Here is a 72089-nt window from a genome sequence, read left to right as displayed (position 1 = left end):
GGGTCCAGCTTCCAATGTTGTCCCTTTCTATTATATGCTCAAAATGTAAATTGCATCAACATAGCATTCTCAAATCACAGAAATAATGGTGTCATTGTGTCCAGAACACCCAAACACCTTTGTTTAGGCTCTTCTTGGGCTTAAAAAGACCAAACCCTCTCCATTTCTTTGTTATCTGTCCTGCAAAATGACAAAAATGCTGACCAAGCAATGAATCCATTCTTTTGATAGACCGTTGAGTGACAAATTAGCGCAGGAACAATAGATATCTTGTTGAAAAGGGTGCATTTTGTTTCCTCTTTAAACACTCCAATAAGGCTTTAGCGCTTATCTTCCAGCTTCGCTCTCAGTCGCGTGGCGCCATATGGTGAGGGGTTGGGCCATGTTCCCACCACTTTGGCTTTGCACCCTCTTCTTTGGTTTTGTTCATATGGTAATCAATGAGACCGGGCACGCACAGAGTCATGTGGACTCCATGGAACCTAGGGTTGTGGCCACGTGTCCCACGCCTCCCCCCATACCATCGATTAGTTAATGTTAAATGAATTGGTCGGCCCATACAATTAAACGCCAATGAAATGGCGTAACAGTAAGGAATGTGGTTTATGGAAGTGAGGTTGTGAGGTCCAATCTGGATGGGTTGATCGACAGACAAAATAATCTTTTGCACAGAAACTAAGGGCCATGTGGCACCTTGTAATTGGTCCACACCAAAAATCATCAACCAATCAAAATCTAACACATGGACCTGTATGAGCCTGCCACATGTCATCATGGGATTGGCCCGTACTGCACACCATACCTGCACAACCATTTTTTGACATCATCATATGGCCTAAATAGTCAACAGCCCAATCAGCCTTACAAGTTGACTTTTTAGTTATTTGCCAAAAACTTCATAACGTGAAAACGTTCACATTCGGTGTTAGATTGAGGCGATTCAAGCGTCGTTGGAATAAGAACAACAAGCTCTACCATTTGGAACTAGTTTCGAGTTATTTTGAGCATACTTTTTTATCCCCTAGATCACCTGGTGGAAGAGTTTTATTTTTGGTGTTTGTCAGTCCTCACAATTCATTTAAAAAAAAACTAATTTTTTGAGTGGCTATTTCATTAGTGAGTGCTTGAGACTGACATTGTTATTCCTGATCCTGCTATGCCTGACATTGTTGCTGCTTTGCCCAATGTTGCAGGTCCCTTACATAGGTGAGGGTTCATGGGCTACAAAATTGTGCGGAGGAAGCTTAATATTCATCACCACTATTCCACAAAAAAAAAAAAAAAATCTTACCGTTAACATAATTGTTTAAAAGCATGGTTGTGCGGAGGTTTGCTAATAAGTTTAAGTGTACATAACTAGCCAAACCAACCTTATGGATCCAACAAAGAGTGATTTACAATACTGTATATATATACTCTCACAATAGTTAGTATGGTACACTAGTGCATCACTATATATGTATATATATATATATATATCTATATATATATATATATATATATTTATATTTATATTTCACGTGTGGTTCATGGACACCCGCAGTCACTGGGTGGCACTACGTCCACTAAAATATCTGAGCTTGATCAAGGGTATCAAGCCCCACGACCAATAGCTAGGCCTAACCCCAAGGGCTTCAGGGAGAATTGACCATGTGACCTCCTGAACGGTGAGGCACTTATTTGACCAGTTGCGCTAACCATTGGGGCTCGTGCATCACTATATTGTATACATATGATTGTATATACAAAAAAATACATTAGATACTTGTTGTTATATCTAACAATATATATACTATATTGTATATTCCAGTGTATCAATCACTTATGGGTGCTTATTGCTTTTTGTTGGCCATTTGTTGGCCATCCACATGGCTGTTGATCTCACCAGTACCAAAATAATAATGGGTAGTTTTAACCAAAACAATGAAATTTCCATAAGTTAAGCGAAGGAAAGTTTAGGACTGAGAAACCTGAAAACTTCCCGAGCTTAGGCTTCGAATGCACTCTTGCAAATACATTGGTAGGAGTAGGAGTCTGATCTAGTAGTCGCTCTCACAGCTATGATATGCACTCTCATCTATGTCCTTGGCCTCAATTTGGCACTTGGTTGTGCCATTCCTCCTATAATAGAACTATTTGGCTTGCTAACATTGGAGTGAAGGAAGCAACCATGAAAGTAATGCCCATTGTTTTTTACACATCTACCTTTGTGCTGCCATCGGGCTTGGGCACTAATTTCTCCATCTGCTAGGCTGAAATTGGGGAAGAAGAAAAGGTCTAAGTGTTGCCCCAATGCAATTTTGGCATCCACATGGAGTGCATGGATGAATGCATCAAACCTTAGCAAAGCTCGACAATCTGGGAAATACAAAAGGGTAAAAAGCTAAATCAGATGCCTAAAAATTGCAGAAAAATCATTTGGACTGATGAAGAAACTAAATACCTTTCAGTACATAGAACACCTAATCAGTATCAAGATATTGTCACACAAAGAATGATTTGGGTTCCATGCTAATGAAGACTATGTGAAGAACATGAGGCAATTTCATGGAACATATTTTCCTACTTTGCAGGATAACTTCCCCTGTTAGTATCTTCTTGGATTTCCCCAACAAAAATATGCCTTCCTACTCTTCCTCTTATTCTTGGATTTCTCCAATAAAAACATGACTTCCTACTCTTCCTCTTATTCTGCAGAGCTCCATGCAATGTTGTTGTGCAGAGCTAAGATTATTGTGTGTTTCTTTTTATTCTATGGAACTAAGTTCATTTTATTGTGTGTTTATTTTTTATTCTGGGGAACTAAGTTCATTGTGTGGAAGCTCTGCACAATGAACTTAGCTCCACACAATGAAAAAAAACGCATTTCTAAGCTATCTCATATTTATTTTTATAAATATAATGTTTACCTTGACATTAATATTTTATAAACGTTTTATTTTTTTTAGTAATGAGGAAACTCATTTATGAAAGCGATACATAGTACCTTTTTTCAAGATATACAACATAGTCATGTCATGCCACTGAAACCCGGGTGGGGAGGTTATCATTAAACCCTCCCAACCACCTGGACTATAACAGAAAAAGGTCAACTTACATGTTAAATTAGTAATCTATATTTAGATTATCAATAATAATTAAAACTTTAAAACATTGGCATATTATATACTAACTCAATGTTTAAATTATTAATTAAGTTAATACAAATTGTAATCGGAAAATTGATTTTGCTTTCTTTTATTGGTTAAATTTGTTCATGTTGCAATCCTTATAGCCACACAGCGGAAAATATATAAAATACTAGTAAGAAAAACAATGGCAAAATAGACAAAATTATATACACACAGATTTACGTGGTAAAACCCTCCTTCACCTCATGAGGGAAACATCCACGGAGCAATGGTATCGGTTCTCTTATTATTCAAAATATGGAGATTACAATCAGCAAAATATGGAGATTAAAATCAACACAATCATTCCTCTGAACTCTCTCAAGTCATCAGCCTCTATGGGCACACATGGATTTATAGCATTTAAACAAACAAAACTGAATTCATTAAATGCATTCCTATCCATATTCTAACTAAGGTTGTCTTGTTACGACCGCAAGCTGAATAATAGGATCTCAATCCAACTGAAGAGGAATTCATTGTCATCTAATTTCAACAATCTCCACCTTGACAACAATTAACCTGATACCTTGCTCATTGCTTATCACCTTTTCTGCAAGCCAAGAGAAGCCAAGCACCACCGCAAATTCTATAATATAACCGGTTTCGTGAGCATGTCTGCACATTTTTTTTGAGTGTGGACCTTATCAAGAATCATCTATCCTTCATCAATAACATGTCTTACATAATGGTATTTAACTAGAATATGTTTCGAATTACTGTGGTAAGTTGGATTCTTAGCCAAATAAATTGCACTTTGACTATCACAGAATTTTTTTACGCTTTTCTAAAACTGTCCCAACTCACCCAATAAACCTTTTAACCATACTGCCTCTTTGCAAGCATGTGAAGCAGATACATACTCTCCCTCAGTAGTGGATAAAGCAACAACGATTTGAAGCTTTGATATCCAACTAATAGGACCACCAACAAGAGTAAAGACATAACGTGAAGTAGATCTCCTTTTTGTCCAAATCACCTGCCAAATCTGAATCAACATAACTGCAAACCTTATCACTGCAACCATCAAAAGTGATACAATAACTGGTTGTTCCTCTAAGTGTAGAAATTCTCACTGTAGATTAAATTGATTATGCAATGTACTAAAGCAAAGTACTTAATCTACTTCTACAATCAAACTTGTAGAAGCTTAATCAATTTTGAGCAAGATCAAACAAAACACATATAACAAAGAGGAAGATTCAATCGCACATGAAACAAAAAAGAATACTCTGGGGAAAGCCTCAGCTAAAAACCCCGCTATCTGTATTATCATACAAGTGGAAATATCTCAGGATTACACAAAGCTTTAGCTCTCAAGCTATCCAGCTCTCAGTACAATCCCTCACTGCTACTCATAGACAAAATAGATAACACATATGCCTTCTCCTCTGTCCTCCAAGCCTCCTATTTCCTTGCATCATTTCTCCTGGGTGATCCAGCTGTAACCTGTGTGATTCTCACCTCACACACTACTCTGGCCTTTGTAGAAACTGCGCAATCCTCAAGGAATGAATTCCTTCTACATGCAAGAGATTTCCTCATGGGAATATTCTTGCAACTGATAGTACACTATCCCTGCCTTTAATCTCAACTGGGTCTTTTTCTGAACTGACATGCATGAGTTATTTATGAGAGAATATTTAGTTATTTGGAGAAGACTAGTTGCATGCATGCATGCATTAACTTACTGAACTCACAATTAGTTCCACAAACTGTTTGGAACTAATTTAACTGAACTTAACTCGGTTAACTGAGCTAACTAATTACAGCTCAAGTAAAACTCATCCTTATCTCCTTAATTAAGGGATAACTTCCTCAATCAAAGGGATAACTGTTGCATGTCTTCACAAAGACTTCATGTTTGAATTTATCTAACTAATTAACTCAATATGAATTAATTAATTATTTTTCAAACAGGTGGTGAGACTAAATTCGAATTTTAATTCTCAATTATAATTCAAGGACAATTTAAAATTGGAATATATACTGAAATGCTATCTATAGCAATGCTATTTATAGAATTTCTATTTTTTGTATTTCTTGTTGTTATTTTCAACACTCCCTCTCAACAAGAAAGGAATTATCTGCCACCCCAATCCTGTCTCTATGGAACTCGAATTTACACTTTGACAATGCCTTAGTCAAAATGTTAGCATCTTTCTCCTCGGTCAAAATATACTACAACAACATGATCCTCCTCGCCACACAGTCTCTGAGATGATGATACCGAATGTCGATATGCTTGGACCTGTCATGAAATACTAGATTCTCAAAGAGTTTGATACAACTCTGATTATCACAATAGATCACAGTTGGATCCATCATCTGATCAAACAAACCAACTAGAATTTTCCACATCCAAATGGCCTCACATGATGCCTGACTTGCAGCGATGTATTTAGCCTCTATTGAGTTGAGTGCAACTGACCTCTGTTTCCTGTTGTACCAAGAAACTGCAACTGAACCAAGGTTGAAAATTTCTCCTGATGTGCTCTTTCAATCTGAAGGACTCCCTACCTAATCTGCATCTGTGAAACCCTGTAGCTTCACTCCCTCTGACTGTCTATACCATAATCCATACTGAGATGTGCCTATGAGGTATCTCAAAACATGCTTAGCTGCCTTCCAAAATATCTTGGTAGGATGAACCATAGCTTAACTCAGATGGTTCACCGCATAGCACAAATCTGGTCATGTGTTCACTAAGTACATCAGTGAACCCACAAGCTACCTATACACAGTAGCTTCTACTACTTCTCCTAAAGTAGCATCCTCCTTCCTCCAATTACCTGCTAGAGGAGTCTGTGTGGGCTTGCACTTCTCCATGTGGAATCTCCTGAGTATCTTATTGGTATATTTGCCTTGAGACACAAACACTTCCCCATCCTTCTGCCACACTTCCATGCCTAGAAAGTAGTGCATGAGACCCATGTCTTTCATCTCAAACTCTCTTGCAAGGTGCTCCTTGCAAGACATGATCAACTGATCATCACCTGTCAATATCATATCATCAACATAAAGAAAAATGATCAACTTCTTACCTTCCACCATGATGTGGTACAAGTTCGCATCCGCTTCACTCTTTGTGAAGCCCAACCTAGTGAAGTAGTTGTCGAACCTGGTGTACCAAGCACAAGGTGCTTGCTTCAGCCCGTACAAAGCTCTCTTGAGTCAGCACACATGCGACTCACAATCAAAGGTCTCAAATCCTTCTGGCTTCTCTATGTACACCTCTTCCTCAATCTTGCCATTGAGGAATGTAGTCTTCACATCCATATGATGGATCTTCCAACCCATCTGTGCTGATAGTGCCAACATCGATCTGATAGATGAGTACCTTGCTACAGGAGAAAAAGTCTCATCATAGTCGATCCCCTTGACCTGTGAGAAACCACGGGCAACAAACCTTGCCTTATGTTTCTCCACACTACCATCAGTAGCTTGCTTTACCTTGTAAAGCCAATGGGAACTCACAACTGACTTGTTCTCCAGTCTTGGAACCACATCCCAAACACTGTTCCGAACTATGGAGTCATACTCCTCCACCATAGCATCAACCCAAATTGGCTACTACACTGCTTCCTCAAAGGAAGATGGCTCAGTCTCAACACATTCCCCAACAAGGGCCATGTATCCAGTGTACCTATCAGGTGACCTCCTCTGTCTGCGCTAAGAATATGGTTCTCCCACATTCTCTCTCGCATCCGACAACAATCTGTCAGCTTCTCTCGTGTGCTTCTGCCCATATCTGGAAGACTCTGCTTGAATGGATGTCTCCACTCTTGGAACCTCTGTATGCATCTGCTCTGCATCAGTCTGAGGCTCCTCCTCCTTAGGAACCAAAAGTTCCTCCACAAGCTGTAGTTGGAGCTCCCTCTCAAGGGAAACTCGCATGGCCTTCTACTCATCAAACTTAAGATCTCTGCGAACCACTATCCTTCGATTGGTAGGAAAATACACCCAATAGTTGTGGGGTGTATGAGTGTACCCCACAAGTATCCCCAACTCAGCTGTCGGCTCAAGTTTCTTCCGAGCATCATTGGTCACATGGCAATAAATTGATGAGCCAAAGATCCTGAAGTGACCCACATCTGGTCTCTTCCTGGAGAAATCTTCCTTTGGTGTCTTCATCCCAAGAATATGATGCGAGCTTCTATTCTAAAAATAGATTGTTGTGTTGCATGCCTCAGCCCACAAATGAAGTGGTAAGCCTTGGTCATGCAGCATCGCCCGAGTTGCCCCCACAATCATTTTGTTCTTCCTCTCAGCCACCCCATTCTGCTGTGGATTATGAGGTGTTGTCAAATCCCATTTAATCCCTTTTGCTTCACAGAAGTCCTTAAACTCTTGAGAAACGTACTCTCCACCATTGTCGCTTCTCAAGGCCGTGGTCTTCTTCCCTGATTCTTTCTCAACCAAAGGTTTTAACTCACAAAACTTTGAGAAGGTTTAATCCTTCTTCTACATGAAATAGATCCAGCATTTACGAGAAAAATCATCAATGAAAATCACATAATACCTTTTTTTAGCAGTGGAGGCTGTCGATAATGGTCCAAACACATCTGTATGAACTCACTCCAATATTGCTTCAGCTCCATTGTCTCGATCATGAAAGGAAGATCCTGCATCCTTACCCAAGGTACAACCTTTGCATGTGTCCACTTGCTCAAGTTTACCTTTGGGAAGTCTGGTAGAAATCTGCTACATCATCTTCAAGGCCCCATGATGCAAGTGGCCCAACTGTCTATGCCATAACTCACCAATATCTTGGCTTTGCACCAATTCTGATTTGGAACTCAATTCAACATAGTCATCTACCTCCAGCTTGTAGAGATTCTTCACTCGAATCCCAATCCTCTTGGTCTGACCCGTGGCTGTGTCTCAGGAACGCTTTTCCTTTACTGAAGACTACATCATGGCCTTTGTCTTCCAACATCGCGCTCGATAACAAGTTTTTCTTTAGTCCAGGCACATACTTTACATCAGTTAGGGTGAGAGTAGCTCCATGCTCCCTATGAAACACAACCGTACCTTCACCTAAAACATGGTACTTTCCATCATCACCCATCTCTATGCGCATCTTGAGGTCTTTAACCTCCAAGGTATTGAATAAACTCTTATCGTCAGTCATGTGGCATGAGGCTCCACTGTCCAAGTACCAAACACAACCCACCATTGATGAAACCATGCATGTGATGAGGGTAAAATCCAATTCGAACTGAGAGGCCAGTGCCTCACCTTCTGATCCTTTCGAGGATCCCTTCTTGGATTTATTCAATGGAAAATTAGTTGCATAATGGCCCACCTCATGAAAATTAAAGCATCTCACTTTAGATTTGTCAATATTCTTCCCTCTATGAGAAGAACTCGATTTGGAATGGGAAGCCTTCCCGTTCCCTTTCCTCACCTTACTTACTAAGACTAGATTTTCTTCATCATCATGCTTAGATGAAGAACCATCTCTGGTGCTCCTCCTGATCTCCTCTTGCATCAGATCCGACCACAGTCGTTCCCAATCCGGCAGTTTCTCTCTTCCATTCACTAAGTCCTGGTAGCTATGCCAGCTCTTAGGAAGACCGAGGAGAGAAAGACTCACCATATCATCATTGGTTTTCGTGATTCCTACACTTCCAATCTCATCTCTTCAGGTGGTGAGCTTGTTTAGATATGTAGAAATCGTGTCGCCCTTTTCACACTTGATTTTCCGAAGCTTGTCCTTGAGCACCAACTTCATTTGGTCGTTTTTGTTCTGATATAGGTCCTTCAATGTCTTTCACATTGAAAATAGAGTCTCCTTCCCATGGAGACTCGAGACAATATGGTCTCAAACTCCTTCCAGAAGAATCCTCCTCGCTCTCGCCACACACTTCTTCCATTCTACCAATTCTTGGGCATTAGCTGTTGTAGGCTTGGGGACTTCTTGATCAATGAAATCCTTCAAACCATTGTCTTCTAATACCGCTTCCATGCGATCCTTCCATGTTATGTAATTCGAGTTGCCATCCAGGGCATAATCGAGTCTCAAGCCATTGAACACCATTGCTGAACTTTGAGATGTGATAAGAAATTGATTTTGTACCTGCAATCAAGAACTTCAAGCTTTGAACTTTTCCCTTCTCAATATGTTGTTCATAACTCTGATCACCTTTGCTCTGATACCATGTAGAAATTCTCACTATAGATTAAACTGATTATGTAATGTACTAAATCATAATACTTAATCTACTTCTACAATCAAACTTGCGGAAGCTTAATCGATTTTTAGAAAGATCAAACATAACACATATAAGAGAGAAGAAGATTCAATCACACATGAAACATAGAAGAATACTTTGGGGAAAGCCTCAGCTAAAAATCCTGCTATTTGTATTACATACAAGTGGAAATATCTCAGGATTACTCAAAGCTTTAGCTCTCAAGCTATCCAGCTCTCAGTACAATCCCTCACTGTTGCTCATAGACAAAATAGATAACACATATGCCTTCTCCTCTGTCCTCCAAGCCTCCTATTTCCTTGCGCTATTTCTCCTGGGTGATCTAGCTGTAACCTGTGTGATTCTCACCTCACACACTGCTATGACCTCTGTAGAAACTACGCAATCCTCAAGGAATGAATTCCTTTTGCATGCAAGAGATTTCCTGATGGGAATATTCTTGCAACTGATAGTACATTGTCCCTACCTTTAATCTCAACTGGGTCTTTTTCTGAACTGGCATGTATGAGTTATTTATGAGATAATATTCAGTTATCTGGAGAACACTAGTTGCATGCATGCATGCATTAACTGGCGGAACTCACAATTAGTTCCACAAATTGTTTGGAACTAATTTAACTGGTCTTAACTCAGTCAACAGAGCTAATTAATTATAACTCAAATACAACTCATCCTTATCTCCTTAATTAAAGGATAACTTCCTCTATCAAAGGGATAATTGTTACATGTCTTCACAAAGACTTCATGTTTGAATTTCTCCAACTAATTAACTCAAGATAAATTAATTAATTATTTTTCAAACAACTGGTGAGACTAAATTCTAATTTTAATTCTCAATTATAATTCAAGGACAAATTACAATTGGAATATATCCTGAAATTCTATCTATAGCAATGTTATTTATAGCATTTCTATTTTTAGCATTTCTTGTTTCTATTTTCAACACTAAGATACCGAAGCACCCATTTCATTGTTGCCCAATGTTCTTTCCCTGGATTTGCCATGTAACTACTGACAACACCAATTGCACGTGAAATATCTGGTCTAGTACTAACCATCGCATACATCAAACTTCCTACTGCATTAGCATACGGTACACGAGACATATAGTCCCTTTCTTCATCATTACTAGGACATAAACCTAAAGAAAGTTTAAAATGTGAAGCTAAAGGGATATTAACTGGTTTCACCTTGTCCATACCGAATTTATGAAGTATTTTCTCCACATACTTCTCTTGTGATAACCATAGCTTGCCTTTTGTCCTGTCTCTGTGTATCTCCATGCCCAAGATCTGTCATGCTCCTCCTAGATCCTTCATATCAAATGCCCTAGCCAACTGAGCCTTTAACCTGCTGATTTCAAAAATGCTTTTGCTTGCTACAAGCATATCATCAACATATAACACCAATATAATGAACATGCAATTATCCAACTTTTTAAAGTAAACATAATGATCATATTCACTTCTGGAAAAATTTTGGCTCCCCATGAAGGAATCAAACTTCTTGTACTATTGCCTTGAAGACTGCTTCAAGCCATACACTGATTTCTTGAGTTTGCAAACAAACCTCTTGTTGCAATTTTGAACGAACCCCTCTGGTTGTTCCATGTAAATTTCCTCATCTAAATCTCCATGTAGAAATGCAGTTTTAACATCTAACTGCTCCAACTCTAAATCTAGCAATGCAACTAGTGCTAACACCATACGAATAGAAATCATTTTTACAATTGGTGAAAAAAACTCATGAAAGTCAATACCTGCTTTCTGAGAAAACCCTTTTTCAACCAGCCTTGCCTTGTATTTCGAAATAGTATCATCAGTTCCTTTCTTCAACTTGTACACCCACTTACAACCAACTACTCTCATGCTCTCTGGAAGTTCCACCAGATCCCATGTTTTGTTTTTAATCAAATCATCAATTTACTCTTTCATGGCATGTTTCCATTTGTCACTATCTAAAACCTCTATTGCTTCTTTATAACAACTTGGTTCGCCTTCGTTAGAAATTAGAGCAACAAAAGTGACAAAATAATCATACCTATGTGGAATCAATCTGACCCGTGTAGATCTTCTTAGAGCTTGTTGTGGTATTACCTCAATTTCATGAGGTGTTTCAGTCTACTCATCCTCCTGAATGATTTCCTCATGAATATCCTGCTCACATACATCTTGATGACTTTTACCCATGGATGAATGTATATCAAATTGAATTTGCTGTAACTATGCAACATTAACCTGTTTCATGGCATTCTTTTCATCTGATTTCATGAGTGAAATTTCATCAAATATTACATCTATGTTTATGATGATCTTATGGGCAGTAGGATTCCATAATCTATACCCCGTAATACCATCACCATATCCAACAAAAACCAATTTCTGTGATTTGGGATCTAACTTGGAACGTTGACTCTTCGGAATAAGTGCGTAGGCATCACAACCAAAAACTCTAAGATTAGAATAATTACATGGTTGTCTTGTCCATGCCTCTTTCGGAATTTTGCAGTCAATTGCTGTCGATGGTGATCAATTAACCAAGTAACAAGATGTAAGCAAAGCTTCTCCCCATAATTCATGCTGCAACTTTTCATTTCTGAGCATGCTTCTTCCTCTCTCGAGAAGAGTCTTGTTCATGCGTTCAGCAACACCATTATGTTGCGGAGTGTAAACAATAGTTCTATGCCTTTCGATCCCTTCATTCTTGCAGTAATTATCAAATTCCTTAGAGTTAAATTCTCCTCCATTATCTGTTCTAAGACATTTAATGGATTTGCCAGTGCTCTTTTCAACCAAAGCTCTAAACTGCTTAAAAGTGTTAAAAACATTAGCTTTTCTCTTTAGCAAATAGATCCAAACTTTTCTCAAGTAATCATCTATAAAACTTACAAAATATGATGATCCTCTGAATGAGAGTTTTGGAGATGGACCCCAAAGGTCAGAATGAATATAGTCAAGGATACCTTTACTTGTATGCTTTCCAGGTTTAAATTTCTGTCTAGCTTGTTTCCCATAAATACAATGCTCACAGAACTTCAAATCTACAGTTTTTAAACTAGGAAATAGTTTACGATCAGCAAGTACCTTCATTCCTTTCTCACTGATATGACCCAACCGTTGATGCCTTAAGCGAGTGAATTCTCCTGCATTCTCTAATGTGACTGTTGCATGATTGATTTATGTTCTCCCTTCAAGTTTATACAGGTTCCCGACTCTGTTAGCTTTCATGACAATCAAGATACCTCTTGATATCTTCAAAATTCCACCTTGAACTGAACCCTTATATCCATTAGAATCCAGAACTCCCAAAGATATCAAATTCTTTCTAAGGTCAGGCACATGTCTCACATCTGTCAGTGTTCTAACAATCCCATCATACATATTAATTCTGATACTCCCTATCCCAACAGTTTTACATGTAACATCGTTACCCATGTAAACTACCTCGTCATCAATAGATTGATACGTAGAATACCAATTCCTATGTAGACACATGTGATGGGATGTCCCAGAATCAATTAACTAGTCATAATGGTACTGTGAGACAATAGACGTAGATAATACCTCATCAACCATACCTGAATCCTTCTTGGCTATGTTAGCCTCCTCTGTAGAGTCGTCCTCCTTAGATGCTTCTTTACGTTTCCAACAATCTATCTTGAGGTGTCCTGATTTGTTGCAGAACCAACACTTCAATTTGTTCTTTTTGCCCTTCGACTTGGATCTAGCTGTGCCCTTCGAATGTTGTCCCCTTTCAGTAGTTCTACCTCTGGCCATCATAACTTCCGATGTTGAAGTTTCTAGAAAAGATCGCTTTCGAGTCTCCTCAGAAATCATAGCTCCAACAATATCATCAAAGCTAATAGCCTCGTTAGAACTAAAACTAATAGAGGTTACAAAATAATCCCAAGATTTAGAGAAAGAACTTAATAGTATAACCGTCTTATCTTCATTGGAAATTTTGTCACCCGTGCTTTCCAATTTACAAATAAGAGTATTAAAAGTATTTAAATGTTCTGATATTGTCATACCTTCCTTCATACACAAGGTAAACAGATGAAAATTCAGGAGGATTCTGTTCGTCAAGGATTTAGTCATGTACAGGCTCTCTAGTTTTGTCCAGAGCCCTGTCGCTGTTGTTTCAGACATGATGTTGAATAATACATCGTTAGCCAAGCACAGACGAATAGCACTGAGAGCTCGAATTTCCATTTCCTCCCAGTCATCATCATCCATACTTGTGGGTTTCTTTTCCTTTCTCGCGAGTTCCTTACAACACTCTGCACACACAATATATCCAGCATCTTGACCTTCCATAACGCGAAGTTATTGCTCCCATCAAATTTCTCGATCTCGAATTTCGAACACTGTGTCTTCGCCATCACTGCCAAAACTCTTTAGAACCTCTACCACACGTCCCGTAAACCCCTTAGGCGGCCTCCAACCACTCTGATACCACTTGTTGCAATCCTTACAACCACACAGTGGAAAATATATAAAATACCAGTGAGAAAAACAATGGCAAAATAAACAAAATTATATATACAAAGATTTACGTGGTAAAACCCTCATTCACCTCATGAGGGAAACATCCACGGAGCAATGGTTTCGGTTCTCTTATTATTCAAAATATGGAGATTACGATCAGCAAAATATGGAGATTACAATCAGCACACTGGTTCCACTGAACTCTCTCAAATCATTACCCTCTATGGGCACACATAGATTTATAGCATTTAAACAAACAAAACAAAACTGAATTCATTAAAAGCATTCCTATCCATATTCTAACTAAGGCTGTCTTGTTACCACGGCAAGCTGAATAATAAGATCTCAATCCAACTGAAGAGGAATTGTTGTCTTCTAATTTCAACCGGTCGAACTTGTACCGAGTTATGTGGACATGTGCAGCGAACTCTTGATTATTGATTAAATGTTGGATTGTGAGAAGCTAACTTCATTTTCTAATCAGCTATGTCAGTAGGAACTAAGAATTAATTAGTTAGGAGCTAATAATTAATTAGTTAGGGACTAATAATACAGACATTTCAAAATTTGTATAACTGCCAAATACATTTAAAAATAAAATAAAACATAGTGTGGAACATCGAATTCCAGACCTGGTAGTAAAGCATATATCGCAGTGCACCACGGTCGCTATCGCAAACTTGAGCATGAAGAGCTTTCCCTCTCGTTGTGTATTTCGTTGGGAACATAACTCAAAGCTAGTTTCCAGTGTTAGTAAGTCAATTTATATGTGTACATTGCTGAGGACTTTACTCATAGTCAGCTTCCAGTGGTAGTGAGCCAATTTCCATAAAAATATGGGAAAAAAGTCCCTTCTACTCAATATCGCCAATTTATCACTATATGTTTCATTATTTCCTACTTCTATGCTATTCGAACAATTAAATACATAGTGGGGGAAGTAAGGAGGTGTAAGACTATGTAACTACTAATATTTTTTGTTGGTCAAAATTAGCCAAACGAAAAATATTACAATCACATTAATCCATTATTACAAATGTAACTCTAGTAATTTAAATAGATACGGAAATGATGAATCATGTCTAATTTTCATTTTTGAAATTCTGAATTGCAAGTTGTAGTGATGAAACAGAAAATGTGGAGATATAGTCGGCAATTAGGTTACACTCAAGGTTAAGCGAAACAAATTATAGAAGTGTCTCTACCGTCACCGTCATGCTGCATGGGTCCAGCAATACATCCTAGCAAAGTTATTGTGCAGAGCTCTGCACAATTAACTTAGCTCATTGTGTGGAGCTCTGCACAATTAACTTAGCTCCACGTCAGTTATATGATGATATATTAACAAGGAAAATGCATTTCCGATGCGGTTAAATGTTCTGCAAAACCTTTCAATGCTAATTTTATATCATCCCAGCATTGAGTTTTATGGGAACTATGTCCATAGTGCAATTATTCCACATTGGAGAAAAATACTACATGAATCACACTTTGCTTTCACACTTTGCTTTCAAATTAAATTTCAGGTCATTAGTTACGGCCAAATGCATACTTCAATAGTTATGCTGAAAAACTGCAAAGAAAACAAAATCGCTCCAAAAGAAAAGCAAACTATATTTTGAACAAGAGGTTACCATGTTTTACTCTAGGATTATACTTTGTTATGGTAATAATATTTATGACTAATCAAAGCAACATTTTCAAGAAAAAATAAAACAAGGCAAAAGAAAACATGCTCTGCCATCACTAGAACAAAGCATGACTTTCAGGCAAGAAACCAACCTGATTAGCGATTTTATATGTTTCAAAGAAAGCAATGAATCCCAGTAGCCAAAAAATAAGAGAATTATTTTTTGAAGATAACTGAATGGTTTTCCTACAATAAAATAAAAATAGCAGGATAAAAATTATGAATAAACTATCATCATTGGGAAGAAAACTATCTAAAAAAAATTCAACGCGATTTTGCAGCAGGCAATGAATTCTAGTAGCAATAATAGGAAGAAATATGCAACCCTTGAAGACCAATTTGCAGGTGAAACATCTGCTCCAAAAGAGTTCAATGTGCTAACCGCAACAAAAGCGGTCGAGAAGGCTGCAAATATCAACAGCTTCCCTTCCAATTCAGGTTCATTCCTTGCTCTTTTTATCAGCAGCGAATTGCAATTTCCCATCGCCACCATCTACGCCCTAGAACACTCTAAAACGTTGATGATGATAATGTTGGTGCTTACCATTACACTTCACTCAGTTGTTTGGGCATATCATAGGCGTCCTACACATCAACATAGTACTTAGCCTCAATATCGTGAGTTTTGTAGCCCAGTGTTTCGGTATACAGGTAAAACGCAACTTGGTTGCTCTTGTACATATATTGTACATATGAAGAGAAACATACTTTACCCACAAAAACCTTTTGCATTTCCTTTTGAGTTGTGATTACCAGTGTTTCTTTGGTTTTTGATATTTTTTTGGCAAGGTTTCATGTTCACATTTTAGCACGACAAAAACATAAATATTATTAAACAAAAATATTCACATTTTGGCACAATAAAAACACACAAATATTATTATTAAACAAATTCAGCATTATTGTTAATAAAAAATTCCATAATTAAAATACAAATATTATTATTAAACAAAAAAGTTCAAGCTTCAGCACAAAGAAAACACAAATATTATTATTTAAAAAAATGTTCATACTTATCACGAAGACACAAATATTTAATTTAGATGGATTTGAGGGAAAAACAAAGAATGAAGCAAGCACAAACATAATGGAATGAGTTCTAGTGAAATGTGAGTTGCTAAACAAGGTGCGGCGGAGGAAGTTGTGAGGAGGCGGATGTGTGGAGGAAGTAGTGCGGAAATGACTATGCCAAGGAAGCATGTGGGGAGACGGAATTAATTAACTGAAGGCATTGGTATAGGTTGAGACTATGTTGCATTTCAGCTATTACTCTTATTTTAATTTAATTATCAATAACTAAAGTGGATGATAGGGATTTAATCTCCATGAAATATTCTAGAATATATTTAGTCCTATATAATATCATATTAACAAGTCTCATATGAAGCTAGTTATGGATTTTTTTTGATATGTGGTATTGATAAGTCATGATATTGTAAGACGAATCATTAACAAATTAAGAATCTTCATGGTTTCCATGATTAAGACTATATATTATTTTTTTTAATAAATGGTTTAACTTGTATATTTTTTTTTGCATTCTACAACCCAGTATGTAGGCCATGTGTAACTATGTTCAATAAATCCGCCCAGAGGTGCATTCTGCAACCTAGTATGTAGGCGATGTGTAAGTATGTCACCTTTCCAATAAAATAATTAAAATAAATAAATAAATAATGCCCACCCAAAACAAAAAAGAAAATAACCATATAGATAAAATAATGCAATACAATTCAACATAAAATATAGAATGTCATTCTCCAAAAAAAAATTAATATTTCTTTTAATTAAATCTTTGTAAAATGAATCTTTAAAAGAAAAACTATACAAACTCTTTAATGACATAAATATTTCCATGTCAACGCTGCAATATTTGAAAATATTTATTTTGATCTCATGCCATGTAAAAAAACCTTTAATATTTATATTAAAATATTAATATTAATACCTACCTAGATTCATCTTAACCCTGGATCTATCAAGCCCCAAAAGGGATTAAATCTCAAGATACAAACCTCTTTTACTATCAAAAGCCATCTAGGCTGGTAATAATAATAATTTGAAATAAAAAAGATAATTTAGTTAGTTTTTGTAATATTTTTAGTTTTGACAAAATAAGATGTATTAGAAATGTTTATGGATTGGTATATATGGATGTTTACCATCCATTTAATTAATATTGTCCCACTAGTTAATAATTAAATTAAAATTCAAATATACACACGACACAAACTCAACATCCCATTTTTAATCTACTAAATTAATTAAAAAAAACATAATATTTTTTAATATTGTTTAAATTTTAAAAATAAAAAATGAATGTATTTACATTGAGGAGTGTCTATTTTAGAATAGGGCTTCCAAAATTTTACCTTAATTATCAATACTTATTAGATGGATTATAGTGATTTATTTTCTATGGAATATTCTACTTATAGTATACACAAATCTAGAGTTGAAAGCTATCTCCAAAGTAGTTAGTCATTTTTGTCATTTTAATTAAATTGATTAATTAAGAAAATTCATATAAACCTTGTTCAAGTGTCATACAGAATGAGGTTTTTTTTTTAGTATGTAGTGTTGAGCCCTCTTCGTGCATTTCTTTCAATACATGGTCGACATCATCCTTCTCCAAACACCTCAGCCAGATTCCATCATGATTTTTTCTATATAAGACATATTTGGCAAATGATACTGATTGGATTTCAATCTGAGTGCTCTCCTCTGTGATGCATCCATGTGTTCAGGACACGATCCCCATACTAGATAGAAGCATATGTCGTAGTACCACGACTCAGGGTCCAAAAAGGCTTCTGACATTTCTCGCTCATACATCAGCGCTTCGTTAATCCATAAGGGCTCCTCCCTGAGTTCCATTTGTGCATATTGCATGCTCAACATTTATGGTTCTTCAGACGCCCCTTCTTTGTCCGCCAAGGCTTCTGTTGCTAGCCTACAAAGTCCTTGCCCTCGAACTATCTGTGCCGGCTTTATCTCAAGGTCAAACTCTTGAAGGGCGGTTATCCAATTCCCTCTTCGTTCACCCATTTCCTTCTGCACGAAGAGGGCTCTTACAGCAGGATGGGGGACGATTACTTTGGTCCTGGCCTTCAGTAAATAAGGGCGGAAATGTTTTACGGCCTTGAAAACTGCATAGCCTTGTTTCTCCACGTTTGGGTAGTTGAGTTCTGCCCCTTGGAGATTAGAGCTCATATAAGAAATAGGGACTTCGTTGCCTTTGTTATTTTTCTGAGTGAGTATTGCGGCATATGAAACATCAGAAGAAAAAGTGTACAAGAAGAATTCCTTGCCGAAATCGGGGTTGACCAATGCAGGAGCTTCAGCGATGGCTTCCTTGATTCGCCGAAATGCTTTCTTGGCTTCATCGCTCCATTTATACACAACGTCCTTCTTCATCATCAGCTGCATGGGGCACACTATTTCTGTGAAGCCTGAGACAAATTTTCTAATGAAATTAATCCTCCCAAAGAAAGATTGCATGGCTTTCTTATTGGCAGGGGGTTGTATTCTCATGATGGTCTCTATTCTTTCAGGATCAATAACAATCCCTTCTTTAGAGAGGATATGACCCAGTAGTTTCCCCTCTGTGACTACAAAGATGCTCTTCTTGGGATTCAATGAAATTCCATACCTTCGGCATCTTTCGAAAATTTGTCTCAGGTGATAAATATGATCCCTTCTGTGATATGAATACACAGTGATGTCATCCATGTAAACCACTACTGATCTGTTAATCAACCCTTGGAAAGCTATGTCCATAGCTCTCTGGAATGTGGCGCTCGCATTAATGAGTCCAAAAGGCATTTTACGATATGCGTAGGTGCCCCATTTAGTGTTGAAGGTTGTCTTAAGCTGATCCCCATGAGATACCAATACTTGATTATATCCTGAAAACCCATCTAATAGGGACAACATTTCAGACCTAGAAATGCACTGAAGGATGTGTTCCATAGAAGGGACAGGATACTTATCCTTTTGAGATTCTTTGTTCAAGTTTCTGAAATCAATACACAGCCTGATGTCTCCATTTTTCTTTCTTACTGGCACGAGATTAGCTACCCAGCGGGTGTGTCTGACTAGGAAGATGGTTTTAGCATCTAACATTTTGTTTAATTCTTTCTTCACCAATGGTTCTAAGGTTGGATGCATCTTACGCAACTTTTGCTGGTAGGGCCTAGCCTCCTTTTCCAAAGGGATTACATGCTGCATAACACTGGTATCAAAGTTCTTTAGGTCTTCATATGTCCACACAAAGACATCCTTGTAGTCTTTAAATAGCTTGACGAATGTAGCATTTCTTGTGGAGAGCACCCAAGGCCCAGATTGACATTTTTTGGGTCTTCTTTGGTCCCAAGGTTGACCGGTTCATACTTCATGGATGAGCTATGCATTTTTCAGTTAGTCGGCTTCTTGAATTTATCATGCAAGTCATACAAGTATTCCATCTTAACAACTGATTTGGGAATCACATTGGGCTGATCCTTTTCCTCATCTTCCCTCTCGTTCATAAGCATGTCGTGTTCTCTTTCGTCAATGACTACATTCTTGAATGTCTCCTCGCAATGCAAGAACTCAAGGATTTGTTCATCATCTTCGAACACCTACCAATTTGAGATGTTATTAGGCACAGATGGTCTAAAAATCAATTCAACATAACATTTTTTCTTCTTTAATCTGAAATTAGGAAAAATTTTAACAGCTATCTTAGCCATCAGATCAGCATCTTGGTTTTGCCTGAGGTATGTATGTGATATTAAAGGAATCAAAACTGTCAATCAAGCTCTGTACCTCATGCTGGTACCTTACTATATGTGGTGAATTGCAATGTATCCTTTTCCTTACTTTATCCACAATTACCTGTGAGTCACCAAAAACTTTAAGATTTTTCACCTCCATATCAATGGCTTTCTTCAAGCCCTGAAGCAAGCCTTCATATTCTGCTGTGTTGTTGGTGCATGCAAACTCCAACCAATTGGCCATCAAATGTTGGTTCCCTTGTGGGTCAATGAGAATATTCCCAACACCTGCACCTTCAAGGAAGATAGAGCCATCAAAATAGAGTGTCCAAAATATAAAATCTAATGTTACATCCATTGAACTACTATCTAAGAAATTAGTCCTATCATCTACTATAATACAGGATATTTCATCAGTTGGATTATGGGAGGGAATTTCCAACTGTGTGTATGTCAAAGTTTCTTCGACTATTTCTGCATGGAATTCTCCAAAATAGGTTTCTATGGCACAAACATTGAAACTATACTTCCCAAGGATGGAATTGGTAAACATTATAGGCTCATTGGGACCATTTAGTTCCGTTACCACATACTTCATGTATCTTTTTCGATCAACTCTCAGCATATCACCTTTTCCCTTCTGAGGTAGCAGGAGATGGGACCAATCAATTGAGAAATATCCATTGAGTTTTGCTGACCAATCCCTACTAAGCAGCATTCCATAGGCCTCGGGTATATCGACTACCACTATATCAATGACTTGTGTGTACTGTGGTTTAGCAGCCATCTGAATGAACACATCCTTCAATTCTCCAATTATTTTCACATTTGTCTTATCCAATTGCATAATTCGAGTCCCAGTTTTCTCAGGTATTGCATGTAGTCTTTTAGCAACAGCATAAGGCATCACAGTGGATGAGGCACCAGAATCTACCAAGCAATTGTGTACGTTCATGTTGAGGATTTCAAATGTGATAAGGAAAGGTGGGGTCATGGATTTTGATTTTCTCCCTATCATGGCTGCACTGACATCTTGGGGGTTTCGATTCATTTTTTATAGGGTGGCTTCCATGGATGCTGGCTTTTGGGTTGTGCTGGGAGTACTAACAGGTCTAGAGATTGACTTTTGGGTTTGGATGCTTGGCATGGTGGGAGTTTTGCAGTTCCGCTCATTCAAGGCTTTCAAGAGAAAATCTCTTTGCTGCATTAATTTTAACAAATCAAAGTATGTGATATTAGCCCTAGATTTCTTAAGATCATCCACAATATTGTAATCAATGTTATAAATAGGATAGGGCAGAGTGAACATACCGGTTTTTCCATTCTTAGGAGGGAGCTTACCATTTTGAGTCACCTTTATTGCAGTGGGAGATGCATTTTCTTTCTCTAGATGGTTTGCTACTGGGGTATTCTTGGACTGACCACTAGATCTACCCTTCTCAACAGGGACTTTGGGAGCGGGTGCCTTCACAGGGTGGACATCTTTCTTGGTCTGATCTACAGGCTTCATCACACCCATAAGTGGCCCCTTGCTTCGTGTGTGGATTTCATTAGTGTGGATCTCTGCCATACTGTCTCCTTGGTCATCATCGTTCTCGTTTGTATAGAAATCCCACAGTACATTGATTTGAGATTCTTCTTCCAAGGGCTCCTCTACTTGGTATTCTTCCTCATCTTCTTGTTCTGGCTCTAGCTCCACTATAGGTTCTTCCTGGTTAAGGAGCGATCTAATAAGAGCCAGCTCTTCTGTATTTAAATTCCCTTCATTGGGTGGAGCAGGCAGTGCAAGTGGACCATGACCACCTTCTGCCTTCTTACGATAGAAAGGTTTGAAAGGTTTTATGTTGTTATACTCTCCTCCACTCCCACTTGTACTCTCTCTAGAATTCCTTTTCATATCGATGACTGTATTTGTCAACTTCTTAATGATCCGATGTAGACCTTCTACATTTGTGGTATCATTTTATTTGGTTTCAGCCCCTTTGTTATCACTCACATTATTCTTCGTGGATGCTTGAGAGGCTTTCTTTTCTCTGGTTGTAGGGTGGCATGTTGTGAGACTGAGCATTTCATTCTCGACTTTTATTGCTTCATTGATAGCACCTTGTAAGGTTTGTGCGTTACTCCTCTTGACCCACATTGCAGTAGGGACAAGGAGAGCAGTGATGTAGAATTCCATGAGCACCTCCTCAGTAGGTCTAGCGGTGGCTAGGATTCTGTTGAACAAGGTGTTGAACCAGATGTTAAAATCCTTGACCTTTTCTTTGGTTTCCATTTTCAAACAGGATAGTTCTAGAACTAAGGCCGCAGGGGTTTTGTCATCGCCATATTTGTCTAAAAAGACCTGTTGGAAGGCAGCCCATGAAGTGATTGATCCTGTTCTCAAGCTAAAGTACCATGTGGAAGCTGCACCAATCAAGGTAAAAGGGAATAGGCAACAAACTATATCTTCATCAGCTACCCCCAGCATGCGCACAACTAGGAAGAACGAATTGATATGGTTTTCAGCGGTGTCTCCCCGCTCAGGGTCGAATTTAGGCAGTACTTTTTCTGCATTCTTGGGTAATGGATGCTGCTACCCAGGTATTGCCATGGCATCTTGAGTGAGCCAGGCAGGTAGTGCTCCCGGAGGAGGTGGGAGTTGGTTTCCACCCGGTTGAGTAATTTTAGCCATACTGAGGTTAGGGATGTTTTTGTTAAGTGTTTCTTCGTTGGGATTTACCAAATCAGGCCATGGATTGCCTTCAAAAGGGGAATCCTCAAGAATTTCTTCCCAAGGAGAGTCGATATTATGCAAAGAATCAAGCACAATATCTTCAAAAGAAGGGGCTGCAGATGTCTCTTCATTTATGTGGTAGACCCTTGGTTTTCTTTTTGTTGTCAGAGGTAAAGATTGAAAGATGGGGAGCTATGATAGGGAACGAGCGTAAACCCGAATAAGTCTTCTAACTGGTTGTTCTTGAGTAACAGGATACTCCCACAGTGTCTCTTCTTCGAAATGAGGGTTTTCTGAATGAGAGGAAGGGTCCTTTCAACCTTCACAATCCATGTATTAATCTTTTTGAATCCATGACTGGCACTTATAGATGAAATCTTGAAAAGTCATGGATGGTGGTTTGGGCCCTCCTTCTAGCACCAATTTGTTGACATGGTGAATTTTGGCTATACCAACAAAGGGGATCTAACCTGATCACAGACCCCAATTAGGCTTGTTTTCATTTGGCATGGCTAGTTCCAACGGGTTTTAAGGGACCCCATGAACTTTAATAGGTGTTGAAATATTGCTTCTGGGAAGAAGACTTCAATTAAATCAACAAAATAAAACAGTTAACCACTATGTATTAAATCCTATCTACACTACTTCTAACCACTCTAATATAGTCCTAATTATCCTAATCTATCCTGTAGGAGCATGACAAAGAGAGGTTAAACATCATATATGAATTCCAAGTCTAAATGAATCAATTACTGGTTCATATAAGAACAAGGTTGCATTAATACTTAATTACAATCCAATCATTCATACAGGAATACACATTCCATTTTATGGAAGAGAAGCTTGCAACTGATGTCCAACAGAGTTTTGAGTCAGCAACCTTTCATGATTTAACCATGATATTGAATCATATTCAAATAACCAGGCATAACCATGAACTGAAAGTCATCAATATGCACAAAACAAATATACATTTGCATTTATACCAGCGACAACATTCTGATCAAAACACATGATAAAAGAGGAAAATCAATCTAAAACATAGGCTCCTTATTGAGCTAAACAGTCTCTCTTTATTCACAATAATCAAAGTTGTCCTTCTCAAAACCAAAAAGCCCCACTCTCCTATCCAGAGGTACTACTTATGTAGTCCTGAATGACCCTACGTCTTTCCTGACCTTTCATTTCCTCTCTGTTCATTACACAGATCAGCATATATAGACGAGAATGGTTGATGAAACTGCTGACAAGCCGAGGTCACCTTTGGTGGAGCGTTCTACTTCATGGGGGAACGAATGGATGCCTTTGGGAACAGAGAAGGACTGCGTATCATTTCTTTGCACTTGTGTGGAATGGCTATCATTCTCTGTCATTTCCTGAAGGAAACCGAAGATGTTGCGCTCCTCATCCCACATCTGGCATGCTTTGTGATGTATTTGGCAGTGATGACATCTTGATGGATCGGTGCAGTCATGAATGCTTCCACTGAACTGAAGGAGTGCCTCCATCATGCACTAAGGCGGTCCATCTTCCCTTTCGCAGAGTGTGTTTTGCAATACTAACACTGGTGGAGCAGAGGTGTCATCTTAACATAACTCACATTTATCCATTACCAGGTGTGCTCGGATTTGCTTGCAAAAATAATTTATATCAACTATGACTGTGAGAAATATGGTAAACATGCTTGCAAAAATGAATCTTGCATTTATATCATTGAATGTGAAAGAATCCCCCCTTCTTTTTAATTTATGCACTGATTAAGTCCCATGAATGTAAATCCGATTTACATGGAAAATCCTCGCAAAACACATAGCGAAATGCAAAACCTGGACTTGAAATACTATAGGCGGGAACCTATACCCTATCGGGTCCACCGTATCGCATCGCATCACTTTAATGGGCTTTCCCTTTGAAAAATCGTGATTATGGAATTTTATCGAATACATAGGAAAATATGGGAAAAACCCGCGTTCGGCCGTACAATGGATTTCAAAAATTATATATCGGAGCCTATAATCATCGGTGGGTCCACCGTATGGTGTTGCCCCTTATGCATGAGCGCTAGACCCCACCGATAGCGATCTGTGATGGGGGAAGGGCGGACCCGATAGCATATATATTATGTTTAATTAGATTGGTGGGTCCGTCATATCCCATATCGCAATATGCACAGGTCTAGGGCTCTGTTGATTGCAATATGCGATTAGGCCGGACCCGATATACATATATGTTATATTTAATAACACAGCGGGTCCGCAATGTAAGGCTCCCTTTGAAAAACCCCGAGGGAACACATAAGGATATACGGGAAAACCAACGTCCGCCGTTAGGCTGGATTTGAAATGTTATATGTCGGGCTCTATAATCATCGGCGGGTCCGGGGTATAACGATGTGCCTTATATATAGGCCCCGGACCCCGCCGATTGTGACATGCGATATGGTTTAAGGACCCAAGATATATGTATTTGGTTTGATAATGTCGCCGGGCCCGGAATGGAGTAATAAGTAATGTTAATTACGATAGGCCAAAAAAGGGGTGATTTATGCATATTTTGGAGTATTTCCTTTGTAAAAGGGTTATAATGGGAAAATGATGCAATAGAAGGTTTTGAGGGCTTAAAAGGTTCCGATGGGGGAATGAATGGAGGCCTAGGGCGGGTGATGAATGGACCGTGCAGTAGCGAAAAAGGGGGGAGCTTGACCACTAAGAACAAAAAATTTGGCTCGACAACGAGTTAAAGTCTCTGGGACTAAATAGGTCATTCGGAGAGGTAGAAGGCCAAATTTTAGTGGACCCATTTAGAATTGCTACCAAGGCCAGTTTCAATAGGGTGGTAGTTGTGGCCACAACAGATTCAAGGAAATAGGCTGAGGTTTAAGATTTAATTGTAGATCTAATTGTATTTGACAAGAATGAAAGTTTACTCTAGATCATAGAAAAATAAAAGTGAAATGGTTTTTCTTAAAAATGAGTCTGGTTGAGTCTAGAGGCTCATTCTACAACCTAGTCTGATGTGTAACCTTGGAACGACATCAAAGTTGAAATTTTGCTCATGTCTATCCAAATAAAAATTTTAAAAAATCTAAAAATAAAAAAAATAAATAAATAATTATACCAAACATTCAAAATAATATAAGATCATAAAAAAATTTACACATGAAAAAATTAGATCCTGTCCACTCAAGTTAAATCAGTATTTAAAAAATAAATCTATACTAATAAATAACAACCACTAATAAGTACTCTCCACTATAAGTTTTACAATTAATAATAATAAATTTTTAAAAAATCAGACTTAAAAAGACATGACAAAGAATACTTTTTGGAACAGCCCAAAAAGTTTTCTTCACCATTATAAACTATTATTTTGCACAGGGTGCAGATCCTGTCCCCCTTAAGATAAGTGTTGGTGGGTTGTAAACCAGATATTTTTAATAATCTTAAAAAAAATAAATGAAAAAAAAATTTCCCGATCTTGAAATATTAAATCTATACCATATAAATGACCATTTGCATACAGCTAAACTAATTTCTATATTCAAAAATATGACAAAACATTACCATCAATTCTGAATCACCATATTACAGCCTTAAAAAACAAACAGTAACCCCATTAACCTACGCCCTTCCCTACCACGTACATGATTTCCCAACATTTAAGTCTTTTGGATCCCGTGGAGAAATCGCAATCAAGCAACTCTCAATCAAATTATTTTTTATTTCATTTTAATATAATTATAGTCTGGTTGAATTTCACCTCTTAAAATATTACTCAAAAAGTACTTTTTCACATATCACGCTACACGGATTTTTTCGAAAGGAATTCTAGAAGTTCGATGTGAACTAGATTCTCTGCCAAACTTGTCAAATTGTTTTTAAGTGGTTAATGGATTTGGTTGGATTTTCATATTCATTTTATTGGGAATTAATTATATAAATTAATTGTTATGTAATTTTTTATTTTCCCTAGGATCTATAGTTGGATTTTCACATTTACTTTTTTGAAAATCTATCATATGAACTAATGACCATTAACTACTTAAAAAAATAATAATAATAATTTAAAAATTTATTAATACATGTTATTTATTTTTGGCGTAATAAAACACTTCAAAAATTTTGACATTAACCATGGAACACATAGATCTGGGCGCTGCGAATTTCTGCAATCAGTCAGTGTTGAAATTTCTACAAAGAGATACTTTGAACCATGGAGGGGCCCGAGCTTGAAGTTCTAAGGGTGAGAAGACTATGGATATATGCTTCACTGTATTATTAGTAGATCAATCAATTCAACCCAATGTTGTGAAAATCGCGATCGGGATTAAATCGGCGCGGGACGAATCGGAAAAAATCGGGAAAAAATCGTTTGGTACAAAAATATTCATTTTTTTTCATTTTTTAATATATAAACCATCTACAACATAAAATAAACACATTGACACATAAATATGATAAAAAAACTAATATATAAGATGTTTAATATCATTTCTAGTGCTAAAATCACACATAACATTGAATCATGTCTTGAATAGTAAGTCCTGACTCCTGAGTCCCAACTCAGCCTCAAAATATTAACAAAAAATATGATAATGTATCTCATCATGTCATAATGTCATATACAATAAAATAAAAGTCTAATCCTATTGATTTTCTTTGCCCCTCTTGCGAGAAAATGCCACAGCTTTCCCTTTCTCTCTAGATGTAGATGCTGGTGCCCGTGCTGGTGGAAATGTGTTATAGACAATTTTGTGCCTTACAGTATCAGGCATGAATTGTCAATAATCCAAGGGATCCAAAGTCCCTAAACATGATGTTCCTACCCCTAGGGGAACAAGGTCAGCAAACCAACAGCTCTCAGATCAGTTCTCCACCTGAAAACACTCAAAAACAAGCAATCCTGAAATCAAAGCAGGTGCTCCACTAGGCTTCTGCGCTGAAACTCAACTCCTCCATGGTGTACCTGCGTTGCAAAGCAGGTAGAACAAAGGCCACCTGCGCTGAGCGAGATGGGACAAGTGGCACACTGAGTCATTGCTCTGGAATCTTCCAAAAATGACACTTGGATCAGGGATTTCGCCTTGTGATGAGTCAGAGGCTCTGTTTCTCCAAGTGGAAGCAAGGTTCTCCAAGTGGACTCAAGAACTGAAGATCAACTGAAGAGGGAGAGGACACAAAGCAGCTACACATCAGTTGCAAGCTGACTCATCCTTTCTCAATTCATCTATATATTGAGCTCTCTCCTATGAGCTCAAGAGGCTGGAATTTTGTGCAAAGTAATGATATGCTGTTGGTTTCACTATAGAGCTATTGGGTGATTGCTTGAAGGAGGTGAAGAGGAGAAATTCTTTCTGCTGGGAGGTGTTGCTGGATTGGGGCCTTCAATGGTTGTAACACTCTCAGAACTTTACTTCTTCCATTAATAAAAGCTATTGAGGTTCTTCTATATGCACTTGTTTCAATGATATATTGTGATAATTGTATATTTGATTTATGCTAATCCTTGAATCAGTTATAATTGCATGCTTCTTGTAGTTTCCTTCTTTGTTATTTTGCAGGATCTCATTGTAGCTGGGCCAGCAAAAGAGCAAGGAGCTAGGAGCAAGCAAGCAAAGAGAAGAGTTTGGATTCGACATTAAGCGCAAGGCAACGGTTAGTGCATTTCTTCATTCTCTCTTGCTTTCATAAAGAAGTAAACCTTAAGTAGTTTTCTTTACAGTTGTTGCTGAGGTACTATCACCCTTAGAGTGGGATAGGGTCATCCGAATCGGATACTTTTCCCTACAACAAACTGGCGACTCCGCTAGGGATCGTATCTGTTTGATTGGTTGTAGTATTTTGCTATTCATTTCCTGAACAAAAGAGTACCAAATCGAAAAGCTTTTGACTATATCAAAAGCGAAGTAGAGGGCAGCTACTCTAGCTCATTTCTGAGCATGTTCATGATTTGAAGAGCTGATCTACAAGGATCCTTGTAAGCTCTTAGTGATAGCTTTTCATCTTCCTTGTCATCCCTTAGTGTGTGCTTGACTGATAGCTTCTGATTTGAGCAAAAACTGTGAATTTTTGAGAAAATTGTGACCCGGAAACTGTGAAAACGAAACTTTCGTTTTCCAAAGCAGGTAGTACACAGGCTACCTGCTTTGCAACGCATGTCCCGAAGGGGCTACCTGCGCTGAGAGCCAGACTGGCTGTGCAGCACCTGCGTTGGCCCAATTTTGCCTTGTGCAGTTGGGGTTTCCTCCCTTTTTCCTGCCTGTTTTCACTATAGTTTTGCAGTCAGTTGTCAGTCTTAGTACCTATTCTGAAACCAACCTTACTTGCCATCATTCCGCCTTTGTTATATAACGAATTTGTACTTATTCTTTTGTATTTCTTACATCATTTACAATTTCCCATAACGAAAGTGAACTAGTCTTGCTTTGGCCTCTTAGATCTGAACCTGTGTTAGGCATTTTGCTGGTCTAAAGAGTTAGCTTGTTTGCTGTCCATAGCTGATTAGTCTTTTTACTTTCGTCATTATGGTTTGATTTCAGGTATTTCCAGTGATTAAACAAGTGAATCTTAAGGTGTCTTTTGATTTTGGACTAGCTTGTTTACTTTCGCTTTAAATCGAAATCAAAGTTATATAACAACTTTCTTTTTGTAATACATCAACATTAAGAAAGGGAAAAGAAAATACATGCATTGTGCATTTTGCATTTGACTGCTTGCATGACGATTTAGGAAATTTTTCATTAGTGTGTGCTCTATGATCTGTGTGAAAAGATTTGCCTTTCTTCTCCTCAGTAGTTAAGATTTTCAAAGTTGAAAGATTGAAAAGTTTGCTTCTCATCTTAGACTGCATTCAGGAATTTGTTACATACATCTCGTGGTGATCCTTAAAGGCAAACTGCTAAGCAAGATCAACATTAAAATAAATTCAATTTACATAACAACGCTTTGTAACATAACGCAAACACATAGAGGTCTAGGTAGAGACGTGTTCCGGCGTCGTTAAACTTAGTGACTGTCGATCTCTACGAAGGTGGGTGATTCCTCCTGAGAGTCGGTGGCGCTAATACGGACTTGTGCTCCCACGTACCGTCGCGTATATATTGGGAGACCCCTATAGGAACAAAGCCTTTATCCATAGGAAGCCGTGTCGGCCGCCCTACTGATCGCAATGCAGTGAACACAACATTCACGAAGATTGACCACACGTACCGTAAAACGTATTCCGTGGTTTTGCGAAAGGTTTGGCACACCCTCTGCCTAGAACTCCAGAGCAGTTTCTTTTGGCCTTTTTCAAACTCTATAACTGAAAAAGTCCATCCGAGCATTTGTCACTTCGGGCTCATTAAAACATCGAAGGAGACTAGAGTCATCTTTAGCTTTTTCTCGACTCTTAAAACATGAAAAAGCAAAGTTGTGTCTAAAGCGTCGTTAATAAAATTTATTTTAATCGGAACATAATCACCTGTTATTCCCACGTTGATCTTTCAGTTGAAAAGTATGGAGCCCACCAACCAAGGAAGTCACCTTGGTGGAAGTCCCAATCCCTTCTCCTCTTGGGGAGATGTTGGTGCGCCTCATATGGCCACATTGTCACTTCCAGGATTGACAATTGGCCTACCTGTATGGCTCTTTTCAACTAATGTAGTTCAAATCGCCACTAATCCTGAGCAGTCGAATCAACAGTCAGACCAGTCTAGAGCTACCCACCAGCCTTCTACCTCTTACAATTCTTCCTCTGATCCTTCATCTTCGCAGGGTAGAGCCGGCAAAAGTCAGCCTCCCATGGAGAAGAAGGAAAAGAAGAAGAGAGAAAAGAAGCAGAAGGGGCCTATGGCGAAGGCGACTGGGGGCAAGCAAAAGACATCTGACAAAAATCCACACACTGCACCGACCGGGCCTAAATCGCCATGTGTCATTTGCAAAGGGACCCACTTCCACCGTGATTGTCCTTGTATTCCCCGGATACTAAGGGACTGGTCCCCCAGGTTGCACAATCCGGTAGCATCAACCTCTGGTAGTCATGTTGATTGCAGTCCATCAACTAGCGAGAGTGAAGGACGAAAAGGGAGACCAAGATCACCCTGCATGCTGTGTGAAGGCGATCACGCCATCCACCGATGTCCATTCTTAGATGAGGCAAAGAGAGTTTTGGAAGATCGTCCGGTATCACCATTACGACTTCCTCCTGGATATCAAAAACTCGCGCCTAATCCCTCGGTAGTTGAAAATCCAGCTGGCCCGCTCAAGTGGTCAGCTGAAGTGTCGGTCATTGAGAATGAACCAACTGAATCCAGACCAGACGAAAGTCTAAAGGTCGATACGGCAGTTGACCCGGTTCTTCCTTCAGAGGTTTCATCCTCAAATGACATCGTCGTTGAAGATCCATCTTCAAATGACACCCTCACTGAAGAGGATAAGGATGACACCATCCATATTCTTTTCATCAACACAGACTCTGATGAGCATCAGGGCAATGCGCCCATTCCTTTATCGCAGGAAGGAACATCGTCAGGGTCGTATCCGGCCGTGTATTCGGTCCCACCACCAAGCAACCTAGTTGTATCCTTTGATTGGAATCAACTAGGCAGACCCCGGTTACCAGCCAGTATACCATTCAGAATCATTGTCCAAATCTATAGAATGGTGATGGCTGGAACTATCATTAATGAAGGGGCATCTGTGAGTATCCTTTCCTCTATTGCTTGGAAAGCACTGGGTTCCCCAGCGCTCTTACCTGAGATGAGAAATCTATCAGGTTTTGATAAAGGAACCAGTCGCCCGTTAGGGATTCTCCCCAATGTTCCCATTACATTGAAGGGGAAGACAGTTCATATGAATGTCATGGTCGTCCAGGGACCCTTGGTTTATAACTTACTCCTTGGACGAGACTATATATATTGCATGGAGGCAATAGTGTCCTCACTCTTCAGAGTTATGTGTTTTCCGCACGAAGGAAGAATGGTCAAGCTCGTAGACCAACTTTCATTTCCAGGATCACGCATCGCAAATAGTCAAATACCATCCCTTAACGGTTTATTCACTCAAGGAATGCCTCCACCCCCGGTTCTACTTCCCGATGAATGCGAGTGATTCGGAAGAAAGAACTGGGACCCAGGGGGCATGCACCCTGGCCTGCCTTGGGCAAAGGAAACCTTGGGTATAAAGTTGATTTCCGCAGAAGAATATGACTAGTCCGTACCCTGTCCGAAAGAAGGAATAGAGGGTTGTTCTAGAATAAGATTCTTTTGTCAAAGTTATGTGAGTGAGATAATCTGTTTCTCGCTCCCCTTGTCTAGATAATCAGGATACCGAGGAAGGGGGCCATTTGCGGTAGCAAGTAGCCACCATCTTTGAAGGCAAGCCTCACCCTTTAAAACATATGTTTTGAAGGATAAGTAGGGGCAGCCTCCAAAGAAAGAGATGAAATTGCTGCAACAAGTAGTCACCATCCTTAGCAACCTAATGTTAGACATCGCCGGAAAGAGAGTTTAGTTTGCGGCAGCAAATAAAACCATTTTTCGGATAATAAGTAAAAGTCAAACCTCCCTCTGTAACACCAATGTTTTATCTATTGTGATCTTGCAAAAATCAAAAGGTGAACTGATGGGAAGACAAGTACCGTCGGCACCGAAAAATAACGAGAAGACAAGTATCGTTAAAAATATAGCAAGACGACAAGTAGAAAAACAGAGGTGGGACAGAGGAGGGGTAGCCTTGAAATTATACTTTATACCTGGGGGCATGCAAACCTTTTGGAATGCAAGCACGGGACGACTATTTATTTTTTAAATTTTTAGGTCCTCCCTTTAAACCTGTAGGTCTAACCCGTTAAACTCGTAGGATTAGCCGTTTCCAGCTTGCATAAAGAAAGGATGAGGGGAAAAAGTTAAAACTTGCCAAATAGGAGCATAGCTTCGTGAGATAAAGCTCCTTAAAAAATAGCTATCTCACCTGAGGCGTTTCTTGTATTATGACTGGTATAATTGAGCAAGGTTTGATCGCTTTCAAGCTCGTTAAAAAATGAAGCCATCATCGAGCAGTTTTAGCAATGTTCATGCTCGTTAAAAAATAAACGCAAGATCCGAGAAGTTTTAGCACATAGTTCATGCTCGTTAAAAAATAAACATAAGTTGTGAGCAATCTTCCCCTAGAGTTCAAGCTCACCCAGAAAAATGAACCGGTAAATAACCTTGGTAAATGTAACCTTTGACTGCCATATTAAAAGCCCTTGGTCGTGTTTATATGCCATCACCTCCATCCATTCATTTGGCCAATCGTTCATCTCCATATGATTGTTTACCTTCTTTTGAGGAACAGCTGCGAAGAGTGATTTCACTAAGCCATCCTTATGACACTGCCGTGATTGGAATATTCCAACCTGTACCTGGAATCTGCTGCTACCCTGTTCATCACTCATTCCTCAAAAGACGAGTCTTCTTTGAGCTCTTTTCACTGACTCGTAAAATATGAAAAGTTTGCCGAGTTTTGGCCTTCCAGCTCGTTAAACGACCGGAAGAGCTATCCCTCCTCTAGATTTTAATCTTTTTGGACCTGAGGGGTTATTGCACAAAAAGATCGAGCGCTTGTTTTGTTCGGCTCGTTAAAAGTACCGAAAACTCATCCCTTCTGTATTGTTTTATACTTTTTCGGACTTAAGGGATTAGATGACGAAAAATGAATTCTGGAGTTGACTTTATGTACCTTTTCAGACTCTCTAAAAATGAAAAGGACCGAGTTATCCTTGTCGTTAGACTCGTTAAATTCATTAAATAGCGACAAACTTGTCTTTAGACGAGAACGAGTTTCCCTATCGCTAGGCTCGTTAAAACATAGCGATGGGCTTGCCCGAAGGGCAGGTTATAGAACAAGCATATGTTATCCTCCTCAAGCTTGACAAAAATAAAGAGGTACTGGTCAGCAATGACTGGGGAAAAATTGGGAGAACCTCACAGCTTTAATGGTAGCAAGTCGCTCTTGAACATGACACTTTGTCCTCCGTATCACATCGGGTTGGGTTGTTTCATTCACTGGTCTCATCACCATGGTCCTCGCCACACCATCCACATTTGGGGTAATGCTACCGATCCATCACATCAGTGTCGTTATATGTTCAAGAGATGTTGTTCTGCAAAGAGTCAACCGTGTCCCATCCACTGCCATACATTGTCCTTCATCCATTTCATGACCGCCACCCTGAATCATACATCACAGTTTGTTTTCACCTCATCACAATCATTAGCTCCGTTCCGTGTCACTGATGTGGGATTCATTAAGGCCCTCCTTTGACGGATCGCTCCTTGTCGACATCAGCTCATTATCCAAGGAGTTGATCTAGGAACAACCCCTTCAGTACTTTGAAGCTTGCATGCCTCAATGGCAAGTTTCTCACTTCCGGCGACAGGTATACATCAATGACCTTCGACCAGAAGATTTTGCATGGTGGTCGACGCCAAGTCCTTTATTCCCACCATGTGAATTGTACTGCTGTACCTTGAGGGTCATCATCCTTATCGGTGATTCCTCTCGCGCTTGTTAACGGTTTACATTATTGACCGGTAATCAAGCGATGTCTTTCCATGTTCGACTTCAAGAAATTCTCACATGGATCGACTTGTACATCGAGTGAAGATCGGAAGAGATTGAAGACCCCGGATCTAGTTTCATCCATCCGGGCTGCGATATATATTCAGGATATAAAGACATTTGATGTGTACATCATTGCAGCAGATGATCATCCTTCTCAAAGGATGATAATTTCAGCAGAGAATTATCAGTCTAACATCAGACGATCGTCTGTTCTATGTACCAAAATGAATTTATAAAGCTGAGCATGGGAATGCCCGCCTCAGCTAGATCATGAAAAAGTATGAAAAATAATGTATTGTATTGTATCTTATTGCAGGACACTTCTCAACAGATTGAATGAACTTCGGATCCTCCTAATAAAGCATTTCACCCGATAAACGACCTCATACTTTAGGGGGCATCTGTTATAGACAATTTTGTGCCTTACAGTATCAGGCATGAATTGTCAATAATCCAAGGGATCCAAAGTCCCTAAACATGATGTTCCTACCCCTAGGGGAACAAGGTCAGCAAACCAACAGCTCTCAGATCAGTTCTCCACCTGAAAACACTCAAAAACAAGCAATCCTGAAATCAAAGCAGGTGCTCCACTAGGCTTCTGCGCTGAAACTCAACTCCTCCATGGTGTACCTGCGTTGCAAAGCAGGTAGAACAAAGGCCACCTGCGCTGAGCGAGATGGGACAAGTGGCACACTGAGTCATTGCTCTGGAATCTTCCAAAAATGACACTTGGATCAGGGATTTCGCCTTGTGATGAGTCAGAGGCTCTGTTTCTCCAAGTGGAAGCAAGGTTCTCCAAGTGGACTCAAGAACTGAAGATCAACTGAAGAGGGAGAGGACACAAGGCAGCTACACATCAGTTGCAAGCTGACTCATCCTTTCTCAATTCATCTATATATTGAGCTCTCTCCTATGAGCTCAGGAGGCTGGAATTTTGTGCAAAGTAATGATATGCTGTTGGTTTCACTATAGAGCTATTCGGTGATTGCTTGAAGGAGGTGAAGATGAGAAATTCTTTCTACTGGGAGGTGTTGCTGGATTGGGGCCTTCAATGGTTGTAACACTCTCAGAACTTTACTTCTTCCATTAATAAAAGCTATTGAGGTTCTTCTATATGCACTTGTTTCAATGATATATTGTGATAATTGTATATATGATTTATGCTAATCCTTGAATCAGTTATGATTGCATGCTTCTTGTAGTTTCCTTCTTTGTTATTTTGCAGGATCTCATTGTAGCTGGGCCAGCAAAAGAGCAAGGAGCTGGGAGCAAGCAAGCAAAGAGAAGAGTTTGGATTCAACATTAAGCGCAAGGCAACGGTTAGTGCATTTCTTCATTCTCTCTTGCTTTCATAAAGAAGTAAACCTTAAGTAGTTTTCTTTACAGTTGTTGCTGAGGTACTATCACCCTTAGAGTGGGATAGGGTCATCCAAATCGGATACTTTTCCCTACAACAAAATGGCAGTGGAGTCTCATGTGCTCTAGAAGCTGAAGAACTAGAAGTAGGAGCTATAGGAGGTAGACCACGTCCTCTACTGGTGGCAGTGGTAGCCCAGGCAGGCAGTGTCACCTCCTCCTCCTCCTCCCCCTCCACTACATCCTGCACTAACCAATCATCAGCAGAATCCATGAGAGGCCTCTCGACCTCAACCCTCCATGCAGCAGTGGTGTCAATCCCATCCAATGAGATGGCATCCACATCAGGTGTCCTCTCAGGTTGCCTCACCCACAATCGAAGATTGTAGTAGACGTAGACCATGTCATTAAGTTGCTGGGACTCCAACCTGTACAAAGATCATGAAATAGTAATTAGTAATTATAAAAAAAATATTGTTTAATGAATTCAATATTTATTTGGAAATTTGCAATATTTTAAATGTTGAAGTGTTAACCCGTTGCGCTTCTTGTTGTGTATTTTTTCAAATACACTCCAGTTGCACTCACATCCTGAGGAGCTGCATGTTTGGTTGAGGATGCGAATGGAAAACTTTTGCAGAAGGGGTACCCTACCACCATACATTTTCCACCATGCATCTACAACAAAATTACAAATAAAATTTTAAATAAACATAAGGAAAAAATGGGATTTGAAGAGACAATGAAATTTGAAACAAAGTTACAAACTAAAAAATACCTGGCATTTTAATCATCCTATCAGTGACAGCCATCTCAAAGCCAAATGTGCCACCTGCCATATTATATGTCTCAATTTGTTTAGAGATCTCTATATGTTGTTTTAGAGATCGCACCATCTTCTGGATACAGGATAAGAATCCATCCATGATCTCAGCATCAAAATCAAACCCACATGCATAAGAAAATGCAGAGTTCATGAAAAGCCCAGCAACATGAATGGGACGATGGAGTGTGTTGTTCCATCGCTCATCAATCACTCCCCATAGAAGGAGTTGTTTCTGAAACCCATCATCTCCCTTATCATCATAGTAGGCCTGAATGGCTTCTTTGGCCCTATCCATGGCTTCATACAAATAGCCCATTGCGGGCTTCTCACCATCAACCAACCGAAGAACCTTTACCAAAGGTTCAGTAATGACGCACACCTCCTGCACTCCCACCCAGAAGTCTTCCTGGTATGAAACTAATCTGCATACAACCTCTCCTTCTAGTTTGCGGCTCATTGACAAAGCACACCACTCCTCTGAAAGAAACATTCTCTTCACATCCCACATAGAATTCAAAAGGGATTGAAGAGATATGAAACTCGTGGCAAACCGTGTAATGGCGGGGCGCACCAACTCTTTGTTGTTGGTGAATCTTCTCATCAAGCTAAGCACAGATGTATGATTATATATAAATTTTGTAATGCTTTTTGATGAATCAACAATATCTTTGAAAAAGGGAATTTTCCCTATGTCCTCTAACATCAAATCAATACAATGGGCAGCACAAGGTGTCCAAAATAAAGTAGGATGCCTCTCCATAAGCATTCTACCAGCAGCAACATAATTTGCATCATTGTCCGTTATGACTTGGACAACATGTTGTTTACCCACCTCCAAAATAAACACATCCAGCAAATAACATAAAGTTCTTGCATCTTTGATTTGTGCAGATGCATCAACAGATTTGATAAACGTAGTCCCCTTGGGACAACTAACCAAGAAGTTTATAAGGGTTCTCCCCTTTTGGTCAGTCCAACCATCTGACATAACAGTGCATCCTGTTTGTGCCCATGATGCCCTAAAATCCTCCAATATTTGGGTGCAGTCACGCTTTTCATTTTGAAGAATTTGGCCTCTGAAATCATGATAAGAAGGGATTTTGTACTTCGGGCCAACACTGGCAATAGCATCAACAGTAGGTTGGAAAAATGGATTATTCCTTACAATGCTGAAAGGAATATCACTCCAGAGGAGAAATTTTGCCATCAACCTGTTAGCTTGTTCTTTATCAATTCTTTTTAGCATTGAACCGATAGATGGCTGTAAACCAGGTGTGGTTCGAGGAACAAAAAATGATGATGCAACTACCGGATTGACTGATGCTGCAGTAGAACGAATGCCACTTGGCCCACTTCCTTCACCTGACCTTTTTAGTTTCCTTTTGAGTTCTTTTTTGGCCTCTCTAGTCTAATTTAATTCTTCTAATGCTCTCATGGCTTTTTGGATAAGTTCAGCATTTGTATTTATACATGGCCCCACATCATGTCCAGGGATTTGTGCAAGGTGAAACTTCAACCTGTACACCCCCCCGTACATCTCCTTTCCACACAACTTGCAACTCAAGTTTTGTCTATCATTCGGAGCACGAGGTACAGCATATTCCCAGAAAGGATCCAATTTACTTGGCATGTTTGTTTTTGAACTTTGAAGTTGCAAACTTGAAGTCTTGAATGGCGTTTTGATGCAGTTGTGAACCTATGGGAAAATAACTTAATAAGGATTAGGATTACAATTTAGCATTTACAAAATTACAAGTTACAAATTTACAAATTACAATTTAGTATTTTAATTTTTAATTTTTACATTGATGATTGAATGAAAATTAAAGTTACCCATAACCCAACCTAAAACAACCATTCCAAAGTTTAAAGTTTCAAACACAAATTACCCAACCATTCCAAACCCAAGTTACCCAACCAAATGGCAAAAACAATGAAAAATTAAAAAACATAAACAATGTTTTAAAAAAAAAAAAAAAAAAAAAAAAAAAATTGGTTCCCATAGTCATACCAAGTTACCCAACCTAAAACAATGAAGAAATACAAAAAATTCTTTAGAAACAATGAAAACAAAAGAAAAATGGTGCCCATACCAAATTTCCCAACCAAAAACAATGAAAAACATACAAAAACAATGTTTTTAAACAATGAAAACAAAAAAAAAATCCTCATACCATTTCTATGGAGGTCTCCTCTTGATTTTCTCCTCTAAGCACTTAGATTCAGCTGAAAACCCTCTTCAGCTTGTCTCCAACAGCTCATCCTCCCTCCGCGCACGCCACTGTCCAAATGAGCAAATGAAAAATAAAAAAAAAAATTATAAAATCGTGTTGTTCCGACCCCCCACGATTTTTTCTTTAAAAGTCGCCATTTTTTCGTTTTTATCACGATTTTTTCAAAAAATCGCCATTTTTCTGAAAAAATCGGCAAAAAAAAATTACCAGGATTTTTTTCGTATAAAAATCGCGATTTGATCGACAAAAAATAAAAATCGCGATTTTTCATTAAATGGCGATTTGATCGCGATTTTCACAACACTGACTCAACCTATATTTGTTTGCATATGTACTTGTTTATTGATGTATAAAGTATTCAGTATTTATGTTTATGGTTATTTTTATTTTTATTTTGAATTTTATTAATAGTGTGAAATATTAAATTATTTGAATGGAATAATTTTTTTGTGAGATTTTCAGATATAAAAATTTTCGTCAATTGGTTTTGAAAGAACAAGTATGGTTCATCATAGGACCAGATAAAGAGGCAGATCATGGTAAAGGCTTAAATTGAGAGCAATGTAGAAACATAATATCTCTATATTGCTTTTTATTTAAGCCTTTGCCATACTCTGCCTTTTCATCTAGTCATGAGGATGAACTACACTTGTTGGTTCCAAAAGCATAGGCCAATAGTGCTATTGAGATATCAAAATTCCACGAAATAATAGTTGCATCAATACAACTGATAAAAGTTTAGTTCAGACTATCGTTTGTATGAGTTAGGTGTTCCATAAATTCTTTGCATATTTGTTCAATATGTGTGTGAGAGAAATTTATTGTATTTGTCTATCGGATGTTATGAAGCTTTAGGATGCATCTCCCATTTTTATACAGAGAATTAATCTTGTCGGTGTGGTTTAGTCGTTTAGGGAGCAATTATATAAATATTTTATAATTTTATGATAAAATATTACAGATTTTGGGAATAAAAATTATGGCCTTTTTCATATTGTACACTTTGCGATTACTATCAAATATATAGAATTAAGGAAGCACACAATACTTGCAGGGAGTCTAATACAGCTTTGAAGAAATTCTGTTTATTTCAAGATCAAACAAATAACCCACTTCAAAAATATTGTAACTTATGAGATAAACTCCAGGTTTCAATATATTATGTGTATTTCAAGTTCACACAAAAGTAATTCTTTTGACAGATATTATACTTTTTTATAACGAAGGGCCTCAGCTAAATTGTTAATTCTTATTATATAAACTATTGGTAATCGTTATTATATAAATAATAAGGATTAGATTCAAAATTTTTATTATATAAATTATTGGTAATCTTTATGGTTAATTCTTATTATATATTCTATTGATAATCTTTATTGTTAATTTTTATTATATAAATTACGTGTAATCTTTATTATATAAATTAGTAGATTCAAATTTTTATTATATAAATTATTAGATTCAAAATTTTTATTATGTAAATTATGGGAAATTTTTATTATATAAATAATTAAATTCAAAATGATTATATAAATTATTAGATTCAAAATTTTTATTATGTAAATTATGGGAAATTTTTATTATATAAATTATTGGTAATCTTTATTATATAAATTATTAAATTCAAATTTTTTATTATATAAATTATTGGTAATCTTTCTTATATAGACTATTAGATTCAAAATTCTTATTATATAAGCTATTAGATTCAAAATTCTTACTATATAAACTATTAGTAAACTTATTATATAGAAGATTAGATTTATAATAAGCTATTAGATTCAAAATTCTTATATAAACTATTAGTAAACTTATTAGATAATTCTTACTATATAAACTATTAGTAAACTTATTATATAGAAGATTAGATTCAAAGTTTTATTGTTAGCTTTTATTATATAAATTATTAAATTCAAATTATTATATAAATTATTAGTAATTTTTATTATATAAATTATTAAATTCAAAATACTTATTATACAAACTATTAGTAATCTTTAATATATAAACGATTAGATTCAAAGTTCAAATTCCAGGTGAGTTGAAAAATTTCAACTCAATCTATTAAGCGCTGAGGAGTTCTGTTTCCATGTTCAGTTTGACATTCGATAGGATGACCTACCTACTAATCTATATAACCTAGAGGTATGTTGGTGCTTAGTTTCTGATGTTTTTCCTTGCTTTGATTTCAGGAATTTGAGGGTCCAGTTTCTCCCGGGGATAAATAATGGCCGTTCCTTCTGAGATTTCCAAATGCGTGTTTAGGAATGTGCATGGGGTTGGCAAGCCAAGCATCTTTATGGAAGGCACTCTCCACCTCTTCTGCTGTTAAATTCCTCCACATACCGCCGCAGATAAATTTAGCTCTCTGGTTACTTGCAGCGTGCACGCTCATCCTTGTTTTCTGCATTTATTGCCTCAAAGCGATTTTCCATTTCGAGGCTGTCAAGACGGAGTTTTGTCATCCAGTGAGGGTGAATTTCTTCTTTGCGCCATGGGTTGCCGCTAAGTCACTAGCTATGGGAGTGCCTCCGGTAATAGCACAGTCGGTTCATCCATCGGTGTGGTGCATTTCCATGGCTCCTTTGATGATGTTGGAGCTGAAGATATATGGACAATGGCTGTCTAGAGAGAGAAGAGATTATCAAAAGTAGCTAACCCTTCCACACACTTGTCTGTGGTAGGAAACTTTGTAGGATCTCTACTAGCGACTAGCGTGGACTGGAAGGAACCTGCAAAATTCTTATGGGCTGTAGGGTTGGCCGATTACATAGTATTATTCGTGACACTCTACCAGAGATTGCCTACCAGTGAAACGCTGCCTAAGGAACTCCATCCAGTATTTTTTCTATTTTTGGCTGCTCCTTCCCCTGCAAGTTGGGCCAGGGAAATAATTTTCGGAGAATTTGATACAGTTTCTCGCATCATGAATTTTATTCCACTCTTCATCTACACATGTCTCGTAAGTATAATTACATGGATCATTTTCGCTGCTTAAATTAGGCGCTGAGCCTGTACTTCATGAACTGTAAACCACCTTCTCTCTCTTATGATGCAGGTTGTGCGCATTAAGTTGTTCCGTGGGTTCAGGTAATCATCTCAATTCTGCCACTAAAACGTGATACTAATTAACTGAAATAAACTTTATTTCAATGTGTCCATGCATATCATCTCAATTCTGCCACTAAAAACGAAAAGATTATTCAAACACTTGGGTTTTTCTTAATAAGAGCTCAGATGTTTTCCTCTTCTTTATACAGAAAAGGCCGAATTTTAGTCAGAAATAGCTATTTTTGGTGAAATTGTAGTTTTGGTAGACAAAACCTATATTAATGGGATAGTTTAAGGAGACTCCAATGGAAAGCAGTAGAAATTATCTTATCATTTTGACAAGAAGTTGTTGATGGCTCTGAATTCATATCCATTATGTATATAAGTATTCAAACACTTCCATAATGTTGAAATTGTAATTTCAACTGCAGTGAACAGTTGAAAGCAGCAATTATTTTACTTATTTGTCCTCATCCGACACCCCACATTTATTCCCATTCTTTTAAGCCACCGCTATTACCGTCTTTTCACCTTTTAATTGTTTTTGTGTTCCCGAAGGAGGAAGATCAGATCCACCGCTATGCCATTACTTCTCAACAACCGCATTAAAGAGCAAAATGGCCGAAAGTGAAAAGAACCAGCCTCGAGCCAGCTGCAGCATTTATCAGCTATGGGTTTCCACACAACCAACTTAAGAAGCACAGCAGAATGTCAGAAAGATCATATTTCGTTCATTATGAGCAGCAAATTGCAACAGATACTCTGTCAGAGAGTTGAAGCGGTTGATGGACTGTTATGACCCCTATTGCACTATATATGTGTAGACACAGCAGTGTAGATGATATAGAAAGCAGAGGAGAGCAGGCAGCAGCATGAAGAAAAATGCTTCTAGAATAGTGAAATGCACAGCAGTGCAGATTTGAATGTAATTTGTTTTGTGATTGTTTGCTGTGAGAGAGGGTAGAAAACACAGCAACATGAAATATCTGTAGTTGTTCTGTTGAGAAAACAAAAGGCAATATGCTATAGCGCGTATGTGCTAAATGAATGTAACACACAGATTGAAGTGCCTCTGAAGAAGGTATGTTGGAGAATCCCTCTGTTAGAAGGAGGATGCTATTTGTGTGGAACTAAAGCGTTCCTTGGTGAATCCCTTTGTCAAGAGGAAGATGTTTTTCAGCATAGTCATTGGTGAATCCCTCTGTTAAGAGGAAGATGCTCTTCAGCATAAATTGGTGAATCCCTCTGTTAAGAGGAAGATGCTCTTCAACATAAATTAGTGAATCTCTCTGTCAAGAGGAAGATGTTTTTTAGCATAGTCATTAGTGAATCCCTTTATTAAGAGGAAGATGCTCTTCAGCATAAATTGGTGAATCCCTCTGTTAAGAGGAAGATGTTTTGTAATAGCAATTGTGAAAATCCGTCTATGTGAGGAAGACGAATTTATATCAGTTGGTTTAATGTTTATAATAGAATTTGTTTTTGTGTGTTGTTGTTACACCGTAAGCAGAAAATAGTCTTGACGTTAAAACAGAGTGTTGTTGTTACGCCGTAAGCAGAAAATAGTCTTGACGTCAAAACAGAGTGTTGCTGAAACACCGTTGCTGAAACACTACAATCAGCAACTGACGAAACTGCGTTGGTGTTTCAGCAAAGCGATTTTTATTTCCGATGTGTTAAAATAGAGTATTGTTCTGTTTTGTTTGGAATTATCAGAAATTCACAACACATAATTAGTTTTTGATGGTGCAGAATCCATTTCCACTATCTATAAAAACATTCAAACATTTCCATTGTAGGATTTTTTTATGGTGATGAATCTATTTCCACTAACTAAAAAAACCTTCAAACACTCTAATAGTCAATTTTTTGAAAAAAAAAGTGGAGGCTAAATTGTAGACTCTAGAAAAAAACACCCATACTAATTAAATGAAATAAACTTTATTAGAGCATGTCCATGCATCCATCAAAACTTTATTCAAGTATGTCCATACATCCACCAAAATGAAATAGGGTTAGAGTTGTTGACGGGAGATTGGTTGTAGATACCTTGAATTTAATCAATCCCAAGTAGTTTTTTTGTAGAGTTGGGTTACAATACCATGGCTCATCAATACAATATGCCCATAAACCATCTTTCTTTTCACAATCAAAATATTTTATAAATATTTTATTTAAATTTAATTTTATAACATATTTTTTATTAAATATAAAAAATATATAATTACTTTTGAGATATATCTACACCTCTATCATATCAAAATATATCATATATAAATAGCAGCTGTAAATTAAGATCCATTTTACCATATGAATTAAAATAATAATTTTTTAACTATATTTAAATTTCATTAATAAGCACATAAAAACTTAATACTTAAAATATGACAAGATTCTTAACCGTGGATATTCACCCCCACTTTATTATGGATAGTATTAACCATACCATACCATAGGTCAATATGATGGCTCATCAACACTATTTCTTATTTCACAATCAAAATAATACTTATGTAACAAGATTTTTAACCATGGATATTCACCCCACTTTACCATGGATATTATTAACCATACCATACCATGGGCCAATACCATGGCTCATCGATACCACATGCCAAAAAACCACCTCTCATTTTGCAATCAAAATATTTTGTAAATATGTACATTTTTTTAGTTTTATTTTATTACATGTTCGGGCTGCAGACACTCTCCATCCCAGTATGGAAGAGATGTTGTAATGTCCTGTTATATTATGTTATCTAAACATTTTGTTCCAATCAAATTATATAAAAAAATAAAAAAATTATTAATTAAAACATTTTGACTAAGTGAAATTACATTTATATAAAAATAAAAATTAAAGAAAAAAAATTAATAATTAAACGAGCCCCTATTCATCTTAAAGCTTGATCTATCAACCTTGGAGAGAGACCAAATCTCTTGAAGTGCAAACATTTCTTCAATTTTTGCTATAAAAAAGAGGTTTGCACTTCGAGAGAGTCTATCAAACTCGGAGAGAGATCAAATCTCTTGAAGTGCAAGCCTTTCTTCAAGTTTTGCTATAAAAAAGAGGTTTGCACCTTGAGAGAGTTGATCCCTCTAGGCACTTGATAGATCCGGATTTAAGATGGATCTAGGCTGGGTTATGGGCATATTGAATTGAGAAGCCATGGTATTGTAACAAAGTATATTTACAAGTTAATAATATCTATGACAAACATATAGTTATATTATAAGTTTATTGTAAGTATTAAAGTTTTGATGTGTTTATTAATTAAATTTAAATATGGTTTTCGAATCATTATTCTATTTCATAAGGTAAAATGGATCTTAACTTATTGTTGTTACTTATAAGTTATATATTTTAATATATTATGACTTATTTTTATCTAAAAGAATATTCATAATTTTATTAATAAAAATAAAATTACAATGTAACAAATTGAATTTTATTATTTTAACTTTTTACCGACATTACAACATCTCTCCAATATTGGGCTCTATATTACTTTTAATGGACATGCAAATGTTTACCGATCCTTTATGTATTATAAATTGAATATATATATATATATATATATATATATATATATATATAGTTTAGAAGTGGAGAGGTTATATTATTATAATCATATTTAAGAATAACATTAAAATGGGGTGAGAAATTCAATAGCTATTTAATATCTAAAAGTGTCTTTACAACGCATTCATTCACTTTTTATGGAAGACTTATAGACCAAAAATCTTTAAATTTATTTAAATGTAATTTTATAAATATTTTTAAAAAACTTTTAATAAATTCAAATATATATATATATATATATAGTTTAGCAGTGGTGAGATTATATTATTATAATCTTATTTAAGAATAACAATTCAATAATACATTAATATCTAAAAGTGTCTTAATAGCCCATCCAATCATTTTTTATCTAAAACTTATAATCAAAAATCCTTAAATTTATTTAAATGTAATTTTATAAATATTAAAAAGAAAAGCACAGAAGCTTTTAGTAAATTCAACTTTAGTTTGGTAGCATTTACAAAATATTTTAAAATATATCATTAATACAATATATATGAATTAAAGTTGAATATAATAAATTTAATTGATGGAACTTGATCGAGCATCACGGACAATTCTCCAAAAACTTGACTGGTTAGGTAAATAGAATAGTAAATTCAACTTTAGTCGGATCGCAATTACAAAATATTCTAAAATCTATCATTAATATAATATATAAATTAAATTAAAGTAATATAATAAATTTAATTGATGGAACTTGATCGAGCATCAGGCACAATTCTCCATAAACTTTAGGGTAACGCAACGCAATTTCTTCATTTTCTTAAATTATTAAGGCAGCTAATATTATTTTATTTTAATACAGTTCTCGCACATTTTTACATCCAGAAGAACAAAACAGGCACAATTCTGAATAGGCACGAGGGTAACACCGATCGTTTTCTTAAGTTACAAGGCATCGATTTTTTTAATATAGTTTTGGTATAGTGGATTTTAAATGATTTTTTTTTTTTTTATATGACTGGTGCTTTATCACTAATTCACTAAATTCGATGCATCATTTATTTAATATAATTCTCCACATTTATGTTTCATGCTTTATCCGGAGTACATTTTCCCAAAATTAAATGCTTGTGTACTATCTTTATCACTATCACTATTGAACTTTTCATTCAAATATCTAATAGCCCATCCAATAACAAAAAAAACAATTATAATGCATTAATAATTCTGTTCATTTTAAAATTTATAGTACATTAATAACTCTGTTCATTTTCTTCTTTATTTTAATATTGAAATAATTTAATAATATAAAAAATTAAACACAATAAAAATTTAAAATAAATTACACTATTCTATCTTATTTAAATTTTCTCTTCATTTCAAAACTTGATTTTAATATTTTTTTAATTTCCTAACTTACTTAAAATATTTTCCTAATAAATACATATTCAAATTTATTTATGAAAATCCTTGAAAATAAATATATTTAGAAAATTGATTCCTTATAGTATTTGCCATTTATCCTTTTTTTCAGTGTTGATGTTCAAATTAGTTTCTTCACTGTTTTTTCAACTTTCTGGGTATTCAAAATAATATATTTTTTAGAAATTCAAAACAATATTTTTTCCCAAATTTATAATTTTTTAATTATAAAATATATATATTAATTAATTAATTATTTTAATTATTATTATCTTTATTATAAGAAAGCAATTATAATTATAACTATTTATTTAATTAATTAAATATTTTTATTTTTATTATATATATTTATTAATAGCTTGTGTCATAGATACAAATCATACTTCTGCATATATCAATTATATTTATTAATGTGGTTGTTTTAATATGAAACTCAACCATGTTCAAAATTCGTATTGTGACAAAGATTGTCTCTACATGATAATCAACCATGGTCAACAATATTCAATCATGGTCAGATTGTGACAAAAATTGTCTCTTGGTTGAACGTCAAATTGTGACAACCATGGTCCAATGCCACATTGTGACAAAATTTTCTCAATATGAAAATCAACCATAGTCAACGATTTTCCACTGTAGCATTGTGACAAAGGTTGTCTCAATATGAAAATCAATCATGGTCAACCATAGTTCAACATTGCATTGTGACAAAGATTGTATCAATATGAAAATCAACCATGGTCAAGGATGTTTATTTTAGGGTTTATAATATTTATCCCTTGGGTTTAATATTATTCTCTTGGATTTATAATCCCTTGGGTTTATAATATTTATCTTAGGGGTTATATACCTTAGTTTTATAATATTAATCCCTTAGGTTTAATATTATATGCTCGAGTTTATAATACCTTGTGGTTTTAGAATTAATCTCTCTGGTTTATAATATCAATCCATTGGGTTTATTAATCTAAGGGTTCATATTCTTAGGATATAATATTATTCATTAGGTTTATAATATTAATCCTGGGGTTTAATATAAATCCCTTGGGTTTTTAATCATGGTTAACCATGCACAAGCATTGTCCAATGTCACATTGTGACAAAGATTGTCTTAATATGAAAATCAACCATGGTCAGCCATGGTCAAATGTTGACAAAGATTGTCTCAATATGAAAATAAACCATGGAAAAACATGGCCAACCATGTTAATTTTAGGGTTTATAGTATTTATTTTATGATCATATACCTAGGGTTTATAATATTAATCTCTTGGTTTACTCCCTTGAGTTTACTATTACTCCCTTGAGTTTATAATTTCTTGTGTTTTTAGTGTTAATCCCTTCGGTTTATTATTCCTTGAGATTTATAATATTGCCTGAGGTTTATTAATATGTTTATTTTTTAATATAAACAAATAAATAAGTTATTATTCATTAATTATTATTAATATTTATTTAAATTATTAATTAATTATTTAAAATTTATTATTGTTCAATTTAAATTTAAATTATTATTATTATTATTATTTAATTATTTAATGATGATGATGATGATTAACGTCCAATAAAACCAATGTGGTCTATCGGACTTCAAGAAAAAAGAGTCTAATTGTCATTCTTCAAAATCTTGTTTCTGTGATCAAAGAGCACATAAATGAGCATTCCAAAATCGCTATAGTTGGGTTGGCTTAGTAATTCAAGAAGATTTAATATGTGGATAATGATAGGAAAATGAAAGCAGATGTAGGTAAGAGTTGGGCAGTCTAAAAGTGTTTTTCATTTTCCACCTTCTTAGTATCACAAATCTCACAAATTCTATCGTCCCAAGGAGCCTTGGGAGTAGACCACCACCCAGTCTCACTCCGAAGCTCATGAGAGTTAGTTCTAATCCTAGCGATGTTCATTTTCTTCTTAGTGCTAGTCAACATAGAGAAATAATTATGGTTATCAAGGGTGGGGTTGATCACCTCCTTATAGTACCTTAGCTTCCTTTTACCCTCTAGCTCTGTAGCATCCCACATTCATAACTACTATTAGTTAATAATAGTAACAATTTTAATTAATAATCTTAATAATTATTATCATTAGTTAGTAATAATAATAATTATTTAAAATAATAATATGATTATTATTATTATTATTATTTAATTGTAATATTTTTTTATTATTATATAATTAATTTATATTTTTTCTTCCGAGGAAAAAAAGCAAACTTTTTTATAAGCAATAAAAAAGTTACAAGCATATGAGTAAACATTCCGAAAACAACTGTGGTATTGAGACCTACATCAGTCCCAAGAAGAGAGAACCATCTTCTCTGAGTATCACCAGCAGGCATATAAACCAAAAACATTTTTCACCTACAACCAGCACAGGACCTTTACCTATCCCAAACAGCCTAGTCATAGTAGAAACATGTCCATATCCAATATCGTGGGTCTCCTTTCAGAGGAAAACAACCCACAGGAAACCACCAAGATCTCCATATGCTCTTGTCCAAAATAGAACATATCAGAAAAAAGCGTCAAAGATTACATAAACTTCCGATTTCAGATAAGGAAAAACTGTCAAGAAAAAAACTAACACAGCTGATATTGAAAGTTAAGAGTATGGTGGGAGATCCGACACACGGATCTGATCCTGGATCTGTTCAGTTATTCTCCACGAGTCCACAGCTTGCTGCAGACCTTCTTTAGAAAGCCTGTCTGCTGCTTCATTTCGGTCCCTGTAAATATGATCAATAGAGAACACATTAAAATAGAGCTTTAAATTTTGGATCTCTTCAAAGAGCGGCCTCAGCAGATAATTCTGACATCTATGTTTTCCATTGACCCAGTTAATTACATTCAATGAATCCCCAAAGATCTGAACTGTGAAGATATTCCTGTGTATAAGCCAACATAAAAGGAGTTTTAAGGCAGAAAGTTCGGCATAATTATTTGATCCGGTCCCAAGGCCCACTGAGGCTTTTAATGAATGAGAAGTGCTTAAATGGATGATAATCCCAGCTCCAGTTTTGTTATTCTGAGCTGCCCCATCGAAATAGGCCCATGGAATCCCATCTCTGATCTGTTCTTCCCTACTATGAGATGATGTCCGAGTTTCTTCAGGCTCCGGAATGCTAGACAGTATGGCTGAGCTTTGGATAGCAATTACTTCCGCTGGAGTGGATTTGTCTCTGAAGATGCTTCTATTTCTTGCTATCCATATACCCCAGCATATAATGGGGGGAAGGTTCCTCAAATTCCTCTCTAAATAATGATTCCACCAGTATTCCCATGCTGTTTGAATGGTTTCCCCCTCCCATCTTACATTCTTACTTAATAATTTTTGCGTCTCTTCCCATACTTTTCTTGCATATGGACAGGCTATGAACAAATGGGAAATGGATTCTGAGTCTGAAAAGCACAAGGGACATCTTCCTGGGCCCTGTTTGAATCTAGATTGAAGAATATCCCATGTAGGTATTCTTTTTTTTAACACACACCAAAAGAACAATCTAGCTTTTTTTGGGCATTTTAATTTAAGCAAAGGTTTTACCCACCATTCTGGAACTTCCCACCCCTTTTTCTTCATTAAAAACTTGTACCCAGCCTTTGGGGAGTAGGTTCCCGACTCAGCATGTGCCCAAACCAATAGGTCTGGCCTGTCCTTTATTCTAACATTGGATCTTTTGAGCTCCTGAAGAAACATCTGCCACTCGATTCTCCAGATGGGGTCTATTTCTAGTTCTTCTCCTGATTTCCAAGCTTGTCCCCAAATGGAAGACTGCCCTATGTTTGCTATCTGATTTAGACATGTAATTCCTTTTGATTCCAAATGGGCGATCAGGCCTGGGGATAAAGCAAAAGATTCATTGCATCCCACCCAAGGGTCCCTGCCTATCCTCAGGTTTTCACCATTTCCTACCTGCCAAGCCAAGCCTTGTTCTATGACTTTAAAAGCCTCTGTAGTGGCTTTCCAAATCACAGAAAAATTCCTGCCTTTTTTATTTGGATTTCTTATCCAATCTTCTAGAGGAATAGGATCAATATATTTACGCTTTACCACTCTGGTCCATAGATTCTCAGAATTGATTATTCGCCATCCAGATTTTGCTGCCAGAGAAATGCTGAAGTCAAAAAGGTTTTTTATACCCCATCCACCCCAATCTTTTGGCCTTGCAATTTTGTCCCATGCCACCCATGGAAGTACTGAGTCCTCCTTTGTCCCTGACCAAAGGAATCTGCTGCATATCTGTTTAATCTTATGGAGAATCCCTTTTGGGATCCAGGTCAGGGCTGCCCAAAACACAGGCATGGCCTGCAAAACTGAGTTCACTAGAGTCAGCCTACCAGCCCGTGATAACCACTTGAAGCTCCAGTGGGAAATTTTTTGCTCAATTTTGGCCACCAGCCAGTTCCAGTCCTGCTTTTTGTATGAGGATGGCTTCAGCCAAAAACCAAGGTATTTGAACGGACTTACCATATTACAGATCTCAAAAGGCAGATAAGATGAAATCAGGAGCTCCTCTTGTCTATTGAAACCTTCCAAAATTAGCTGGGACTTCCTAGAGTTTATTTGTAGCCCTGTAGCTTTCAAGAACAGATCAAGAATACTTTTAAGTTCTTTGATTTCATTTAAACTCCCATTTGTAAATAATAAAATATCATCTACAAACAGGAGATGTGTAATGAACAAATTTACAGCAACTTCCAAACCTTTTACCAAACCTGTTCTTCTGGCATTTGATATCAGTCTACTGAGTCCTTCTGCTGCTAGGAGGAAGAGCAATGGAGAAAGAGGACATCCTTGCCTCAGCCCCCTTTGTCCTTTGAAGAATTGAGAAGCAGCCCCATTTATTAAAACTGCAAAGCTTGCACTTGTAATGCACCCCATGATCCAGCTTATAAACTCCACCTTGAAGCCCAGGTGAGTCAGCAACATCCTAAGATAAATCCAGCTGATTCTGTCATAAGCTTTGGACAGATCAATTTTTAACACAACCCCTTTCTTGTTTGATTGTCTGATATTGTGAATGGTTTCCTGGGCCACCCCTATAGCTTCATGTATTTGACGACCGTCTAAAAACCCAAATTGTTCATTGGAGATGCAATTTGATAATATCGGTTTCAGGCGGACCGCAATGATTTTTGCAATAATTTTATAAATACAGTTGCACAGTGAAATTGGCCTGAAATCTTCGAAAGTTTCCGGATCCTCTTTTTTAGGAATAAGAGCAATGAAAGTTGCATTAAAAGGGGAATAAATCTCTCCTTTCCTCCTTGATTCCTCCACCACTTCTGTTAGCTCAGCTCCAATCGATTCAAAAAAATGGATAAAGAGCTCAATTGTCCATCCATCCGGCCCCAGACTTTTATCTTTTGCCATTGATTTTACTATACTTTCCACTTCCTCCTTTGTCACCTCTCTAAAAAGATTTTCAGCTTCCTCCCCCTCCACAAAACGGGGGAATGCTTGGGCTGTTCTAATTACTTCAGCTATAGAAGCCCCGCCTGGGTCAGAAAACAGGGATTGAAAATGAGCCTTTCCCATATTTGATAGGGCCTCAAAAGATGAGGCTTCTCTACCTTCAGGATCCTTCAGCTTCCAAATTGTATTTGCATTTTTCCGGCCTTTTGCATAGTTGTGAAAATTTTTTGTGTTTTCATCCCCCGCTCTCAGCCAGATTGCCCTGCTTTTTAGCCTCCATTCCTCTTCTCTGTCAAGTAAAATCTTTGCTCTACTCTTTTCAAGGGCCAAAATTCTTTCTTTTGACTCCTGAGTAGCATAAGCATCTGCCTCAGGTTCTTCTAGTTCTCGAAGTTCAGCATCAATTTTGGCCAATTCCTCATTTTGCTTTTTCCTTCTGTCTGAGGCCCATTCTATGGTTGCTTTCTTAAGTCTTTTTAAGTTTTCCATAAAAAGAGCCCCTTTGTTCTCCAAAGAGCTTCTACCCGGATGTCTCCAAGTATTCCTGAAAAGCTGATTAAATGAATCCTCTTGCAGCCAAGAGGCATTAAATTTGAAAGGTGCAGCAGGTTTTGGGGGGGGGTTTGGATAGTTCTAAAAGAATGGGGAAGTGATCCGAATTCCCCCCGTCACCCACCCATTGCCTGAACATTGGAATATTGGACGCCAGCATATCGCTGATTAGAAAACGATCCAGCCTCTTTGCTATTCTCTCCTCCCCTGTTCTCCTATTCCTCCAAGTAGGTTTAGCTTTTATAATATTTACATCTATCAGTTTATGAGATAGGAGTGCATTTGCAAAGAAGTCTGATAGAGGGTCTTCCCTGGCTGAGGGGCCCCAAGCTTCCGCATTTCCTAAAGAAAAATTTAGGTCTCCTCCTATTATCAGATTTTTATCTTTCAGCAGATCTTTAGACAGGAGATCATTCCAGAAGGATACCCTTCCCTGACAAGGCCCATATATATTGATAATCAAAAAAGGGAAATCGAATTCGGGGGAAAAAATCTCCATTCCCAGAACATGAGGCATACCCCAGTGATTTAAGATCTTCAATCTGCCCTCCCTGAAACCGATAGCAAGGCCACCCGAATGTCCCGCTGCGTCTAAAGCTACGAAAGCCCACCCCGGAAAGGAAGATCTGAGGGCTGATTCTATGTCAACACTTCTACCTAAGGTCTCTTGAAGAAAGACAATGTCCGGATTATAGTGCGAGATTAGTTCCTTCAAAGCCAGTTTTTTGGGTTTACTGGTTAAACCCCTGCAATTCCATGAAAAGCAAATCATTTTATAACAGCCTCAGGGGTAATTGCTGCTCTAAGTGCCCCAGGGATCGACATTTGTTTGCCATCGGCCACATCAAATTTTGCTTTGACTTGAGCTTTTGACAGATTTGATTTCCTACCTCTAACCTTTTTTTGAAGCTTCTAGACGACGATGTGCCTAGCCCACCCACCGGATCCAGGATTTCGAGACTGCTATCAGGTTTTTTGCTGAGAGATCTAAGGTTATAATGGCGAGCAGGAGGGGAAAAACCAGAGTCCAGACTTACATGGGAACCATCTTCACAGTTCAGATCAATGGAGGGGATAGCGGCAGTGATGTTATCAATGTTTACAAAATCATCATTGCATCTATTTATCATAGGAGTTCCCATAGACGAGAAGACAACTTTAGATTCAGAAATAAAAGAAGAATTTATTGGGTCTAACTGCATACCGGGTGGTTCACTAACAGGGATATCAGCATTTCCGACTGAGATCTTTTCAGTGCAACTCGGAGCTTCTTTTACTTGTTCCGGTTCCCCTCCATCCTGAGTTAAGCCTTCTTCTTTCTGAATTTGGATCCCTTCCATAGGCTTTGCTTTTGAAATAATCTCCTCCGCCGGTTCCTCTTCTTTCCTCATAATATCCTCCCACTGCTCATCTATTTTCTGTGTCCTCCTTCTGCGCTTCCCCAGTGGGCATTCCCTTGCCAGATGCCCATACTCATGGCATCTGTGGCACCGAAAAGGTAAAAGTTCGTAGTCCAGAGGCTGTTCAAAAACATAATCCTTGTACTGCAAGTTTATAGATTCCGCTAGTCCTTCTTTTGGATTTAGCCGCACTAAGATCCTGGCCACTGCTCTTTCGTGGGAATGGAGGAAGGACTTGTCCGCTTCCAAGATACGGAATCAACCCAAAGGAAGGGAGGCAGACCAGGAGCCCTGACCCAGACTGGGAATTCCTCGACCTTCTCCTTGGATGCATCGAATAAAGGAGACCACCTTTTGAAGAAAACTGGGCGATTCCCGAAAGCCCAGTTTCTCCCTTCAACCCATTCCATTGCTTCCTTGTTGTCGAATCTGATCATAAACCATCCCTTAACCAGCGTAGCAGTTTTAAAAGACTTTGCCGGGGTCTCCTTCCATTGACGCTCCGCCCACTGCTTTAAAAACTTGCCTGAGACAAACCTCCCTCTTGCTCTGCCCACTAGCGTACACTCCGCCACTTCCAGAGCATCCTCAACCTGAACATCCATTCCTAAAACCAAATTTCCTGCAATCCGTTTCTTCTTAAAGGGCTTCGCCTTTTTTCGCTTATCCCCGGCCCTTTCCCGTTCCGGTTCCACTTCTCTATCTATAGATTCCAAGACTGTTTTGTCTGATACCCTTTGAGTACCAGTCTCATTCTCTGCAGTGGGGTTTACTTCCTTTCCTGAGATGGTTGTATGCGGTACTCCTACGATGTTTCCTTTTTTACCTACAACCAGACTTCCACCCTCTTCCGCCCTTCCAGGAACTAGGGTTTGATCTTCCTTCCCCTGATTGGAAACCTTGCCGAGTCCTGAGATAACCCTCTCCACACCCGAGCCAGCTTGAGGAGAGCCTTTTGTTAAGAGGTGCCTGTTAACTGCCAGATGACTGCTTCTAGCCTGAGCTTCCTTATCTGAAATTTGAAAACCCCCTACAGATCTCCATATTCCTTGGTTTGAATTGAAATTTATGATGTCCTCGAGTCCACCAGACGGACAGAAAACCTTCGAGGGGGATAGCGCCTTACTATCAAGGGAGCCGTAGTTATTCTCTTTCAGTACACATTCCTCCGCCTGAGAGCCTGTCTCTCCAATGTCCCTGCCGCCTTTGCCGAACGCACCAGCCAGTTCCAGACTTTCCTCCAGTAAACCCTTAGGTGTTTTGTTACTCCACGAACCTCCCACAGAGAAAGTGGCGGATGCATGGCTGCCTACTTGCCCAAAAAACTTATCGATGTTCTGTTCATTGACCTCCTTCCCCCAGACCGATAGAATGTCTTCCGGTGCTGGGTCTAGATCCACCGCCTCGTTTTGGTTCACCATAGTAACAAGCTGCAGTAAAACTGACACCTCAAAAAAACCGTTACCTGAAAACGCTCCTGAAACCGCCTGGGGACGATAAGCGTTTTGTTCCTCGGGTATTCGCTGCTCCGAAACCGCCTAAGAGTTTTCTCCGCTGAAACCTCCACAGTGGGGATCCACCAACGCAACCTGTCAACTGTTAACCCCGAACCCTAACCGAGAGAGAAGTCGATTGCAAAACCGCCCAGCTGTCTCTTTCTAGGCCGCCTCAAAACTCCTTGCCTCGGAGGATCCGCCATTAAGCCCAGCCCGTACCTGCGTGTCCTTGACTTGGGCTATCTGCTCCACCTAGGCCATCAGCCTAGGGTTCCAGGATCGAACCCTACGCCTTTCCATCTTCAAGTTAAAAAAAAATAAAAAAAAATAAATAAAAAAATAAATAATAATTTATATTATTATTAAATAATTAATTTATATTACATATTTTAAAATTTATTAATAATAAGTAATCATTAATATTAAATAATAATTATTAATAATAATAATATTTTTATTACAATATTTTTTTATATTATTATTTGTATGGTTATATATTTATTAATAATAAATACAAATAAAACTTTCTAATATATCAATTAATATGATATATAATGTAATTAGATATATCAATTATTTAATATAATTCTTAGCATATTTGATGTTTTATCCTAAGAGAATTTTCCAAACATTTTCCAAGAATAAAAAACTTGTGCTTTATCACTATCGCTTTTAGCTGGCCACAGAGAACATAGTTACCAAGTTCTGGTAGGAATTTGGATGAAAAGTTCGAATTTGAGTACAAGGTAAGAATTTGGATGACAAAATTTTAGTCCCTAAAAATACATTAATAGTTTTGGTTTTTTTTCTTCTTTATTTTGATATTTAAATAATCTAATAATATAAAAAATTTGAAACACAATAAAAAAAACTCATACTTACTCTTTTTTATTCCAATTTTCTTTTTATTTCAAAACTTACTTCTTCTTGTTTTCAAAACTAACCTAAAATCTTTTTCTAATAAACATATATTTTAAAAATAAATATTCAAATTTATTTATGTAAATCCTTATTGAAAATAAATATATTTAGAAAATTGATTCCTTATAATATTTGCCGTTTGCCCCTTTTTCAGTGTTGATGTTAAAATTCGTTTCTTCACTGTTTTTTCAACTTTCCTGGTATTCAAAATAATATGATTTTCCAGATTCAAAATAATATTTTTTCAACTTTTTTAGTAATCAAAATAATATTTTTTGACACATGGTGAATCTATAATTGCTAGGCTTAATCTATGGGAGACCCAGGATCAATCCTCGTAGCTGTCTCTATAACACCACTCTATAACACCAAAAGTACATCCAACTACCTGCAAGTCGGATATACTAAGATCCTATAATGACTTGCATATACTAAGATCCTATGATTTTAGCAGGCACAGACTCAACTTGCAGCCAAGGCCAAGGTGGGGAATCTATTTCTTTAACTACCACCACAAGAAGTTAGTAAATCTATTCCTTCAACCCAAATAAACTTACCGTCAAACCACACATCACTGTACTTCTTTTCCAAATTTATTATCAACATTATTTTCTTTTAACCTGCCAATCGTATCAAATTTCAAATTTCATCAAAGTATTCGGTGTACAAATCGAACTGTCAAATTTCTCTTGTGAATTTGGTAACTATTCATCATAATAGTCTTTAACTTTACATTATCGTCTTAGAACTAAACGATGTGAAAATGGATGGTCAAAATATGTCTATGCTTTATTATTAATTTGCCTTGGCTCTGAAAATTACATCCTAATGGCCTAACTCTTAACATCCAAATTGTATCTCTGAAAATTTAAAAGTAAGTAAAATCTAAAGAAGAATTGTTGACACCTAATCTTCATGATTGGGGGAATTTGTAAATAAATAAATTAGGAATGTGAACAGTCATCGAGAGATGAACTGAACAATTACTCCTATTGTATATAACAATAACCTACCTATGGAATAATAGACGAATTAGTTTTACTGCATTTGGAGAGTTACTGCCTGGTCTGACATGGTATCAGAGCCAGCTCCATTTTTGGCATAGTCTTGTAACTCCCTTCTGCTAGTTTCATGTAGTCTGTCCACTGCTGGGCTCTCTGTCCCTCTGTTCCCTCCACAGTGACTGCCACTGTCTAAACGCTGCACATAGACCAGTCCGCCCAGTCCGCCCTCTAACAGTTCGCACGATTTTTTGCATGATTGTAACGTCTCTCAGTCTTCCAGAAGTGGAGCAGGAGTCGCCCATTCGACTCTGAAATGTTTCTTTTGCAACTTCATCTTCTTACTCTTGAGATTTTTTCATATCCGCTGATGCTTTCATAGTTGCTCTGTATCATAAATGTTGTGACAACGTTTGGAGGTATTGGAGCAGTTAGTCGGATTCACCTCGCCTCTGTCTTACCATTTTTTTCTTTGCCCCGCGTTGTGGTATCGGCCTGCTTTCTTATCTCCATAATCCCTGCCGGCTCAAGCCAGTATTCCATGGCCCCTTCGACATTATGACGGTGCCTGAAACACATTATGACGATGTCTGCCATGTGCTTGAGCAGATGATCTAGAATACTCTCGGAGTCTTCTGATTAGGGCCATCGAGGTCTTCGATACCCACCACTGGAATACTCTCGGAGTAAGGGACGTCAAACATCCGAGGGCATTTTCTTTTCCTTTGCGTGTTGAAGCTTACTGCCCGTCCTGCATTGAATACTCCCATGTCTCCAACATACATGCTTTCGAACTTCTTCTCTTAGCGCAGGCCGTAAGATTGGCTTGCCCGGAGCTGCTTCCTTTTCATAACCAGTGCCTTATTGATCGTGAGAAGATTTTTCCATTGTTAATAGAGCCTATGGAGGCATTTTATCTGGTTCAGCTGTACGTGACCGAATTATTAGAGCATTTTTAGTCGAAGAATAGAAGATTGTCAAGAAGGTTTTGAAGATGCAAAAGTCTAGAAGCTGTTCACATATTTACGCAGTTTTAATAAGGCTGTTTGGTGTGGTATTTACGCTGATTATATTAATGCTATGTTGGAACGCTGATATGATTAATACCATATGTATTTTTAATGTTGTCCCATAAGTTTTTAAGGTTGTTCCATATTTTTTAAAGCTGCCATATGTTCTAACGCTGTCAAGCACTTTGGAAGGAAGTCTTGCTGCGTGGCCTAAGCAACAACTATAGAATATAGATGTTTAATTTTTTTTTAAAACATTCTCAGATTACATGAGATGTCTGCCATCAGAGGTTGAAATTGTAATGTTGTTGCTGCTCCAACTTTGTAGAGCTCGCGGTTGATGCCATTGCTGCTCCAACTTTGTAGAGCTCGCAGTGAATGATTGATTATTGACTGTGATATGAATTAAACAACCAAAATCATTTCCCACAGAAAGTTTTGAGAACAATTTCACTGTATATCAGCAGAAGTATTTTTTTTTACAGAATGCATTCAATCATCTCTATGGTAGGAATAGTTCTCACTGGCAAGGAGAACTATCCTGAATGGTCCCGGATGATAAAACACACCCTCATCTTCAATGAGTTGTGGAAAGGAGTGTGTGTCGGAGAAGGAGACAATGACCCAGTACAGCCTACCTCAGACAAAGATCTTGTCATTTGGGAAAACAAAAACAGCAAAGCCTATGCATTAATCGCAACATCTATGAATGAAGAGGTGAGTCGCCATATTTCATCATATTCAACTGCCTTTGAAGCCTTACAAAAGCTGAAAGAACTCTATGACTCACATTCTGCACTTGAAGTTGTTCAGCTCATGATTAAACTCTTCACTCTTGAACTGAAAAATAATGATCCTCTTGCTCTTGCATCTGAAGTAAAATCTATAATGCATGATATCAAATCCACTAAGGTTGAGCTGGATATCCTTATTATTGCTTTTCTCAAGGCACTCTATCCTACTTACTCCAATTATCTTGAATCTTTACAAGAAAATGGAAATCTTAAAGATATAAGCTTTGACTCTCTTGTGAAAAAGCTTGCTGAAAGAGAGAAAGCCTTTGGAAAGAAGACAGCCCATGAATCTTCTGAAGAGATTGTGTGCCTTGCTTATAAAGAAAAGCATCCTGCTCAAGATTCTACAAGAGGAAGAGGTGGACGAAGAGGAAGAGGAAGATACTTCAGAGGCAGGGGGGCAGACATTCTCAAGGAGAAAAGGTAGACTTACATTGCATTCGCTGCAAAAGAAATGTATCACATGATGCCTCTACATGAAAGCTACCATGGGATAAAATTGAGCAGAAAAGAAACCAACAGAAAGGTAAAATTGATGATACAGACAAAGGTAAAGCACCTGAATCCGCTCACTATATTGAGGCACAATGTAACATTGGAGTAAATGAAGATTTGTTTAATGCTTCACTTGCTTCTTCGAAAAATGATTGGTTGCTTGATTCAGGAGCAACCCGTCACATGACTCATAGAAAATATTGTTTTGAAGATTTCACTGACAATGTTGATGGAGCAATATAGTTTGCAGATCAGTCAAAAATCAAGCCATCAGGGCTTGGCACAATCAGGCTTAAACTGCATGGTCTTCCAGACTTTCTTCTGGATCATGTTCTATATCTCCCACAGCTCAAGAGAAACTTGCTGTCCTTGGTTCACATCTGCCAGCAAGGTCACTCCATTCATATGTTTGATGGCAAGCTTGAGGTAAGAAAAGCATCTGACCACTCACTTGTCATGAGGGGAATAGAAGAAGAAAGGCTTCTCAAACTGCAAGGAACCTCTGCTCATGCACAACATTTCTCATATATTTCTCATCAGAAGGTACACTTCCATCAAGTTTATTATGGCATGCTAGATTTGGACATTTAAACTATGACAGTCTCCGCTTATTGAAGAAAAATAGTGTTGTTGGTTTGCCTACAATTCCTAGGAAACATAAGCAATGTGATGCTTGCATTCTAGGAAAGCATAGCAAACAGTCTTTTCATGATTCACATTCAAGAGCACATAGGAAGCTTGAACTCAATCATTCAGATTTATGTGGTCCAATGGCTGTTCCTTCTGCAAATGGAAATAAATATATCATGACATTTATTGATGATTACACCAGAATGCGTTGGGTTTATTTTTTGAAGAACAAATTTGATGCTTTTCAAACATTCAAGAATTTTCATAAATGGATTCAAAATGATGCAAAACCTCATATTGGGTCTATTCGCACTGATAATGGAAAAGAATATACATCAAATGAATTTGAACACTATCTTCGCCAACATGGGATCAAACATCAAACAACTGTGCCTTATAATCCCCAATAGAATGGTGTAGCTGAAAGAATGAATAGAACAATCTTGAATATGGTACGATCCATGCTTTTCTTCAAAAATGTAAAGATAATGTTTTGGGCTGATGCTATTCTATGTGCTGCATATATAAAGAATAGATGTCCATCTATTGCTATAAGAAACAAGACTCCTTATGAATTGTGGTATGGACATGTGCCTTCGGTAAAACATCTCAGGATCTTTGGTTCCACCTGTTATGCTTTGATACCAAAGGTACATAGAAACAAACTTGGTACTAGAAGTAGTAAGTGTATCTTCCGGGGGTATTCAAACACCTCCAAAGCATACCGCCTCTATGACGAAGTAAATAAAAAGTTTGTTGTATCTAGAGATGTAATTTTTCTTGAATCATCCAAACCTGACAATGTTGTTGAGCGGCAACTTGATCGCTTGGATAGATTCGCAAAAATGAAATCATTTCAAGAATTTGATAATCAGATTCCACATCTTGAAGGGGGGATTCCTATACTAGATCAACATGTGGAATCTTCTTCTGAAGAACACTCTCCCCCGACTGAAACTCCAACAACGGATGATGCTTTAAGTGATGTAATTGATAGAATTGGGAGACTCAATCTTGATTCAATCCCAACTCAATCAACAGAGCAGCCTGGACCATCTCAGAAAGGTCCCCCAAAGTGGCTGACAAAGACACTTGAAAGTGTTCATCCTGATGAAATTGGAAAAACAGGAACCAGAAATTCAAATCGACAAAATGGAGGTGATGTAGATGACTCTAATTCACCTGTTGATATGGATGTTACTTATGATTGTGAATTGAACTTGTCTACAGATTTTGAACCAACTTCCTTCAAAGAAGCTGCTTCTCATGATGAATGGAAAGAAGCAATGCAAAAGGAGTATGATGCCCTCATAAAGAATGGCACTTGGAAGCTGGTTGATCCTCCATTTGGAACCAAACCAATAGGCTGCAAGTGGGTCTACAAGAACAAGTACAAAGCTGACAGCTCACTTGACAAGCACAAAGCTAGGCTCGTGGCAAAAGGTTTTGCATAGAAGGAAGGGGTCGATTATGAGGAAACTTTTGCCCCCACAGCAAAATGGGCCACCATCCAGACACTCTTTGCACTAGCAGCTCAGAACGATTGGAAAGTCCATCAAATGGATGTAAAAACTGCATTCTTGAATGGAGATCTAAAAGAGAATGTTTTTATGTCCCAACCTGAAGGATTTGCTGTGAAAGGACATGAACATAAAGTATACAAACTTGTGAAGTCCTTGTATGGCCTCAAACAAGCACCACGAGCCTGGTATGAAAAACTAACTGAGCATCTTCTAAAACTCAACTTCAATCATTTTGATCTTGATGATGCAACTTTATTTGTCAAGAAAGTTGGCAAAACAGTTGTGTATCTTGTGGTATATGTAGATGATCTTTTAATGACAGGGAACAATGAAAGCTACATTGCATCCATAAAGAAGGAATTGGGGAAAAGTTTTGAAATGACTGATTTGGGCTATGTTCATTACTATCTTGGCATTGAAGTAACCCAACATCCAAAATCCATATTTCTTTCTCAAAAGAAATACATTGGAGATTTTTTAAACAGATTTGGCATGACAGAGTGCAATCCTCTTTCTACTCCAATGGAACAAAACTTAAAGCTCACATCTATTGAAGGAAAGGAATTTGAGGATGCAACAAAGTATAGAAAGCTTGTAGGAAGTCTCATCTACCTCACTACTACCAGACCAGACATTTCATTCACTGTTGGAATCCTCTCCAGGTTTATGCAAAAGCCTTGTGAGGGACATTGGTCTACTGCAAAAAGAGTTCTAAGGTACTTGAAGGGAACTCAAGACCTTGGAATCAAGTATACACAGGTGGACGACTTCAGCTTGAATGGATACTCTGATTCAGACTTCGATGGAGACAAAGAAACTGGGGTATCTACTTCAGGATATGCTATGAGTCTTGGAACAGGAGCTCTCTCTTGGAGACCACGCAAACAATCAGTTCCAGCAAATTCCACAACAGAAGCAGAATACATGGCAGCAGTTGAAGCAACGAAAGAAATTGTGTGGCTCAGGAAAATTCTTGAAGATTTGCAGGTAAAACAAGTACAATCAACTCCACTCATGATTGATAACACCTCTGCAATAAAGTTGGCCAAGAACCCAAAGTTCCATGATCGAACAAAGCATATCAATAGTGAATATCATCTCATTCGACATCATGTTGATGCCAAAACAATCCATCTCCATCATTGTTCCACAAATGAGAAAATTGCAGACATCTTCACCAAAGCCCTTGGAAAGGAAAAGCTTGAACGATTCAGAATGATGCTTGGACTCGCCAACATCCATTCAGATTAAGGGGGGGAATGTTGACACCTAATCTTCATGATTGGGGGAATTTGTAAATAAATAAATTAGGAATGTGAATAGTCATCGGGAGATGAACTGAACAATCACTCCTGTTGTATATAACAATAACCTACCTATGGAATAATAGACGAATCAATTTTACTGCATTTGGAGAGTTACTGCCTGGTCTGACAAGAATAAAAGGGAAATAAGCACAATCTGAATACTAGGTATATAATATGGGATTCATCTACCGAGGGGGAGGAATTGTCCGGATGGTCAAAAGTGGCTAGAATTCGGGTAAAAGAACTTCAAATTTTTTTGTAGAGACGGTATTTGAATCGTGTTTTTGATGGTGGAAATGGATTCAACACCATAAAAAATGTTTAGGACACCTAAAATTTTGAAATTTAACAACTATAATTTGAATTTACAAAAATCCTTGCCGGATTTTCTCCAAATATGACTAGAATTTCTATAACTTTCCAGGGAATTCCTCTGGAACAAAATAAAACATTAACAAACAAGCCACTTCATTCCTTTGGGAACCATCCTTTTCCCAAGTAGTATGATTAGAGTAAAATAAAACAATGTCACAGACAAGCCACTTGATTGCTTTGAGAACCATCCTTCTTAAATATGCATTTTGACTTTTGATGGAAGACAAGCCACTTGATTCTTTGATTCTTTTTATGTTTGGAGTAGCTTTTAGATATACATAGTTTTGTTTTAGATTGGTTTTCACTCTCTTAGCATACATAATCGCTCTTAGAGATTAGTTCTCAGGCATACATAATTTTACTTGGGATTAGATCACAAGATTTATAGAAACTAGACCACACTAGGTAATAGTTAAACATATCCTCAAAATTTATATATATAAACTAAATCTCTGATGAATTAGATTTGCAGGTTTTTACATTTCTCCTCTGACTTCCTTCTATAAAATCTTAATGTCTTTCTTATAGTTCTTCCAAATCTTTTTACATCTTCATTCGCTCCAAGTCCTCATAGATTCTTCAAAACCATTCTTCTTTTCAGTTGCAATTTTCTGGTATGGTGCGTTGCAATACTTGCTGTCTGTGTCCATATATATTTCTTACTGTAACCTAATTCTATCAGGGATTGAGTATAATGAAACTGGTGGATATAAATGAACATCATGGCTTCCTTTTGCAGGTTCTCTATTTCATGGTGGGCATACACCTACCCAATGATATCCACATCAATAGCGACAATAAGATACTCAGAGCAAGTATGCCACCTTTTCACACACATTTTGGCTGTACTTCTTTCTGCAGTTGCTACTATTACAGTCTTCAGCAACTCCATTGCACGCCTTCGTTTGACATGGCCCATTGCCATAAGAACGACCAAGTAGACAAATGATATGATAAAAGTTTAGATAGGAATTGTTCACTATATTGTTGGAGATATATCCATAGTTAGGGTTCATTACCAATCCTCAAATCAAGCTCGAATGAATCATCTTTTTTTATTTTTGCTATATTTTTATCCGTAAAATAATGATTTTTTTTGGTAAGGAAAAATATTATAATATATTTTGTTAACATTTTAAATTAAGTTTCATTATAATTTTAGAGATATATTCTATAGAATATAGAGTTTGTGAATAATCTTAAAATCAATTCTAAAAGATCCATTTTGGAATATTTTCTATAAGAGTGTTTTTGTGATGTTTCATGATCTAAATCAAGTAAACACGTATAGAAAGTCTTTTAACTTGTAAATTTTTATAATTTATGAAATATTACTTTTAGAAGTTTAGATGTTTTTAAGGGATTTTTCTAGGGTTAACAAACTCTTTTTTCTTTTTTGAAATGTGTTTGACATCATTCAATAACATAGGATCTCATTTACTAGATAGAAATATGGTTGGAAAAGAATAAAATTAACTAATATAATTATTTTCATTTGGTTGGATATTACTTTTGGAAGTTTAGGTGATTTTAAGAGTTTTTCTAGGGTTAGCAAGCTATTTTTTCTTTTTTGAGATGTGTTCTAGCATCATTAAATAACATAAGATCTATCATTTAGTGGATAAAAACATGGTTAGAAAATAATAAAAGTAATAAATATAATTGTTTTCACTTTGTTAGAATCTAGTGTAACCCTTCTTGGTACCCATTCTAGTAGTACTACATCATATAGTTCTTATATATAGAATTTTGTTTCCACGTACATTTGAGTATATAGGATCTTTATTAGGTGTGCCTTAAATTAGATTTAGATAAGATATTCACCATATTATTGCTATAGTACATAAAGAACATCCCTCTTGTTGGACCTTACACATATATCAAAGAGCAATAGCACATGAAAGTCCATTGTCATTAGGACCTTGTATCTTTTTCCAATGATTTCACCCTAAATTGTGATAAGGAGGTAAAAGAGGAGCATTCTTACTTTCTCACATGGCTACAAAGAAATATCCAAGAATTGCTTCACTAATTAAATTTCTAGAAAGCTTAACCATGACTCGTGAAGAAATGGGAGACATAATTAAATTTCTTGAAAGCTTAACCCTGACTCATGAAGAAATGGAAGACATGCTACATCCATTATCCAATTTGGACACTCAAGATAAGGAAATAAGTGGGCCTATGTTAAAAATGGTTGAATTGTCATAGACCCAACAAAAATTTAAAAGGGATATGGAATAGAAGATAGGCGAGAAGTTGGAATAGATGGAACATAAGATGTATGGAAAGACATAGCAATATATGAATGGAAAGCTAGCACAGATGGAACATAAGATGGATTGGAAATTGGATCAAATGGAGCATAAGATTATAGAATCCCTAAATGGGAGTCTTCTTAAGATTGATGGTGTGCTTGAAGGGTCTCGATAATCTAAATGTAGTATTCAAATTGAACAACATTTTTATAACAAAAAAAAATTATGGTGATTTTAATCCAATAGTGGATTTACTTATGGATGGTTTCCAAAGGAAGTGAAATTGAATTGAAGAATTTTTATAAAATAAAATTATTTGACTCATTGAATCAAATAGAGTAACTTTTTGTATTGCATAATATTATGGATGAAAAGCAAAGGATTCACACAACAATTTTAGAATTTGAGATAACACTTTATCAATGGTATCAATGGGTGCTTAAATAAAGGAAGCTCCATTCTTATCATTATACTTGGGGTTTATTTATAAGAGACATAAAATCACAATAAATAAACTTTTGGGATCAATTATATGTTAGTTAATTAACAAAAACCAAATAGCTAGGTGATATTAAAGATTATAATGCAAAATGTTAAATATTAGCCACAAGAGTGGATAACATAAGTAATGAACATTTGTTAGGATATCAGGTGAATGGATTAAAAAAAGACATTAAACATAAAATGTTCCTAAAAAATCCTAAAAATGTTATCGAAACTATGGAATTTTACATCATATTAAATATCAGAATAAGGCTATATAGAAGCCTACCATTGGAGCATACATAAGAAGGAAAGGTTTCATATATTATTACACCAAAGGGGTGTTTAAAACATTTGTTTAAGATGAAATTATCATTTCTTCTTACATTTGTTATTTTGTCTCCACTATTTAGTTTATATTAATTTATTATTTTGATTACTTTGATTATTTTTAATTATCTTAAATTAAAAAATTTCCTCACGGTTGCTTGAGTTATATTATAGTTATGTAACCTTTATCTTCTCAAATTCATATTAATGGTATGATGCAGTTGGCCTAGATATTTAATTCTCGAGGCTTCTATATCACCTTCATTAACACCAAATATATATAAGAGCCCCTCATTATATTCATATTTTTGGAATCTATTAAATCTCAGTTGGGCTTTAGATTTGAGGTGATTTCAGATGATTTGCATCCAGAACATGGCCATATCTCCAAACTACCCAAGTTATTTCAATCCTTCATTGATAATACAATTTTTTTCATGCAAGGAAAGGGTTTCAATTTTACAATCTTTTACTCCTCTCGTACATTGTTTTTTCATAGTGAGATAAATTAATACACATCATTTCAAACTGCATCGATAGGTAAACTTATGACTCTTCAAATGCTTATATTGTTAATATCTTATCATATTGAATTTTACTGTTTGATTCATTTGGGCATAATTTTGATCCTCTAAAACAACAGTTCTTATGGCGATAAACCAACATTTTGACCTTTATGGTTATATTATCTAATGTTTTAAGGAGTTTTGATTTACCAATTAATATTATATTCATATCCCTTCGATTCATATTCATCACTCAATTCAGACTTCACTATTAGCTATTTTTGTTAAGGGATTTTGATCCAGGTCCAAGTGTGAAGGACCTTACCAAGAGCTTTTACTTTCGTGATGCGTTAAAATTTCTTTTCAAAAGAACATTAAGGAATAAAAGTGCATGTGGAAAAGGAGAGGAACAACATAATCATCAGCACATGGAAACATAGGTCATTGTTAACGGAGTTTGTCTAGGAGGGACTACGTCTCCAGGCCCCAGTCAAGGTGGTGTAGGCCACTGCATTAGTTTTTGTCAAAAGAAGTGATGTACACAAGAGATGATGTATCGATCATACAATGAAGAAGGCCCTCAAGCAGGAGTGGCTCTAAGAGATATCCCACAACTAGAACTCTCAATCAAAACTCCTATCAGTATGACACAAAACATGCATGGTGTGCATCCTGCCAACAAGGCACAAAAGGGATGTCAAAGAAAAAGACATGCATGATGACAACAAGAGTATCCCAGAAACATACAATAAAGGATCTCAAAGCATAAAGTACATCATATGAAGATTCCTCATGACATGAAGAAAGGAATCATGACAACAAGAAATAAAGAAGATCCTGCATCAATATCAATCTAGGATCTATAGCATAATGTAAAAGAATAAATATATGAATAAATCATATACCTCACACCAACCACAGGCCATCTGAAGATGTGAATGAAGAAGTGGATAAAACAATCCACGGTGAATGTCTATTCACATTATAAATGCACGGGCACAGTCGCTACCAATCTATTATGGCCTCATTACGAATGGCCATATGAAGAAGCGGATGTCATGGATGAAGCTGCCCAAACCATTACTCTCAAAGCATCGATCCTCATGAAGATGGTTGCTTGCACAAGAAAATAGACATCTGACATATAGTTGTTCAAGAAATGGATGAAGCTTGTTGAATATCGAATTCACAACATCGATTACAAGAAGAATCGATCCAAAATCGATCACAAGAAGAATCAATCAAAGAAGAATTGCTTAAAGGAATCAATCATAAGAAGAATTGCTCTGAACTCTCGTCTCTGTGGCTTACTGGCTATCTGGCTCTATCATTGCAGCTCTACGATCTACCTAAAGTTCAAGCTCTGTGGCTCTACGCATCTCAAGTGCATCTCTAGCTTCAAGTTTCCCTGCATAATTCGCAGCACAGTCTAGCTATCTCTACATAGCCTCATTCTGCGACTATTCATCGGGTACAACCTCCTTATGGCTCTCTAGCACTTCAGGCTCTCGGGGCTCTCTAACACAGGCTCTCGGGCACTTTAGTACAAGCTCTCTATCCTCTGTCATGCAGCCTCTCAAGTTCTATGTTTTACTACCCTCGCCCTCTGTTATGCAGCCTTTTGCCGCTCTCTGCTCTCTGCACCATGTTCTTGGCACTCTAGCACAGGCTTTCAGGCCCTCAAGCACACTCTGGCATGTAGGCTCTAACTCCCTCCTTCTTCTCCCCGGCTCTCTATCACCCATCGTGTTTTATAACATGTTTGGGACAAGAGCGCTTCGAAATCAGAGACCTGTTGCTTAATAATAGAAGTCGTTTGTATAGAACACTCGGTGGGTGCAACAACCTTTTATCGTTTTACAATGATATGACAAAAACCTAGAAAAACATTGAAAATCATTGAAAAATCCAATAATTTGGATTTCAAAATTTATAAAATCGAGCCTATAAACTTATCAGGTCCGGGATATATCACAAGTCGAGATCGCAATTCGCTGATTGTCGATGTCGATGATTAGATCTGAGCCATTGATCAGTTTCCAGATCTGAAAGCTGAGATTGCATCGCTATATCGCTATCTCTGCGGCCCGGGGTCCTTCGCCGATACGTGGTATATGCCGACACCGATCATTTGGATCGCTGATATTAGTGATCACTAATCATAGGGTCTAAAGTCCCAATCCTCGGCCTTTGGGTTTCGCCGACGCCAATCGCCGATTTGATCGTTGATTGCATAGACAACTCTCTGACATCGCTGATTGCCTACCCCCAACTCCAATATCGCAGATCGCTAGTCGGGGGTCCTAAAAGCCCGCCTTAAGTCCACCCTTTGGACTATGTCAATTGTGATTTGCCTCTTAAGGATTAAAGTCCAATTTCTATGAAAAAAAATCCTTTTTCAAAGGAACTTAAGGCTAACAATTTTCGCAATTAATTCGTCATCCAGACTCGGATTGATGAATCGTTCACACCTCCACGATCAGGAAGACAAGATCTACACTTTGGTCCTGGTTCGACATCATTCTGATCACTTTGATTTTTGAGTGTTTCCACACCATGTATCTGAAGATCCACTTAGATCAATCCTCCCCACTGAGGAGCTTTTGGTCCTCCAAAAGCATAAAAAGTAATCTGCATCTTTCTCTATACCCTGTTTGCATCACAAATGTCCTTAAAAGGTCTTGCTTCCATCTCCTTCACCTTTGTTCTTCTGAGCCTTAAGTGACGAGCTGACACCTGCTACATCTGCAACCTATAGTACATGGATTTGCAAATTACATGCTTAATTGACATGACCAACTAAGACCCACACTTGCCATGAGTTTATAACTCATACTCGGTGGTCAAGTTTACAATAAGATAGACGTAATACTCCATATATGACAACAAGGCCAACCTATCATGGTTGCTTCAAAAATTGACAGAAAACACATGATCACTGCAATGCATGGTTTACATTCATAAGGCCAAACACTATTGTTTCGACATGTGACAGAAACAAGACATCACTTTCATAGTTTTAACATGCAACTCAAAATATGACTCAAAACATGACCAAACATCATTGTTGTTGACTACGTGATGGAAACACATCATCACATTTACATTTTAAAATAAAACAAATGATTTACAAAAGAATGACCATGAAACGACAATATGTCTAGAAACCATTTCTCACTAATAAATGTGAATGGCTCACCTCCTTGAGGTGGTTTTTCTTGTCGAACAACTGCTTTACCTGGTTCACGCACCGATGCTTTGTCTTTAAGGCGCTGCTCTGGATGGAGCTTCTAGCAAGTGGCTCTCTAATGGCCATTTCTGTCGCAATGAATGCAGTATGTTTTCTTCCTCCATACCTGCTTAACCTATTTCCTTTTATGTGGTTGAGAGGGTTTTTCATGCCTCATGAGTGCTGTTATTATTTTCCAACACTTGGAAAAGGTATGGTTAGGTAAACCACAAAAATTGCATGTTTTTCGATGCCTTTGTCTTTGTTCATTATTGACAATATGATCATAATGAAAATCCAAAGATCGAAAGTGATTATACCTTCATTTGTTGTTTTTGATGTTGGTATGGCAATGAGAGCTTGCCCCAGCACTCTCCCTGCAATGGAAACTGCCATGGGATGATGGGGATGTTTTCCCATCACACTCTTTCCTCGACAAAGTCTCTGTTAAAATTGGCAACTAGGCCAAACTCAATGTGTGTCAGCTTATTTATGGCAGCTGAAATTTTTATTGGATCCCTCTCATCGAGAGGTGTAGGATTGATCTAAAGGTCATCCGATTCCGATAAGTATTTATGGAGATATGAATTTATTTTGATTGTGGAATTATTATCAAGCCGACTAGCAACTTGGGTAGGCTCAGAAGCCCAACAGTCATGTCTATTCAACCTCTACATTTTAGTATAAATAGAAGAGGACTTCAAGTCATTTCTACACACACTTGGATCTCTTCCTCTCTCTACTTGTCTTTGGGTTTTAGTTGGAGGAGAGATCCTAAGGAAAAGCCGGAAAAGCCAGAACTGCTGGAAAAGCTGAAAAAGTCAGAAACACCGGAAAAGCCAAAAAAACCGAAACAGCCGGAAAATCTAGAAAAGCTGGAAATGTCGGAAAAGCCAAAAAAGCTAGAACTGCCAGAAAAGCTAGAAAAGCTAGAACTGCTAGAAAAGCCGGAACTACCGAAACTGCCAGAAAAGCCGGAAATGCTGGAAAAGCCGGAAAAGCCGGAAAATCCAGAAAAGCTGGAATTGCAGAACTGTCGAAACTACCAAAAAAGCCAGAACTACCAGGAACTACGGAAATAGCCGAAGCATCTGTCTCCAAAGGAAGGAAGCATGATGTATGAGATCATGGGCAGCATAATAAGTAGCATGATGATATGATGTATGGGTAGCATAGTGAGTAGATCGTGGACAGCATGATAGATGAGATCATGGGCAACATGATGCATGGGCAGCATGATGTATGGGCAACTCAGTGACGTATGAGATCATGAGCAGCATGATGATGCATGATGCAACATGATGGTACTACACGGTAAGGTGCAAC

The 72089-nt window shown here is 37.2% G+C and overlaps 1 pseudogene; it reads left to right on the top strand.

Annotated features, from left to right (window-relative positions):
- The first annotated feature begins 15852 nt into the window (after positions 1-15852).
- Positions 15853-64898, top strand: LOC149255932 (guard cell S-type anion channel SLAC1-like; annotated as a pseudogene).
- Positions 64899-72089: the final 7191 nt, after the last annotated feature.

Source organism: Pinus tabuliformis, chromosome 7, assembly GCF_031772625.1.
Source record: "Pinus tabuliformis cultivar Carrire ecotype Pingquan chromosome 7, CPIR1, whole genome shotgun sequence".
NCBI classification, from domain to species: Eukaryota; Viridiplantae; Streptophyta; class Pinopsida; order Pinales; family Pinaceae; genus Pinus; species Pinus tabuliformis.
This window is presented reverse-complemented; position numbering and strand designations above follow the sequence as displayed.